Source organism: Suricata suricatta, chromosome 7, assembly GCF_006229205.1.
Source record: "Suricata suricatta isolate VVHF042 chromosome 7, meerkat_22Aug2017_6uvM2_HiC, whole genome shotgun sequence".
Classification (NCBI taxonomy): Eukaryota; Metazoa; Chordata; class Mammalia; order Carnivora; family Herpestidae; genus Suricata; species Suricata suricatta.
The window spans coordinates 40,308,866-40,365,900 of record NC_043706.1 but is presented as its reverse complement, the minus strand read 5'-3'; the positions used below and the strand labels follow the sequence as shown (position 1 = coordinate 40,365,900).

The 57,035-nt window shown below is 49.0% G+C and overlaps 3 protein-coding genes and 2 long non-coding RNA genes across 5 annotated transcripts; 2 read left to right on the top strand and 3 right to left on the bottom strand.

Annotated features, from left to right (window-relative positions):
- The first annotated feature begins 15,982 nt into the window (after positions 1 to 15,982).
- MRPS18A (mitochondrial ribosomal protein S18A) lies at positions 15,983 to 33,233 on the top strand. Its single transcript, XM_029945571.1, has 6 exons — positions 15,983 to 16,108; positions 23,898 to 23,929; positions 26,685 to 26,792; positions 29,485 to 29,608; positions 29,847 to 29,916; positions 32,822 to 33,233. The coding sequence occupies exons 1-6, from the start codon at positions 15,997 to 15,999 to the stop codon at positions 32,964 to 32,966; spliced, it is 591 nt and encodes a 196-aa protein (XP_029801431.1). The 5' UTR covers positions 15,983 to 15,996; the 3' UTR covers positions 32,967 to 33,233.
- On the bottom strand, positions 28,330 to 30,209 carry LOC115297114. Its single transcript, XR_003911283.1, has 2 exons — positions 29,972 to 30,209; positions 28,330 to 28,836 (listed from the first exon to the last, which is right to left on the bottom strand). It is a non-coding gene; the product is annotated as an uncharacterized LOC115297114 (long non-coding RNA).
- Positions 33,234 to 33,640: 407 nt separating the features above from the next.
- RSPH9 (radial spoke head 9 homolog) lies at positions 33,641 to 46,292 on the bottom strand. The gene is made up of 5 exons (XM_029945570.1): positions 46,036 to 46,292; positions 42,619 to 42,784; positions 40,083 to 40,212; positions 39,465 to 39,611; positions 33,641 to 33,870 (listed from the first exon to the last, which is right to left on the bottom strand). Exons 1-5 carry the CDS (start codon positions 46,260 to 46,262, stop codon positions 33,710 to 33,712), a joined length of 831 nt encoding a protein of 276 aa, XP_029801430.1. The 5' UTR covers positions 46,263 to 46,292; the 3' UTR covers positions 33,641 to 33,709.
- Positions 43,014 to 48,322, top strand: LOC115297115. The gene is made up of 3 exons (XR_003911284.1): positions 43,014 to 43,505; positions 45,325 to 46,524; positions 47,942 to 48,322. It is a non-coding gene; the product is annotated as an uncharacterized LOC115297115 (long non-coding RNA).
- Positions 48,323 to 48,982: 660 nt separating this feature from the next.
- Positions 48,983 to 53,195, bottom strand: MAD2L1BP (MAD2L1 binding protein). Its single transcript, XM_029945572.1, has 3 exons — positions 53,023 to 53,195; positions 52,262 to 52,527; positions 48,983 to 49,913 (listed from the first exon to the last, which is right to left on the bottom strand). Exons 1-3 carry the CDS (start codon positions 53,066 to 53,068, stop codon positions 49,401 to 49,403), a joined length of 825 nt encoding a protein of 274 aa, XP_029801432.1. The 5' UTR covers positions 53,069 to 53,195; the 3' UTR covers positions 48,983 to 49,400.
- Positions 53,196 to 57,035: the final 3,840 nt, after the last annotated feature.

Here is a 57,035-nt window from a genome sequence, read left to right as displayed (position 1 = left end):
GACCTGACCGTGGAGTTTTTGCCTCAAGTCTAGCTCAGAGGAAGGAATCCAGGTCTGGCTGACAGACGCCCCCTCACTCCAATGTGCTCTCATTCAAGCAGTCCCGAGGCTGGTTACTTTAGGGCAGAGTCCAGCCTGGAAATTCTCCAAGCCTTACTTTAGGGCAGAGCCCAGCTTGGAAATTCTCCAATCCACCAACCTGGATTTAACGGGCCATCAGGGAGATGGGAAATGGGATGGGGGGTGGGGGGCTGTCGAAACGGGTGGGATTGGGGCAGGGACACCAAGAAGAGATGGGCTGTAGCCACAGGCAAGAGCTGGGGGTGGGAATGGATGATGACTTCACTGACCCCACCCTGTGGGGCCCCACTACTCCCCACTCCCTCCACTCCCCACCCTCCTAATGACTTACTGACCCCTGCTCTCCACCTCACTACACTCACTCCTGATGGGGAGGTGACCGAAATGCTGGCAGCCTGAAGGCTGTCAACAACTGTTTTCATTCCAGGGTCTGGCTAGGTTTGACAGGCCATCCAGGGTCCCACAGGCCCCTGTCTCTGGGCTGCCCTGTCTGCAGGGCACACGCTCACTAAACAGACCTTCTGGAAGCAGAGAAGGAGGCACCCCAGGGGTTCTGAGCCACTGGACTTGGGGCATTCATGACCCTTGGTGGGGGAGAGGGTGGATTTGCAGGGGAAAATAAAGACCTTCTGTCCCCTTCCTCTCCTGTCTTCTGAACCCTGTGATTCTCAACCCTGACAACACAGAGAAGCACCTGGGGAAATTTTTTTAATGCTGATGCCTGGGTTCCAGCCCCATGGGAGTTCATTTTAACTGGTAGACTCAACTCTGGGGAGAAGCTGGGACATCTTCTGCTTTTAAAGCTCTGCATGTGAGGGGCACCTGGGTAGCTCAGTTGGTTAAGCGTCCAACTTCAGCTCAGGTCATGATCTCACGGTTCATGAGTTCGAGCCCCTCTATGGCCTCTGTGCTGACCACTAGCTCAGAGCCTGGATTCTGTGTCTCCCTCTCTCTCTGTCCCTCCCTTACTCATGCTCTGTCTGTCTCTCTCTCTCTCTTAATATACATAAAACATTAAAAATTTTAAAAAAAGAAATCAGTACTCTTTAAAGACCACAGAATTAACTTAAAAAAATTTAAAGCTCTGCAGCTTTAAATTAGGAGGATGAATTCTCTCACTGGGCAGGGGGTCAAGAAAGCAGGCTGCCCTTTCTGGGGCTGTAGGGCAGGTTAATAGGCCCTGAGTCTCCTTCTTCAAGTTGTGCCTAGAGCATGGGTGGGTGCTGGTCCTTGCTCCCCCTTTCCTTGCCTTGGACAAATTGGCTTCTCAGAACCTCAATTTCCTCATCTGTAAAACAGAGAAGAGTTGCCACCTGGCAGGTACTTGTCATAATTGAGTGATTACGCCTCCACACTCCTGAGCATACAGTAAGCAATCAATAAAAGGTATCCTTTTATTATAAACAATAAAAGCCAATGTGTACACCACTGTTCACAGCAGCACTAGTCACATTAGCTAATACGTGGAAGCAATCGAAATGTCCATGACAGATGAACGGATGAGCAAAATGTGGTATAGACACACGCCAGAATATTATTCAGCCCTAAAAAAAGGAAGGAGATCCTAACTTACGCTACACCACAGATGAACACTGAGGACGTTATGCTAAGTGAAATAAGCCAGTCACTCAAAGACAAATGCTACTGTGTGATTCCACTTATATGAGCAACTGGGAGTAGTCAAATCACAGAGACAGAAAGTAGAATGTGGTTACCAGGGGTAGGGATGAGAGTCAAATGGGGAGTTAGTATTTATGGGGACAGAGTTTCAGTTTTACAAGATGAAAAGATTTCTGGAGATGGACAGTGGTGATGTTTGCCCAACATTAGGAATGTATTTAATACAGCGGTGTTAACATTTCTGTTACACATACTTTACCTCAATAAAACAAAACACGGCAAAAAATAAAATAAAAATCGAAGCCAGAATCAGTGATAGAGCTGACGACTGGCCCTACTGTGAGAGAGGCTGTTCCCAGAGAAGAGCAGACACATAGCCCTGCCTTCAGGCTTCCTCTTCTGAGACAAATCGAACAGGACAGATGCACAATGAACAGACCCAGGATTTACACCACTAATAAACAGGAACTAATACATGGGTTTAAATATTTACACGGCATGCACGCTTCTGGGTGAGGACATTACCAGGGAGGGGAGAGAAGAAAAGGGGGAGGAAGGGGCAGGAGACAGAAGAAGAATGGAAGGCTCAGTAAAAAGTGGAGGGGGGAGTTGAAGCCACCCAAATTCATTTCCAGCGCACCCAGGAAAAGAGGGACAGCTACAGGAGGGGGAAACCCCTGTCCAGACCCAGGGGAGTGTGACAGAAGCCTGGGCCATGCTGTTCCTTCCTTCTTTGGAGATCCTTGTTTACCCTGAGAGGCTGGAAGAGAATGTAATCAAATTATGACTCGTTATTCTAAATTAGTGTCTCCAGTGGGAAAGGCAGGCAGGCAGGAAGCCTGGAAAGGGGAAACAACTTGTTTTCTAGGACATTGTTTGTTTGCTCATTCTCTGGCTCCCTCTGTCCCCAAGCCCTTTCCCTCCCTTTCTGCCTTCCCCCATCCTGGCCTCTCCCTCCCTCCTTCCTGAGCTCCGCTCCCTACCCCACCCCACCCCCAGCTCTGGGGGCAGACTCAGAGTGGTGGACCCAGGGGTGATCTCGGCAAATGGCCATGGGTAAGACCACAGGAGTAGTCTACCCTCCAGGACTACAGGACGAGCCAAACAGAATTTTTCCAGCCTTTCCCACCTCCCAACCAGAGAGAACAAATACCAAATCTCCCTCTTCCTAGATGAGCAGGTTACTTGATTAATGAGGACTCTGTCTCTAACTTGCTATGTCACCTTAGGCAAGTCATTTGTCCTCTCTGGAGCTGAGAGGTCACTCCAGAAAGGGGAACACCCTCTGCCTGCAGCTTCCTGCCTTCCAGGTCCCTTGTGAGGCAGGCGGTGATTCCATTATCAGAGACCCTGGGAGCCTGGAAGCCTGAGGCAGATGACACGCACAGACCTTCGGGCACAGGGGCATCTGGGATCATAGAGTGGCTCTGTGCCCTGGCCCCCACAGAGATCCCAGGACCAACCTGGCCTGGATGCCATGAGCTCGATGCCCCTCGTAGGGAGCATCCCATCTACCTCCTTGCCTCCACTCAGGCCTGCAGGCATTTCCTCAGGGAGGAGGGCAGTAGCACAGAGTCCCACGGAAAGGTCAGATGGGCCAGAAAAGGGAAAGGAGAGAAAGCACTCTTCCTCTCCCTCTGCTCACTGCCTTCTCGTCACCCAGAGGAGTAGAGAGGCTAAATCCACTTCCTCCTTCCGGTTCTCACGTTCCAATGCTTCCAGCTTGAGGTGATAAATACGACCAAAATTCTTCTCAGGGGTCAAAAGGAAACTGTGAGCAAAGTGGAAAGGTGCCATTCTCCCAAACATCAGGTTATGACAGATCTCCCTCCTTGATTTTCTCTCTCCATCACACACACGTACACATGAGCTGTGCAGAGAGCACGTACCATGTGGTCATGAGTACCCATATCACAGATAAACTCTACTTTATATTCTTTTGTTACTAATACCCTTAACTTTACTAAATTCACCCTGAAGGGTGCCTGGGTGGCTCAGTCGTTTAAGCTTCTGCTCAGGTCACGATCCCATGGTCTGTGGGTTCCAACCCGCATGGGGCTCTGTGCTGACAGCTCAGAGCCTGGAACCTGTCTGGGATTCTGTGTCTCCCTCTCTCTCTGCCCCTCCGATGCTCATGCTCTGTCTCTCTCTCTCTCAAAAATAAACATTAAAAAATTTTTAAAATAAATTAAAATAAATTCACCCTGAAACAATCAGATCCAAAGATCACCAGAAGGTATCATGAGCTAGGAAGAATGATGCTGAGGGAGGTCCTCACCTCCCCCATCTCCCTCCAACCCCAGCCCCACCCCCACCCCCACCCACCTCCATCCAAAGACAGTCTTTCTGAGGTGCCAAAAAAGGCTTCTGCAGGACCAGCAAGGCCAGCGTGAAGGAAAAGAGAAGGAAGCTTACTCCCCTGTTCCCTCCCTTCAGCCCATCCTAACCCCAGTGACAGAAGAGCAAAGGGAGGATCAAACCACAAAGTTAGAGATGAGCCCAGAGACTTCCTACCCAGCCTCACTCTCCAGAGGAGGTCACGGGAGCCCAGAGCAGTCCAGGGACAGGCCCGGGTCACATGGCCAGTCAGGGGCAGGCCTATCACTGAGACCCAGGTCTGCTGAGTCTACTGGGCACAGTGCCTCCCAGGTCTTCTTCAGCTGCCTCCTTCCTCCCCTCCTGCCACCACTGCCCTCGTCAGCGCGGCCTGCTGCTGGGCAGCTTCACACACATTCATTTCTCACAGTTCTGGAGGCTGGAAAGCCCAACATCAAGTGCCAGCAGATTCGGTGGCTCTTGGTGAGGGTCTGCTTCTTGGCTTGAGGATGGCCCCATTCTCACCAGGTCCCCACAAGGCATAGAGAGGAAGCTCTGGTGCCTCTTCCTCTTATAAGGGCACTAATCTCACCACTGGGGCTCCACCTCCATGACTCACAGAAACCTAATCACCTCCCAAAGGCCTCACCTCCTAAGACCATCACACTGAGGGCGAGTGCTCCAATATATGAATGAGGGAAGGGCACAAATATTCAGTGACTTTTGTCCCCCACCAGTGCTGTCTAGGACCTGAGGAAAACCATTCCAAATAGTAGAGCTCCCAGTGGCCCTTGCCAGCTGGTCCCTCACGCTGCCCCCCCACCTAGAAACCCATCCCTGGCCTGGGACCCTAGTGACCTCTGGGCCCTCTGATAACTCGAACAGTAAACCGATAAAGCTGGAGATTGTGGGCAGGTGTGGGAATTGCCTGCAGACTCAGCAGGTCTTTTAGCAGAGCTCCCACCATAGCTGGATCATGGCCCGCGCTCAGCCATCCCACCTGGTGACTCCCCAGACGTCATTTTTTTTTATGGGAAGAGAAACTGAGGCTCAGCAAGGTGAAAGGACTGGTCAGGGCTCACCCAGCTGGTCAGCAGCAATTCTAGAGCTCCTAAGTGTTCCTCTCTGTGGTAGGTGCCATGATGCGCTGTCACCCCATTTTAGGAAGAAAGGACCTATTTTTCCAGCTGCTTAGAGAGCTATAGGCAGGAATCCCTAAGCTGCCAATGTCTATCTAGCTGAAGAGGGACCCACACTAATGGCTGATCATCATCAGGACAGGAAGACCTGGCCATCTTGTCCCTACTTGAGGTGACCCTGAAGGGCCATCTCAGCTCCAGAGCTCCCTGTGGGAGACTGGGACATTTCACTGAGACCCCACTACAGCCTGAGCCCTCCCTATGTCCAGTCCTTCCTTCCCTCCCTTTAAAGCAAGTATCAGTCCTAAGAGCACTCCCTAAAAAAAAAAAGCCACTGCATGCTAACCTCTGTCTCTGAGTCTGTTTCTAAGGAAAACAAAAAATAAAAATAAACAGCTCCCTGTGGAGCATGGAAGATGGCTCCCGCCCTGGCAGAAATCATAAGGAAAAGCAAATCTCCCAGCTGACAATCAAGGTCTTAAGGGAAGGGTCCACAAGAGCAAGATGGCAACTGGCACGGACACTTGTAAAGACCAGCTGCAGGGTCAGCCTGCCCGAGGAGCAGGGTACAGGGTGTGAGCACTGTGGCACCATGGTGACCACAAGAGGACAGGTGTGAGGACAGCCAGCAACAAGCCTATCAGACACAAAACATCACATTTTCTCTCAATCTTGGGCACATTAATAGATGCAGCATGTTGAGATGGGCCTTTACCAAAAGCCCAATTATGTCCCCTTCAGGTCACACAACATCTGAGACACTGGGCCCAGCTTAAGGATTCACATTTTTAGGAGGATACTGACCACTTAAAAAATAAAAGGGGGGGGGTGCCAGGGGAGACACCTGAGTGGCTTGGTTGGTTGGTTAAGCGTCCAACTTCAGCTCAGGTCATGATCTCCCAATTCGCGAGTTCGAGCCCCGCATCAGGCTCTGCTGTCAGCACAGAGCCTGCTTTGGATCCTCTGTCCCTCTCTCTCTCTCTCTGCTCCTCTTCTGCTTGCTCTCTCTCTCTTTCAAAATAAATAAATAAACTTAAAAAAAAAAAAGGAAAATACTGACCAGCCTCAGCTGCACACCAGGGTTCTGAGATCTGGAACTTATGAGAGAAAAACAGAAGATAACAACGATTGGACCAAAACTGACTTGGATGCCAGTGGTGTCTTCTAAAAATTTAAAAGCCATAGAGTAGAAACGAGTTAGAGGGCAGAGCGAGGACCAGCAGGTAGAAGTCAAGGCGGGCAGCTCTGGGCTACCTAAAAATGGAGCAGGTCACCTGCATAGCAGTGTGTTCCCCGTCAACTGGAAACACACCTCACAGCACATCACGGGTTATGGTCATGGCACAGGCTGCTCATTGTCCAACACGTATCCCATCCTTCTTCCTCAGCACATAATAGCATCTCTGATTTTTAGCCGTGTGTGTGGCTGCCCAGAATTAAGGCATTTCTCAGAAGCCCTTATAGCCAGGTATATGTCTAAGTTCTGGCAGTACAAGGGATAAAAGCTGCAGTGTGTACAAGTTCCAGAAGGACTTGAAGGATGGCAGGTCAGGCCATTTTTCATGTATTCCTCCCTTCCTCTCCCTAGACTATATGGGCAGAGTGGCTGGTACTCAGGCAGTCTTCTAGAACTATGGCTGAGCAACAACCTAGACAGAGTTTCTCTCTCCAGAGAGAGTCTCCTTTGCAACTTATTTAAGTCACTGTTCTTTGGGGTTTTCTATCATGCATAGCTGACCCAACTCCTAACTAGCACGGTTAGTGTGACAAGTAGGTGATCATTGGTTAATTTTTCTGTCCATCATTTTCCCTTTTTTTTCCTTTTTTCTTTTGAAAGAGAGAGAAAGAAAGAACACAAGCAGCGTAGGGACAGAGATAGAGGAGGACAGAGGATCTGAGGTGGGCTTTGTACTGACAGCAGAGAGCCCAATGTGGGGCTTGAACTCATGAACTGAAAGATCATGACCTGAGCCAAAGTCAGATGCTTTAACCAAGTGAACCACCCAGGTGCCCCTTTTGCCCCTTTTTCTTGAAACAGTACTTCTCCTTCTTTGGGGAAATGTCTCCTCTTTTGCCTTCCTGCAGCTTTTCCCTATAGTTCCCCCGAGGGCCTGTTAACATCTTTACCCCTGTCTCAAGGCTAGGAACCGCTGGCAGCCTTAGGAAGAGAGAATGAATGAACAAAGCCACAACGCAGAGAGAAACAGAGACCGGAGAAGGAGAGGATGGGTCTGGTGCTTCTGAGTTTCTGACTCCAGTTGCTCCAAGACCCCACTGAACCAGGCCCATCCTGGGTTGGTTATAAGAGGTAGCAAATATCCTCCTGCAGGTTTGATGACCGTCACTTACAACTCAGAGAGTCCTGGCTCATGTGGAACAGCGTGTGATAAAGTAGCCAGAGGAAGGAGTAGCCAGGCACTGGAGCGGCAGGTAGGCAAGGGAGAAGCACAGAAAGATCAGATGCAGGAAGTGCTGACAAAGGAGGGGAGAGGTGGGCCGGGCCTTGAAAGAAGGGAAGGTGCCCTTGGAGAAGAACGTGGTGGGAGTGGGGGAGGAAAATGGGCACAGGGTGGGCTTGAGAATCCATGCAGGAGAAGAAAGGAGGAAAGTGGGGAAGGTCAAGGGGCCACATCACAGAAGGAAGTCCCCATGTGCCAAGCAGCAGAGTTGGCCCTATAGGTTCCCTTGGTCAGCAGTTCTCAGACTTTAGTATTCCAGGACTTCTTTTCTTTTTTTTTAATTTTTTTTTATGTTTATTTAATTTGGGGAAAGAAAGACAGCACACGAGCCAAGGAGGGGCAGAGAGAGAGGGAGACACAAAATCTGAAGCACGCTCCAGGCTGTGAGCTGTCAGCACAGAGCCAGATGCAGGGCTTGAACCCACAAACTAAGAGATCATGACCTGAGCCAAAGTTGGCCGCTCAACTGACCAAGCCACCCAGGGGCCCCTTCCAGGACTTCTTTAAAAAGGAAGATTCAGGGGTTCAGTCAGTTAAGCCTCCAACTTCAGTTCAGGTCATGATTACGTGGTTTGTGAGTTCGAGCCCAACATTGGGCTCTGTGCTGACAGCTCAGAGCCTGGAGCCTGCTTCCGATTCTGTGTCTCCCTCTCTCTCTACCTCTCCCCCCAAAAAATAAATAAACATTAAACAAATTTTAAAAAATACATACAGATTCAGAGGCCAGCTGTGGGCAACAAGATGCCATCAAGCAGGGAAGTGGCCAAGCGTGTTTGGGAAAATTAGACGGGGACAGCCAAGTGGACTGGAAGGGAGGGAACCGAGGGCAACAAGCAAACGGAGGTTTTGGAAAATGACAGATATGGAGATGGTGAGAGAGAGGGGAAATCAGGAGGTAATTGAGATTTGTGAAATCACATTAATCAGAAGGATGGTGATGGCCCTACTTAGACACAGCACATGCTTAAGCTCCTTCAGAAGAACCAAGTAGAAATTTCTACAGACAGCTGGAGACAGAGGCTGGGGCTCAGAAGAGCCTGCTGTGGATTTGGGACTGACCAGCATGAAGGGGGGGCGCTAAGGGTGAAAGTAAGGGAGGTCTCTGAAGAAGAGCAGGGTGGGGAGGAGGAAGCCAATAGGACTCTTGTGCTCTGTGTCCTTATGGAAACAGAATCCTAGAACCAGGCGGGATTCCTTCCTGAGGGAGAAACTGAGGCCCAAAGGCATAACTGGCTTAAGGTGGCCAATGGGGAGAGCAAAGCTTCATTTTCAGTCTGCAACTCTTCTCCTTTTGTATGTGTCTCCATGTGCGAGCAGAGGACAGCATCTGCCTAGGGTGCCATTTTGTTCCTGGTAGAAAAAAATGTGCCAACAGTTGAAAAGTGCTCTGAAAGATAAAAATCTCCATATGCAAGAATTGAATTCAGGCACCAAGAGAAAGAAACCTGGTGAGTTCCTCAGTCTGACAGGGTCATGAAAACCCTTTCAGAAGGGTCATCCAGCCCTCCGCAGAAATGTACAGTCCACAAGACAGGAGTGCTTATGACCCAGCCTAGAAATGGATTGATTTAGCCTTATGATTAATCTGTTATATGGTACATTTGAATTTTATGTGCTTTTGCTGTTTTTTAAGCTTTTTAAAAAGTGTTTATTTTTGAGAGGATGAGGCAGGGGGGCGGCAAGAGAGGGAGACAGAGGATGGGAAACAGACTCCAAGCCGACAGCAGAGAGCCCAAAGCGGGACTCGAACTCACGAACTGCAAGATCATGATCTGAGTCAAAGTTGGAGGCTTAAGTGACTGAGCCACCCAAGCATCCAAGCTTTTTTTTTTTTAAGTTTATTTACTTATTTAAGTCATCTCTACACCTAACGTGGGACTCGAACTCATGACCCTGAGATCAAGAATCACATACTCTTCCTGAGCCAGCCAGGTGCTTTTTCTGAAAATATATTTTACCAAAAAAAAAAAAAAAAAGTTTTTAAAAAGCAGGAAAGTGGGGGAGGGGAGAGAAGAGAAAGCAAACAGATCCCAGGGCAATCATTCAGAAACAAAATGGTTCTTTGTCAGACAAGACCTTTCACCTCAGGAGAGTATCCCCTGGTGCATGTAATCGTTTGCCTACAAAAGGCACAAAGTAGCTTCTCCACTGATCCTGTTGGCCAAATGAATCAAAGAAATAAATGAAGGGATAAGGTGAAAAACTTGGACAGAGTAAGAGTCCCAGTGAATCAACTCTGAAAAACTGCTGGGAAACACTGAATGACCCAGGAGTCTACACATAGCCTAGTAGTTCCTAGGCCCACTGAGTCAAACGGGGCACACCTGTGGGGAGGCTACCACCAAGCAAGGGGGTTTCTATCCAAGGTCTCCTCACCCACCCCCTTTTCTACTTGTGGAGGCAGCAGCCCAGACAAGCAAGAAACTGCCCCTTTTTTAAAGGTCCTGGGAAACACAAGTGAGCAGCCAGGGGTGCCCAAAGCAAGCAGTCCCTGGCTGTCCCCCAAACCTCTCATGTTCTCCACTGAGGTGCTGTCCCTTCCCCTATCTGCACAAAGCCAGATGGGGAGGAGGGGCAGTGGCTACAAATGAAACCAAACCTTTCTTGGGAGGCTCACGGCCTCAGCCCCTGGCCTTCGCAGGCCAGGCCATGTGTTGTTATGGTTGAGTCAACCAGCTGGGAATCAGCAGGGGGTTGTAAGGAAACCGCATTAATTAAGAGAAAGCAAACAGGACAGTGTCATTCATTCTGTCAGGCCCTTCTTCTGATTTCCTTGCAGCCCCTCCCACCTTGGTCTCTATCAGATCAGCTCTCTCCACCTTCCCATGCCTTTTCATTGCCTCTGTCATTCACAGGGAACATCTGTGTGGCTCTTGGCTCTGACCCACTCTTCCTTGGCGAGGCAGGGGAAAGGCTGGAAGAGCATCTTCATCCACAGCTGGGACCAGAACTTCCTGAGCCCTGAAGCCATAGACAGGCTGATCCACCCGTGGCTTCCGAGCTTTTGCCTTTGCTCTGGCCTGAGCTGGCTGGCCTGGTGCCTAGCAGTAAGTCTTTAAACCAGATCATTTCTGCTGCAAGTTTAAGTTTCTCTTGGCAAAATGAGCATTTCTGGGCTCATCCCCTATGACTGTTTCCCCAAACAGCTTCATTAGGACAGTTTACTTGGGACTTTGAGTTATCTTCAGATTTTAGATATAGGGTCCAGGACAAGTAATGGACAAAAGAAAGAAGATTTCCCTGGCAAACGGGGTAGAATCAAGGGGTCTGGGGCTCCTCAGAAGAGGGGGTTGAGGGGAGCCTGGCTGGCTCAGTCCATTAAGTATCCAACTTCAACTCAGATCATGATCTCATGGTCTTTGCATTGGAGCCTCACATCAGGCTCTGTGCTGACAGCTCAGAGCCTGGAGCCTGCTTCAGATCTGGTGTTTCCTTCTCTCTCTCTGCCCCTTCCCCCCTCTCAAAAGTAAATAAACATAAATAAAGAGGGGGCAGACAGGAAATTTTGTCAGGATAAGGAAAGTTTCATCAATCTTCCTCTCTCATATATGTGCATACAAGGTCAATGCTGCCCTTCAGGTTCCAGGATTGCAACTGCGGCTGGAAACAGTTCCTGTGCATGAGAGTGACTCTGCCATCAGCCCCATGAACTCTGGCTCTTGAACTTGCATAGTAACTACCATTCTACAGCCCCCGGAGAAGGGCTCTCACTCCCTCTTATTCCACAGCACAGTTTAACTTAAAAAAAATCTACAACATTCTGAACTGCGAAAAGCGATATATAAGACTCATTGATGAAATAAAAGATGCTGTTTTTGGAGTGGGGAGATAGGTCTTAGAAAATATATTCAAATCAAAAGCAACTTAAATGCTTAGCAATTGGGCATTGGTTGAGTAAGTTATGACACTGCCAGACAGTGAAATAGTATGCAGCTATTTAAAATAATGCTAAAGAAGGGCACCTGAATCGTTCAGTTGGTGGAGCATGTGACTCTTGATCTCAGGGTTGTGATTTAGAGCCCCACATTGGGTGGAGAGATTACTTAAAAATAAATTCTTTTTTTAAATTTTTATGTTTTTTATTTATTTTCGAGAGACAGAGAGAGACAGCACGAGCAAAGAGAGAGGGAGATACAGAATCCGAAGCAGGCTCTAGGCTCTGAGCTAGCTATCAGCACAGAGCCCGACGCAGGGCTCGAACCCACTAACTGTGAGATCATGACCTGAGCCGAAGTCAGACGCTTAACCACCTGAGCCACCCAGGTGCCCCTAAAAATAAATTCTTAACGGGTGCCTGAGTGGCTCAGTTGGTTAAGTGTCTGACTCTTGATTTCAGCTCAGTCATGATCTCATGGTTCTTGAGATTAAGCCCTCTATCAGGGCTCCCCACTGACAGCCCTGCGTGGGGCTCCATGCTGACAGCACAGAGCCTGCTTAGGATTTTCTCTCTCTCCCTGTCTCTCTGCCCCTCCCCTGCATGTGTGTATGCATGTTCTCCCTCCCTCTCTCAAAATAAATAAATTAAAAACTAAAAAAAATAAAATTTTAATTAATTGATATAATGCTAAAGGATAGGAAAAGAAACCAAAATTCAGAAACAGAAAATTCCAGAAACAGATTAACACTGGATAAAATTCAATGGGGGAATGTATGATGCTTTTAATGAATGGTACCCAGTCAGTTAAATATCGCTATGAGAAAAAAAATAAATCTTAATCCCAATCTCAGATCATATAATAAAACAATTCTAGGTGAGTTTTGATCTAATGTAAAAGGTAAAACAATAAAGTTTTTGGAGAAAAACATAGAAGAACATTGTCACGACTTTGAAGAGGAAAAAATTTTAAATAAGAAGGGGTGGGGAGCCTGGCTGGCTCAGTTGGTAGACTGTACAACTCTTGATCTCAGAGTCATGAATTCAAGCCCCACACTGGGCATGGAGCCTACTTAAAATATGAAAAAATGCCAACAACAAAAGAAAAAACTGATAAATTACACTGTATTTAAAAAATTTTTAAGCTCATCAAAAAACATATATACTATAAAGGCAGCTCAAAGAGGGAGATGACATTTGCAGTACTTCTATTCAACAAAAGACAAGCATCCAGAATATATAAAGAACTTTTACAAACCAATAAGAAAAAGACAGATAACCTAATCTAAAAAGAGCCAAAGACCTGAACAGACATTTTACAAAAGAAAATATCTAAATGGCTTACAAACATATAAAAAGTGACTCATCTTCATTAGGCATAAGAGAAATATAAATTAAATACACAATGAAATCCTATGACATACTCACCAGAGTGGCCAAAATGAAGAGTATAAAAAATATCATTCATTGATAAGGAAGTAGAACAACTAGAACTCTTATACACAAGTAGTACCAGAATAAACTGGCAGTATCTATTTCTATTATATAAGTATATACATACCCTCTGACCCAACTGTTCCACTGCTAGATATATTCCTGAGAGAAGTTTGTTCTTGTGTGCAGAATGTTCATGACAGCACAATTTTTAGTAGTCCCAACTGGAAAGTATCCATATCCTATTAACAAGAGAAAGGATAAATAAAGCATATTGCATCCACAGTAGAACATTATATAGCAATGATAATGAATAGATGACAAGTATATATGGCACTATAGATGAATCTCACAAACAGACTGTTGATAAGTAGATGAAAGCAGCCACAAAAGAGTACATGAAATGTAAGATTCTGTTTACACAAAGTTCAAATGCAAGAAAAAGCAATTTATGATGCCGAAAGCTAGGATAATGATTTCTCTTGAAGAGGGATGGTGTCTGGAAGGGGACACCAGAGGGTCTTCTGAACGACTACTAATGTTCTTTTTTTTTAAGTTTATTTATTTATTTTGAGAGAGAGAGAGCAGGAGTGAAGGATGGGCAGAGAATGAGAAGGAGAGAGAGAATCCCAAGTATGTTCCACACCATCAACACAGAGCCTGATGCCGGGCTCGAACTCATGAAATTGTGAGATCATGACCTGAGCAGAAACCAAGAGTCAGATGCTTACTGGACTGAACCACCCAGGTGTCCCAGGAACTGCTATTAATGTTTTGCTTGTTGGTGTGGGTAGTATATTCCCTTTGTGAAAACTCATCAAGCTGCACACTGATCATTTGTGTCTTTTTTACACAGGTTATTCTTTAAAAAAAAATTTAAGCTAGTCTCCTGAGAAAAATATGGTCTCAAAGAATTTTATTTTTCATGTAGGGACTAATAACAAATGGATTCATAAAAATAATAAGATATTACAAAGTATCATTTATTATTTCATTTTGCTAAATGTATATAATGTTTATCTCTGGATTATGGATGATATTTATTTCCTTTTTACCTTACTGTTTTATTTTTTCTAAAATAACACATTATTTGTCCTTATATAAAATTTAAGTTGTTTTTTAAATATTTATTTTGATACACAGAAAGTGTGAGCGGGGGAGGGGCAGGGAGAGAGAATCCTAAGCAGGCTTTGCACTGTCAGCACAGAGTCCAATACAGGGCTTGAACTCATGAATTGTGAGATCATGTCCCAAGTTGAATTGAGATGCTTAACCGAGCCACCCAGGTGCCCCACAAGTTGTTTTTTAAAATAAAATGTGATTATAATAAGTCAGGATAAGACAACGGAGAAAGGGTTGGCACTCGAATACTTTAGCTCACTGTGTCCAAAATGAGTTCCAGGTGGGGGCTCTCTTACTGCCCTGGTTGTAACTGGATCCCCAGAAACTGGGGACTTGTAAAGAAATGGTAAATGGTGCAAGCATGAAGGGCTCAAGGTCATCATACAGAAGGAAAGTGGAAGCTATAGGGAAAGCCAAGGTTTTCCTGATCCTGGCCAGGACATGACAACATATACCCCACCAAAACCTTCTCCTCCACTCCGAATCCATGGGTCATCTGTCTCACTCACTCATACTGACCTCTCTCCAGGATCTGCCTTTGCTGAACCCAATGTTTTATGGTAATCCAATGCCACATTTCTACTGTTCTCCTTGTCCATGGTGCTATCACTCAACCTCCCCATGGAACAGCTAATCTGCATCTTCTTAGTCCACCAGGGTGACAATCCCAACTGGAAGATGGGCTCCTTCCCTCCTCTTTTTTTTTTCCCTCCTCTTTATCAGGAAACAAGCTCTGTCATTTAATGAGCTTGATTCTCCCATTTATGAGTCAGAGTAGGAAAACTAGAAAATCCCCTTTCAAGTTTATTATGGAGAGTGGGAAAGTAATACTCTATCCACCAAGTGGAAGAATTGAGCTCTGTATGCTTCTTATGTAGCTCTAGAGGAGCATCTTATTTATCCTGCAAATCCAAAAGAGGGGGAAATGGGCAGTTGTGCTTTAAGTACTGCAAGCTTCTTCATTACACAAGCACATCATACTTATGTAAAGTACTGAGCACGGAGGGCCATCTCAGTAACTGCCTTATTAATTAGCTTTTGTTTATTGAGCTCTTAAGTCTCATCTAATCTTCACAACTGTCTAAGATAGATTCTACTCATTCATTCAACAACTATACATTGCATTTATTATGTGTCAGCACTGTGCTAATTGCTGGAGATGGAAGTCACCAACAACAAAAAACAATATCTCTGCCTTCATTGAGCTTATAGTTTGGTGGAGAGACACATATTATACAAATAGATGTGAAACCATGACTATGCCCAGTACTAAAATGGAGTTATCTAGTGCTGAGAGCCAGTAACCCCTGTTAAGTAAGACTCTAATGTGGAAGTGAATTTTAAGCTGAACTCTTGAGAAATAAGCAGTTTTACCCAGGTGGCCAAAGAGTAGGCAAAAGAAATACCTATGCAAAGGCCCTGAGGCCAAAGGAAAGTGTTAGATATAGGAGAATGAAAGACAAGTGTGTACTGGGGTTGGGGGAGAGATTGGTGGAGAAGGTAGGAATTCTATCCCAGGTCTACCTGATACCTGATGTTCCAGAACCAGAGTCCTAACCATTTCAACCTCTTTGTATAGGCCTAGTGCCACCTACAAGAAGCAAAAAATCCACATACCAATTGGAAAACCTCTAAGGAAATACTGGTAATGTATGTGATTTTACAAAAACAAAAACAAAAACAAAAAACCTGTCAGTAAATGAAAGAGACTTTGGGACTTCGAGGCCTAGAAGATGGGAACTAGAATACCTGCCCTAGACCCTCGGAATGATTCACAGACTTGACACAGAGGCCTACAGGTTTAGCCCTAAACCGGAGAGGCGAGGTAAGTGGAAACACAAGAATAACGGAGCGAGACGCCCAGAGCCGCACACTTCCTGGTCACCACTGCGGCTGCGCGCGCGCCGTTCCGGAAGCGGAAGTGCACTAGAGGTCACTGTTAGTTTTCAAGATGGCGGCCCTCAATCTGCTGGTGTATCCCTGTGGACGGCTGCTCCGAGGGTTTCTGCCTGGTCCAGTCGCTACCTGCTGGGCTCGGCCTCCAGCTCGCGGGTTCAGGGAAGGTGAGTCCTGGGTCCCGGCTACCTCCCAACGTTGAGGAAAAGAGCAGTCAAGGTTGCTTCTCTCAGCCCCCGTACACCCCTCCCTCCTTTTCCTTCGCGCGATCCTGAAACGCGGGAGATGCTTGCGCTCGAAGGGTGCTTGAAAGCACTTTCCTGACCCTGAAGCTATTATCTTGACTTCCTACTGCTCGCAGGTGTTCTCACTGGTGAGGGAGGGGGAGGACGGAATGAAAGTTCTGCTTAGTTAGAACTGGAAGAAACCTGCCCCAGGGTTCAGAAAAGTTTTCGGGAAATGCGTGTTAGTTTTGCTTTCCGTATTCTCCCAGCAGCTGCCTCCCCCGTTAAAAAAAAAAAAAAAAATCCCTGAACCAGGATATGCGGCTATCCTCCCGTTTTTCATCTGAAAATGCTGTGTTCTGATGGCCGTTTTTTCTGCTGTGGCCACTTCCCAGAGAAGTGGAAGCTAAGGTGGAAAAGCCATTGAACAGCTGAAGCAGACAAGTGCTAGATGGTGGTTTTCCTTTTCAATAATAAAGTCTGGAAAGGCAGCCTGATTTCCAGCGTTGAACTGAGAGCTCACTGAAGGCCAAGTACTGTACTTCAAACTGCCAAGGGACTCTGGAAAAGAGAAGATACAGCCCCTTTCCTGAGAAGCTAGGTTCTAATGAGGTGATATGTCTATGCTCCAATAAATGGGAAGTTTTTACATGACTAAATACAGGGAGATTTGGCTATCAGAAACCCAATTGGAAGTTTTAATGAGGGAATGTTTCTTGTAAAATTCTTGTAAAATGTTTTGTAACAAAGGATGGACTGGCAGAGAGTGAAAAGATTTTTCAGGACATAGTCTTCCTTTGTGCATTGCTGGAAGCAAGAAAGGATGAGTGATGTCCAAAAGAAGTGATATGGGTTTTTGTTTTTGTTTTTTTAAGTTTCTGGCATAGTTTTGGCCAGCATATCCTTTAAAGCTGAGAGGTATCCAGAGGGAAAGGGGCATCCTTGTTGTCAGAGGGAGCAGAAAAGTCCAAAAAAGAAGAACCTGATGAAGAATCCGTTAGATTTGTCTCAGAAAGGATCTCTTTTTAGGTTTCAAACAGCAGTAGCAGGCAGGGCTCCTGGTAGGCCCAGCCCTAACCAGCTAGCTGGGCTTGGCCTCCAGCTCCTAGATTTGGGGGAGTCGAGGGGGTCTCAGTTTGGGGAAATCAAAGAGAGATTTCATGAAGAAACAGAAATAGGTATGTTAGAAGAATTTAGCTGAGAAGGGGAAATGGAACATTTACTAGAAAGAACAGCATAATTCAGATATTGCCTGGTTTATCCACTAGTAAAGAAAGATACCACAGAGATCATGCTGGTGACAGAAAGGACTTGGTAAGGTGTTTCATTTCTACTCGTGCTGCAAAATAAGCATATGCCCATAATATTTTTGAGGGTGTCTACCAAGTGTCAGGCTAATAGCTGCTGTATATCCATTGTGAAATTGAAAGTTGAAAACAGTTTTTTGCCATGTTCCCAGAGAATGTAAAAGAGGAATTGGGTTTTTTGTTTGTATACAAAAGAGCATCTGAGAATCAAATTTTTTCAGTTGGAGATTTTGTGAAATGATGGATTGTATCATCAGATCGGTCTTTGAACTCCTTCTCTCCATAAATATCTGGGTTGGTAACTCTTCGGTGTTACTCACTGTCAGACATAAAAGCTAAATCATTGAATTGATGTGACCTTACATAAAGGCAATACCATATTCGTTATTCTGCTTGAGAACTACCTGTCTTCAGAGCCTTTAAATGAAAACACTATGTCTTGACATACTACTTAAAGTTGTGGGGAGGAAGCTGGGTGTTTTGCTGAAAATATTCAAGCATCGTACTTTTCCAAGTGACAGATAGTACTCCTTAATTATAGTCAGAGTTCATAAGCATCCAACACTTCCCTGTAGAGACTCTCAGCCTAAAGCAGTGGTTCTCAACTGGGGCAGTTATGTCCCCCCGGGGAACACTTGGCAAGATCTAGAAATATTTTTGGTTGTCACAGCTGGTACTCCTGGCATTTGGTGAGCAGAGGCCAGGGATGCTGCAAAACATCTTAAAGTGCACAGGATGGCACCCCCAGCTAAGGACAGCCTGGCATGAAATGTCAGTTGTGCTGCTGTTGAGAAAGCCTGGTCTAAAGGTTGACAAGAGGGACACCAAAAAGCAAAAAAAGATCATGGAAAAAGCAAAAGTGAAGGAAGATAAAAATGGAAATTGTGGTTTAGTGTGTGCCTGCTGCAAGCACTGTGCTCCACATACATTTATTCAGTTTTCTCAACGATTCTTTTTTTTTTTTAATGTTTGTTTATTTTGGGGAGAGAGAGACAGAGTGTGAGCAGGGGAGAGACAGAGGGAGACACAGAATCCGAAGCAGGCTCCAGGCTCTGCGCTGTCAGAGGTCCCCCCCCCCCCCCCCCGCATCCCCCGATGTGGAGCTCAAACCCACGAACCATGAGATCATGACCTGAGCCGAAGTCAGATACTTAACTGACTGAGCCACCCAGGCAACCCCTTCTCGACAGTTCTTAAAGGTGGATATTACTGACATTTTTACAATGAGAAAATCTGGCCCAGAGGAGTTCAGTAGCTGCCCAGGATCACACAGCTAGTAAGTGATGGCCTTGGAAGCAGAGCCAGCACTTTCCCTGCCCTACCATTGATATCACCATGATACTCTACGGAAGGGCATCCCTGTGGTTTCCCCCCCGCTCCCCAGCCAACTCACATCAGTTAACTCTCTGAGGACCATTAGTGCTTTTTATGAGAAAGATTGCTGCCTTACCCTCTTGGAAAGGAAATGTATTTAAAATTTTTTAATTTTAAGTTGATTTATTTTTGAGAGAAAGAACGAGTTGGGGAGGGGCAGAGAGAGAGGGGGAGAGAGAGAATCCCAAGCAGGCTCCACACTGTCAGCATGGAGCCCAATGTGGGGCTCAAACCCACAAACTGTGAGATCATGACCTAAGGCAAAACCAAGAGTTCGACACTCAACTGACCGAGCCACCTAGGTGCCCTGTGGGAAAGAAATATATTTAAAGGGGTGCCTGGGTGGCTCAGGTCAGTTGGGTGTCCAACTTCAGCTCAGGTCATGATTTCATGGTCATGGGTTTGAGCCCTGCGTCAGGCTCTGTACTGAACGCTTGCTCAAGACCCTGGAACTTGCTTCAGATTCTGTGTTTCCTTCTCTCTGCCCCTCCCCTGCTCACACTGTGTCTCTGTCTCTCAAAAATAAATAAATAAATAATTTTAAAAAAATTTTTTAAGTATTTAAAACAAGAAAAATAAACACGCATGACTATCTGAATGAATGAATAGTAATCATCTATCAGAAACCAGCACAGTGTGTTGAAATGGGTAAAGGCTGAGGGAATTTTCTTCATCCTTTGCTGTTAGCTAAGAGGTTTTCTGGAGGACTTAGCATTTCAGACAGGGATGTGTATGGCAGGATGTACAGCTCTATAGCTAAAAGCTGTAAAAGAGGAGTGTGTGAGTTGGGGGCTTTCCAGACTCCAAGGGACATAGTCCAGAGTAGCCTGCTAGTGGAAGAAGCATCGTGAAGCATAGTACAGAGGGACATTCCCCCCAGAGGTCCAGGGGAACAGAACAGGGTAGGTGATGAGAGAATCAGAAAACTTTGGTAGTAGAATTGAAGATGAAAGAAGGGAGTGGGGAAAGAGTTTGAGAAAAGTAGTCAGTGGCCAGAAGTACTGCCCCACATCCCAAATACCCACTCGACTCCCTGGCCCTCCCCTAAGACTTGTGAGTGCTGCCTGTTAACCGTCAGTGACTCTGTTCTGTCCTATTCTGCTTGGGACTTGGTTTCCATGGATCCTTTCCAAGAAGGACTTGGTCTCTCTGGGCACTTCCTGGGGCAGCACCCTCCACATCCTTCATGTGTCCTCCCTTCCAGCTTTACTAAACAGTTGGGTCTTTATACTGCTGCAGCTCACTGTCTGTGTTTATGTAGCCATCAAGGTCTTTCTACGTTCACTGCAATTTCCCCACAGTGCTGTTTGCTCTAGACTGTTATAATTCAGTTATCTTGGACTCCATCCTAGGCGAGTATTTATTGAAGTACTCAAAGGACCTCTTTACAAGCCATGGACTTTTATTGTAATGAAGTTCCCATACTTGGTTTCTTTCCCTTTTCTCCTCTAGGGCAAAGAGTGTCTTCCTATTCTGTTGTAACTCTCCACAGTAGATAGAGGGGGGCTGTACTCTCCACGGGTGCTCAGTAAATGTGTCTCATGGGACGGATTATTTGATGTGTATGAGAAGTGCCTGTCTTAGAAGATTCGACCCCTAATTCCAGTTCTGAAAACTGCTTCATGTCTTTCCTTAGTTTACTTGATAATAGCCATATCTCCGAACACAAGGGTGATTCTATTTCCAGACAAGTTTTCTGTTAGTGCCTAAACCTCTTAGTCCAGCTTTTCATGGCTGTCCCCATTTTGAATGGAGAGGAGGCCAGGGACAAAATGGATCTCAGGTTCTGTTTGTTTTGACTTGTTTTTGTATGCACACTGAAAAGCAATACTATTTTGATTCCTATCTCCTGTTTTCAGAGGCTTAAAATCTGCTAGGGGCCTCTACAGGCTCCAGCCAGGCCTCCTGACCCTGCACTGAGACACAGCCCTGATCACACTCTATCTTGCACGAGTTCTCAGGTCATTCCTTCTGGTTTGACAAATTGTCTGCATAAGATAAGCATCTGCCTATTGTGAGCTGGGTTATAGTAAGATGATTCACTGGCTCAGAGTTGCTGTGTGGGGAGCTAGTGAACTGTGGAGCTGGCCACAGGCTTTGATCTCTTTTCCAGGGGCCAGTGAGATGACTTCAGGGTTTGGTTCTTTGCCGGGAGTGATGTGTGTTCTGTTAGATTTGTTTACCTCATGGTTAGGACCCAAGTGCCTCCACAGAGAGGGGAACCACATGTTTATCCTCTTTGTGTTTCGAGCCGTCGTTCTGCAGGCTCGAGGGTACCAGAATGTGGCTCTCCCTTTGCTTCCTACCAGGATTCTTAAAAACTTGCCCCTCACCGGTTGCTGCTTAGATCTGGTTGCTCTCTGTCCCTCTCCCACGTTGTTTTTTGCAAAGTTTCTGGGGTGCCTGGAAGCCCTTCTGAGCTGGGGCTGCGTCCTTTCTCTGCTCCCCCTGCACTAGTAGTTTGACACACTACAGTAACCGTCTCGCTGCAGCTGTGCTGGCCTCCTGACTGAGCATCAGGCTGAGGCACACCCACATCCCACCTAGGTTGGTCTCTGTGCCTAGGTTGGTCTCTGTTCTGAACAAGTAGATCTGAGTGTGGTGTGACGCATTTTCCTTGACTGGGAGAAAACTAGTTTGTCTTTGAATCGATTAGTAACTACAATGTTCCGGAGGAAGCCACAGGGCCTTTCTGGCCATCGTTTCTCCTTTGTGTATCTGGAGTTGGAACATTGAGGGGCTCTCAGGTTGGTTGTTTGGAGTAATGAGACTTTTGAATGGCCTTGCCCAGAAAACAAATGGGGGACAATTCCAGGCAGTCTGTGTCCAATTAAGTGTTGGTCACAGAGCTCAGTGATCACAGATGCTGCCTTGGGCCTCTGGTTGAGTTAGAATTTAGAATTGCCTCATTTTTTTTCTCAGACATTCTCTTTCTCTCTTTTTCTTGTTTATTTTTTATTGCAAAAGCAGTACATGTTTATTTTAGAAACTTTAGAAAATATGGGCAGGCATAAAGAGAATAAGCTCATGTACAGCCACCGCTGAATGAAAAAAGCATTACCGTTTTTGTTCACAGCTTCAGGGGTCTGTGAGTCCCCTGAAGTCCCTGATTGTATTTGTGCTTATGAGCGTGTTTCCAGGAAAAGGTCTATAACTTTCACTAGGTTCTTTTTTAATGTTTACTTACTTTATTTTTTTTAATGTTTTATTTATTTTTGATACAGAGAGAGACAGAGCATGAGAGGGGGAGGGGCAGAGAGAGAAGGAGACACAGAACTGGAAGCAGGCTCCAGGCTCTGAGCTAGCTGTCCGCACAGAGCCCGATGCGGGGCTCGAACCCACAAACATTGGATCTGACCTGAGCCGAAGTCGGAGGCTTAAGCGACTGAGCCACCCAGGCGCCCCTAATGTTTACTTACTTTAGAGAGAGAAAGAGAGAATGCATGGGGAAGGGGCACAGAGAGGGAAACACAGAATCTGAAGCAGGCTCCAGACTGAGCTGTCAGCACAGAGCCCGATGCGGGGCTCAAACCTGCTGACCTTAAGATGATGACCTGAGCTGAAGTAGGACGCTTAACCTACAGAGCCACCCAGGTGCCCCTTCACTAGATTCTTAACAGGAAGAACCTTAAATTCTTTCTGATCTGCACTACTCCTTGCCTTGGCTAAAGCTGAGTAAACTCATCATGGTAGTCACGCTGCTGTTAAAATACAGTTTCAGTATTTAGGGAGACAGTTTGCAGTCTAGCTATGTGGACTTAAGTTTTCTGTTATAGTAATAGGTAGTCAGGATAGAACCATGACAAGTACTTGGTGGTCTTGATGCTAGCTAGTTACCATTTATTGAGCATGTGCCGTGTGCCAGCTTATGCAAATGGCAGTGGTTTCTCTTTCTAAAGAAACTGGGAGAACAAGGGAGAATCTCCAAGAACTTTGTTGTTGTTGTTGTTGTTGTTGTTGTTGTTTATTTTTGAGAGAGAGAACAAGAGAGACAGAGCCCAAGCAGGGAAGGGGCAGAGAGAGGGAGACACAGAATCCGTAGCAGGCTCCAGGTTCCGAGCTGTGAGCACAGAGCTTGATGTGGGGTTTCAACTCCTGAATCACAAGATCATGACCTGAGTCGAAGTCATAAGTCAGAGGCTTAACCAACTGAGCCACCCAGGCGCCCCTCCAAGAACTTTGTTTGATTACGTTTGCCGAATGTGAGCCACGGGCTTGGTTCTTCTTTGAATATTGTTGAAGTTGTCATTCTGCATCCTGGTTGAGTACACAAGGAATGACTACGTACAGCCTGATGGATGTGTGTGACTTACTGTCTTGCCCTCGAGTTTTCTTCTGACTGCCTCAGACCTTAATAGGCAGAGAGCTCTATTTGGCACTGCAGCGCTCTCCTGAAAACTCTGCCTGGGCCAGCGTCAGCAGGCCCCTCTCTCCCACCACCCGCTCCAGTGTACACATGGCACAAATGCAAGCCTGCAGGAGAGGAGTTAACTCACACCGCTGCCTCACACGGCTTTAACCCGGCGTCCTAGGTGGAATTCTAGGAGTGCTATTTGCTCATCTGCTGTGGGGCCACTGGTGCAGTGTTAGTTCGGTTCTGTATCTAAGACATTGGAGTCAGAGCCACATTTGTCTGATTCTTGTCATGAAGGGACACACGAAGTGGGTACTTTTGAAGGTCTTTTAAATCCTTCTCCCCCACCCCACCTCTGAGGTCATATTGCTAGGCATTGTAGGGTAGGATTTTGCCAATTCCCATGATTTAGAACCAACACGAATCTTGGCTTAGAATGACAAAAACAATGTGGAGACCCTTAATCCCAGAGAGATGATATTACTTGGGCATCTAGGCTTGCCCCCACCTCTAGCTTTAAGGGCATAGAGCCTTGGCACTTGAAGGTGAACCCTGTACACTGTCTCTTCCAGGTGGGGACCGTGGGAGAGTGCAGACCGAAGGCTCCGTTTTTCTTCATGTGTAGAATTTGAACTGTTATTTGAAACTCCCTGTTCCTTATTAAATGGCTGACCTAATTTTTCCCCTTTATCTCTAGTGGTGGAGATCCAAGAAGGGAAGACAACTATAGTAAGTATCATCAAGTTGGCCACTTACAACTGCTTTAACGCTTGGAGCCACCGGGGAGGGAGGGATGGAGGCCCAAACTGGACTCCTGGCTTCGGGAGCAGCTCCCTCTATCACTACAAATCCCGCAGTCTACTGTTTTTCAAGCTGTACGCTGTAGTGTGGTTGAATCAGAAATAGCCACTGTGCCTGGACTAAAGCATCTGTTACTTGATTAAAGTGGCATCTTATATGACAAGGGCTCACAGGTCCTTGTTGATATGTTCTTTGGTGGGCGATAAATCCGTTTTCCAAAGGGGAAACCAAGGCAGTGGTAAGACTAGAAAGCCCAAGTAAGCTGATCTGTGGCAGGGAGCGTGGATCTCAGTCCCTTTCTCTCCTGCTTAGAATGACCAAGCTACTCCTTAAGTGACACTCTCTGGGCCCTGGGCTCACTAGCGCCTCGGCTTGCCTGTCTGCCAGTTAAGAAGCTAGACTGATTCTTCATCCACCTACTCCCCCCTTTCCCTCACTGGGCCCATCTCACCTCCCTTCCTCAAGGAGTCATGGGGCCTAGATTATCCTATAATCCCTAAAAGACAACGTTGTTTTCACATGGCCTACCATGTTTCCAAGAAAACCTCAACCACTCCACAGAGCTCCCAGAAGCCTCTAACTTCCATGTCAACCAGGGATTTAACCCTTCTGGCAGCCAGCCACACTCGAGCCTCCTCAAGGCAGTCTTATCCCCAGGACAAGCCCTTAGGGTTCCCTCTTTGGGTCTTCCCCAGAGTACTTCCTCCCGCTTTTCACTGGGTAACCTCAAAGGTTTTTAGGGGGCTCCCATCCCCTCTGGGCACCTCTTTTGTTCACTTATTCAAAGTGAAAACAAGTATTCACCCTAGAAACTCCACGCTGGTGGAAAAAAATATATCTGGCTTTTGAATATGGAGTGTTTTCCATATGGGGCGTGAATTTGCTATTTGCAAAATAAACATGGAGACATTGTGGCACCATGAGACCCCTGGCTAACTTTGGGTACTTCTCACGTTCTGGGTCTCACTTCATCTATAAAATAAGATTATGATGCCTCCTTCACTAGGTCATAGGGGTGAAACGAGGTGATACATGTGAACTATTATTAGCACAGAGCCAGGCATACAGTGGGGAGTTAATGTTAGCTCTCTCCTTCACCAGGTCCACCTTAACCTCCTCCCAAGACCTACCACACATCTTCATGTTTTCCCTAATGCACTTCTCCATTTCTGGCGTGGCTGTGGTAGCCTTGGTAGAAAGTTAGGGAGCGGTGCCCGCACAGCCGTGCATTGAATCCTGTTCCCTTTCCCTTTTGCCAGTTCTCTCCCAGGAGACAGTATTGCCTTCGTCCCAGAGTCTCTCAGACCTGTCCAAACCTCGCTCTCATAATCCATGGCCTCAATCAACAAGGCTCTCTAAACTCCCCCTCTTGTAATCAGAGCTGCCTCCCAGATCATTGGCTTATTGCACTTAATAATCCCAAGGCTGTGTCACAGGATACAGCAGCAATGGCGGAGGTCATTGCACACGTGGCCTCAGCAGGATTTGAAAGGTGGCATCCAAAGTGATGAAAGCAAGGAGGAAAGTGGGGGAGTATATCTTCCCACATGTGTTTTAAACAGAGAAAAAGCAGGAGGGGCACACAATACCTGGCTGTACAGGCATTGATCAGGCTTCCTCAGCCTCAGTGCTGTTGGCGCTGGGGCTGGCTAAGTCTGCTGTGGGGACTCTCCTGTGCCTTGTAGCACGGTTAGCAGCTTCCTAGCGAGATGCCAGTAGCACCCCATCCCCCAGCTGTAGCAGTCTAAAATGTCTCAGACATTGTCCTGCGTCCCCTGGGGGGCCAAATCCTGCCTGGTAGAGAACCACTGGCATAGAATTACCTCTGTAAGATGAAGCTGGAAACGGCAGCTTCCTCTGAGAAGGATATGTGGGATGGGGGGGGAGACTTCCTTTTAACTGTGTATCCCTGCAGCATTTGAAACTTCTTAGCATATGCATTTATTACTTTATCCCAAAGCATAAAGCATGATGCTCTGGTATGTTTTGTTTTGTTTTGTTTTGTTTTGTTTTGTTTTAGGAAAGAAAGGTAGCGTTGAGCTGATACAGCAAACCCCTCCCTCTTGCCACAACATTAAGTCTAATTGACACTACTCTTTTTTTTCTTTTTTTGAGAGACAGAGACAGCACAAGCAGGGGAGGGTCAGAGACAGAGGGGGACCCACAAACCGCGAGATCCTGACCTGAGCAGAAGTCGGATGCTTAACCGACTGAGCCTCCCAGGCGCCCCTTAATGTTTTTAATGTTTGTTTATTTTTGAGAGAGAAAGGGGCAGAGCATGAGTGGGAGAAGGGCAGAGAGAGAGGGAGACACAGAATCCAAAGACAGGCTCCAGGCTCTGAGCTAGCTGTCAGTACAGAGCCCAACACGGAGCTTGAACCCACAAATCGAGAGATCAGGACTGGAGCCAAAGTTGGACGCTTAACCAACTGAGCCACCCACACACCCCTAATTGCTACTACTCCTAAATGCCACCAAATCATGTCTCTGTGGCTACTCCTAAGGCCCAGCTTACAAAAGCTGTAGAACCACCAGCATAGTCAGGTAGGGAGACCTATTAGCTACTCCCACAAGATCCCCAAAGATGAACTTTCCCCAGCATCTCACCATTCTGGGGGTTGCTCAAAGATCTGAGGCCCCATGTGGCCCTCTTTCTCACTGGCTGTCTTTCTCTGCCTCCTAGATTGAAGGTCGGATGACAGGGACTCCCAAGGAAAGTCCAAACCCCCCTAACCCCACTGGCCAGTGCCCCATCTGCCGGTGGAACCTGAAACACAAGTATGGCTATGAGGTGAGTCTGCTCAGACACTCAGTTCTGCATGTCGTGGAGGTCATGGTCCCTGCTTCACTTAAGCAGCATCCACACTTCCCAACCCTACCAGCCAGCCACTGCATCTCATGGAGCCACCGAAGACAGGAACATTTTGTCTAATGGCTCTCAACCCTGGCTACGCCAGGGAGCTTTAAAAAAAAAAAAAAAAAAAAAAAAAACCCCAGCCCCCAACCCCACCCTCCCCAATGTTGATTCCATTGGTCTGGGGTGGACCCTGGCCATCATTATTTTTTAAAAGTCCCAAGGTGATTCTAATATGTGGCCAGGGTTGAGAGTCACTAACTTAGATCATGGTCTGGTTGCATGCAGTTCGGACCACCAGGGCCCTGTAACCCAGTCTTGCAAGATGGGTTCCCAAGGGGATGAAATCAGGATCTAGATTTGGCTTTTCTCCTTTTCTTAGGAGGGTATATTTGGAGAGTCCTCACTCTGACCTGGGGACACATTACTGTCTCTTTCCGTATGAAGCTCATAAAGGCTGCTGTTTGCTCCAGCTCTTCTAGAGCTGCTGTCTCCACGGAAAGATGATAATGCTGAATAATAAGGTAACCCGCACTGAGTGCACGCTCCGTGTCGGGCACTGTTATAGCATCTACAGGTCTTAATTTCCTTAGCTTTCACAATATCCCTATGAAATAGGTATTTTTTTGACCCTTGTTTTCTAGATGAGGAAATTCGAGGCAAGGAAAAGTTGAAGAATTTGCCTAAGTTCACCCAGCTCCTATCAGAGGATATAAACTCCGGGGATACAAACCCAGGCAGAGCCTACTGTCCTCTGACTACTGCTCACCATCCTCTCTAGAAACAGGGAAGCCTTGGGGGAAAGGACGCAGCCCTAGAAAAATCCATACTTGTCCTTCAGAGTTCTATTGGTGACATTAAGCACCCTATTTTTAGGTTTCAGGTGATTCAGGCTCTGGGCCAATTTGACCTGCAAGTTGTCCCTGTGCCCCTCTGTGGAATGGGATGACTAAGGGCAGAGATCCCGGTCAGGTGGTAAGAGCAGGAGAGGCCACATGCCCATGGGATCTGAACAGAATGACCCAACTAATCTCTTGGGCCAGGAGCCTTGGCTCTGGGCCACCCAGCAAGGAGCAGGGGCTCCTTTCACTCTCCCCTGGGCCCTTCTGCACATGGCTGCCTGGAGTAATCGGAAGCCTGCAGGTCACAGAGCAGTGTTGACAGCTTCTTGTGACATAGAAGCTAATGGGGTTGTGTCCATACTTAGAATCCCAGCTGAAGATAGGGAGGTGAAGCCCACACCGGCCTAACCAGCATGGGGCACTCTTTCTACCAGCGTTTCCAGGAAATGGATTTGGCTGTGTTTATCCAGCAGAAGAAATCCTATCCCCTCCGAGGTAAAGGCTAAAGTTGTTTTCCTTTTACCTCTTTCCACTCCGAACAATGTTAGCCTGAACTACACAAAGCTGTCCGCTTGCTTGGCAGCCTACAGTGGGGGCTGGGGCTGTGGGCCCAGTTTATTAGGCCTGGATAATCTAATCCAAGTTCTTTTCACCAGATTCTAAAGATTACAGGGGTGGGAATTGGGGGCCGGGGTCCCTCAGGAGCTGTCCAGTGATTAAAACAAATCTGCGGTTATGCAGCGAGGCGCCTGCCAGGGCAGCAAGTCAGTTTGTGGAACACGACTGCCTAGACTGGCATGCCAGCCCCTCGGGTGGGCGGGGCTGCCATCTCCGTCGGGAAATAGTGGCTTTTATTTAACCCCCTCAGCCACCCTGTGGAAGTTGGAAGGGTAAGTGGTGTCTTGTCTTGATTTTGGCTCTGTTTGTCCTTGTTCCCTTGACTCACACAAAGCAGTCTCATGGTCCATAGGCAGCCTGAGAATCCATTCACATCTGTTCACAGGGGTCTTCGACAATGTGGAGTTTAACTTCACAACCTTGGTCCCCTCCTCCTCGGCTCATACGCTGCCTCACACTTTCAAGGGAACACCATAAGTTGGGGGGTGGTCTGTATGTGTTCTGGGCCTGTGGCCTGTAGGCTTTGGGATAGAAATAGTACCGGGAAAAAAAAAAAGAAATAGTACCAATTTTCCTGTTTTTCTTCTTATGTGGAAATCTATGATGTGCCCTCTGTCTCACCCAGGGAGAATAATAGACCTTTCATTTCCAGGAAAGATGCTGCTGGTGCTTGAAAGATTAATGCACTTTTTTCTTTTTTTTTTTTTTTTGAGGGCAAGCTGGGGAGGGCAGAGGGAGGAGGAGAGAGAGAATGTTAAACAGGTTTGATGCTCAGCACAGAGCCCGACGTGGGGCTCAGTCTCACCAACTGTAAGATCATGACGTGAGCCGAAATCCAGAGTCCAGTGCTGAGCCACTCAGGCGCCCCAAGAGTAACCCTTCTTGAGGAGTTTGTTTTCTAATCTATTAAAGATTCTCCTGGAGCTGGGAGCCTTTGGGGTTGGTTACAGCATTGGAAAATCTTTCCACGTTGGGATTTAACTTTTGTTAGGGTAAAGGTGGAACAGTACGCAAAGTTATGTATGCAAGGTATGGTGTCAGGTTGGTTCCTGAGGGAGACATCAACCCCTTGGAGGGCTAAGGTAGGATGTAGGTCACAAGGCCCTGGTTCCCTATATCAAACACCCACCAGCTGACTGTCTGCAGTTACAGTTTTCCCTTTCCACTAGGATGTTCTGCTGCTCAGTCAGTTCATCCGGCCTTGTGGGGGCATGCTGCCTCGAAGGATCACAGGCCTGTGCCAGGAGGAGCACCGCAAGATTGAGGAGTGTGTGAAGATGGCACACCGAGCAGGTAGAAGGCCCTCTTGGGGCTGGGAGGGGCAGAGGGCTATAGGTGCCATCCCCTGATCCCACCCTTTGCTGGCCACCCCATGTTCCAGCTCCTCCTGGAAGAGAAATGGACGTCCAGAGTCCTCATTATACCCACCACCTAGTGCTAGCCTCCCTTCCCGTTGGGCTTTGCCTCTAGCCCCTAAGAGCTGCAGAGGGAGCTACAAGACCATCCTACACGTGCTCTTGCCTCCACTCAGGTCTGCTCCCAAATCACAGGCCTCGGCTTCCTGAAGGATTTGTTCCGAAGAGCAAACCACAGCTCAACCGGTAAGCAAACCCAGGCGTGTGCACCCAGAGCATTCAGCAGGCCCTCGGCTCTTACTGTATTCCACCGGGGAAGCCATTGACGAGCTCATCCCACAGCTCCGGGAAGCTAGAGTGCTCCTTGGTTGTCCGTTCTGTCCCTCCCGGCATGAGCACCCACTGCTGCGGTTGACGCCATGCACCCTTCTGTGAGCCTCCCCTGCCAGCCTCAGCCTCTCTCCCCTTCCCTCCCCAGCTGGGCACTTAGCACAGGGGCAGGGAGGGTAAGAAGGTCTGCTGGTTGGGCATTAGAATGTGCTAATCCCCTGTTTATGACATCATACTGGGTTGCTATGGGAATGTCAGAGCACTTCTACAAACTTTAGTATCCCAGCACTAGGGTTATTAAAGGGCAAAATGAGGCCTTAGAAATGGGAGGGCTCTTTGGGGTAGGGCCACTGTGCACGTCCTACACTACAGAGCTTCAGCGTCCACATAGATGAGGTTGCAAATGGCGCTCCCTAGAGTCCTGCAGTTAACCTGCACAGCTGCACGTGGCCGCTTGGGAGGTCCTGAGCTTTTGTGGAGGAGAGGAACGCCCCCTAGATCCTGAAGTCAGTCAGTCTGCCTTTCAGCCTAAGCAGGGTGGCCCCCTCTGGTGTAGGAGCAGATTCCTGTATCACACTCAAACAGCTCCTTTCCCTCCCCCATCTCTGACATTACCACACTCACGTCTTCCTAGATTTGTAATACCCCCTTGTTGAGAGTAGATCCAGGTTTATAAAGTAATTTTGGTCTTCCTTCTTGTCTCCCCCCCCCCCTCCCGTCAACAGCCCCTGCCCTCTTCAGTCTGTCCAGCTGACTGTCCTCTGTAGGGGACCAAAGATGGTTGAAGCAGAACAGGACACCACACCCACAGCAAATTTCTAAGGCTGATCCCCAACAAAATGCAGGCACGGGGGGTGCGGGGCCAGAGCTGGGTCTTCACTGACACCTCGCCAGCACCCTGGCCCCGTGCCCATCTCCACCTGTACCTCCCACATTGCTAGCTGGGCCATCTGCCAGCAGCCCTGGGGGAGCAGATCATGTTAACCTCTTCCTGTCTTTCCCGCTTGTGCTCTGGACCATTTGGGGGTTGAGCCTACCCTCCAGTCTGACTTGTAAAGAGACAGCAGCAGGCCTGAGGACACAATCCATCCTGCCCTCAGGCCTTTGAAGCAAGGCCAGGCTCCCTCCCATATATCCGGTGTCCTTTAACGTGACACAGGATTGATGATGTGTGGGGGCTCTTGGGTTGCAAAAGGCCACTCTGGGGGGAGGGGAAGTCCTGGCTACAAGGGAGTTTGACTCCCTTGCAAGGGACTTTATGATTCCATCCAGAGGTCCTTGAGCTGCCGTGTACTGGCCCAGGCTCTGCTGGACCCTTGGGAGCCACACTTCCCTCTTCCCTGGCCCCTTTGGGAGAGATAGGAAGGGGCCTCAGTTCTTCCTAGAGATGGAGTGTTCCCCAGATAGCTAACTGGAGGCCACCCAAGCCCCCCTCCCCCCACCAGCTGGCGTTCTGTGTGGCACAGGCATCAGGCCCATGGCTAGTTAAAGCCCGGCTTCCCTCTGGTCTCTCCAGGGCAGGAGGGGAAACAGCTTTAGGGCAGCAGCTCTGGAGAACCTGGTCCACCTCAAGATCTTCTGGGGTCCTTGATCCCAAAAGCATTCCTTTTGGGGAACCTGTTCCCATACCCCCTCTCTATACCCTCTCTGAAAACTGAGAGATGCCAGCTCAGGGACCTGCCAGGTGTTCCCCTCCTTTCACCTTTGCTGTCCTGCTGTCCCAGTATCCCCAGCCATAGACAAGCCATCCCTGGGCCCCACCTACTACACAAAAGTCTCCCTGTTGGGGGCGTTGACATGGACAGTACACTGGAGAGCTCTCCCCTCCCTGCCCACCTCACGCTCAGAGTGTAGGCCAGCACTTCCCACAGCTTTTGACTTTCTCTCAGAGCTGCTCCCTTTGCACAGGGCTGAGAGCAGGGAAACCAAGGTCCAGGGGAACTCAGCTGAAATGTATAAATCAGCTATTTTTTTTTTCAGTTTTATCCAAAAATTCTCAACCAAGGTGATTTTTTTTTAATGAAAAAGTTTCTCATATGAGGGTCTCTAGAGGTGACTGGGTTGAGCCCCAGCCTAGAGTGGAAGCAGGGGAGGAGCCTGGCTTTGCCATGGCTGAGCTTTCAGGACGAAGGGTGGGCCTCTCTGGACAGGATCCAAGTTTCATTCTGGACGGAGTAAACCCCAGTCCCAGCCTGCATGAGCCACTTTTCTGGGAACTGTCAGGGCCCTGGCCATCCCCAAAGGAGGTCAAAGGACTGTGGGAGGCAGCCATCTTTCCCCACCCCCCTCCCACTTACAGGAACCTTCCTGGGCTAGGTCTGTGCCACGGGCCCTCACCCTTGGCTCCTATCATGGGTTGGGTGAGGGGCAGGGGTCCTGCACCAGTTATGGCTGCCCAGTGGGAGCTCCCGGAAGGCTGGGGTGGCAGAGTGAGCCAAGTGGGGAAGAGGGAAGGATTCCTCCAGGCCTTACATCAGCCTCTCCTCTCCCCATGACTGAGGCCAGAGAGGAATGATCTGCTCTCTGGGCAGCCTCTTCCCCCGCCTCCTCCCCCAGCAAGTATACACACAAACATTGACAACTCATAAAGATCAAGGGAGCGCGTGGCCCTGGGCTGCCTGACCCTGGCCACACACGCTTGCGGCAGCAAGAGCCCAGCCCATCTGTTTATGGCACGCTCGGTCGTTGCTCCCAGGAAAAGCCCCTGCTCCTCAAGAAGGGAAACTGGTGAAAGGCTTTGGCCTGAGGAGACAGTGCCCACTCTCCCAGCCCTAGCATGGGCCTCTGCCCTCACGACCACCTCCCTACCCTCCCTCCACAGGTACCTGACCCGCTGGTCTCCCCGCTCTGTCAAGCCCATCTATAATAAAGGCCACCGCTGGAACAAAGTATGCATGGCTGTGGGGTCACCCCTCCTGAAAGACAACATCTCTTATTCAAGAAAGCCTTTGGTGCTGTATCACTGACTAGGGACAGAGCTGCCTGAGAACGTGACCAGAGCTCCTGCACTCCAGCCTCATCCCACCAGGGCAGCCCAGCTCCTCCAGCAGGCTCAGCAGGCACCGGGACCAGCTTCAGTGCCCTCACCCTGCCCGGTGACCACACTGGGAGGGTGGCTGGGTCCCTGAGCAGCAGCTATGGTCTTGTAACTGACTTGGGCCATGCTCAGTGCTGGGGGCCAGGTGTTCTCCCCAAAGGAATATCATAAACCAGGCTCATGGACTCCACCACTGCATGTGTGCTCACTGCCTATTTAATGCAGGGGCCTTGAGCCCATTTCTAGCCAGTTACTGAGCGACAAGTCACTAATCTCTTGTGACAGGCTGCATGAGTGCCACCAGAGGAAGTTCATGGGCCTGTTTCTGGGCAGTTTATGGGCAGGTTCCTAGCCCTGTGTTGACAGCTTTTAGCTCTTCAGCTTGCAGGACTGCGAGGAAGTAAGTTGGGTGCCTTCCTCAGAGGGCTTCTGGCTGTCCCCTTCTCCCCCAGCAATTTCCACCCCATCATCTCATGATGGCACATTCCAGTCCTCTGCCACTTGCTCCAGAGTGGGGTCTCCCAGCACAGTGGCCTCTCCTCAGAGCCTGGACACCAGATGGAGGTAGAGGTGTGGAAAAGCAGAAGGACAGAACAAACACACTAAATTCACTGCAGTTTATGAAAATAATGTTTAGACTCTGTATAAAACTCCCCAGGCTGACCCCCTCTCCTAGAGCATGAAGGGGAGGTCTATGTTCTTCTCGCCGGTTCCCACGTAGATATAGCCACAGTTCTTGGTGCGGGGAGCATGGAAGAAGGTGAGGCCTGGCCAGAGCAGGCTGCGCAGCACCACCAGAGCGTTGCCTCTCTCCATCTGCATGCTCCAGGACCCTGGGAAGAGGCAGGCAGGAGGGGACGCCCTAGATGCCATGGAGTGGAGCCCTGCCCTGTGTGCAGGGGCCCCCAGCTCCTTGGGCAGCCTGGCCCGGGTGCTAAGGTTTCACTGGGAAAAGGGAAGACAATTTAATTATCTGGCACTTTACTCCTCCTGATTGCCTTTTAGCCATTTCACTGCTCATTAAAACCACTTCCAGAGGGAGGGCAAAGGAAATGAAAAGAGATGAAGCACACCCCAGTCCGTTTTGTTCCTGTCAGCAAGTCTAGTTAAAGGTTGAGTGGGGGAGGAAGTGGAGTCTGCAGGCAGGGGAGATGGGGCCCAGCTCCGGGAGGCTTTCACCAGGCTTCCTCACCCTATTTGAGGAATAGTCACCAGTGTCCTGCAGTCCTGGTGCAGTTTGCCCTCTTTGCCACTTTGCTTTCTCTTCCACAGCCCCAGAAGCCTCTGCTTGGAGATGGATTAGACCTGACCAGGGGTGTGCAGAAGTTGGGCTGTTTCAGGCCTCCCAGCTCAATAGCCCTTCTTGGCAGCTGGTAGACTGGGAGCCATGCTTGGCGGGAGGGGACTTGGGCTGCAGCTAATGAGCCTTTGTGTGTGCTGGGTTCTGCCCTGGATTTTTGCTCCCCAGACAGGAGCAGCCCAGCCTGGGGCTGAGTTGTGCAGCCATGAGGACTTGGCGGGAAGGGCCTGATCCAGCTCCAGAACCAAGGGAGGGAGCCCCTGTGTGGGAGGAAGGAGCCTGGGAAAATCGCCTCTGGATGCAGATCTGGAGCTTCTATTCCCCTGCGCACTGAGGCCTCTCCCCGGCCCAGCCGCAGCTCTGCTCCAGGCCCTGCCAGAAAGGCAAATGCTTTGAAGGTTTTGGTGTTGGACCAGCCAGTGATGCACTGAGAGCTGCACTGAAGCCTTCATCGGCTGCCAGCTCAGCCCGGCTGCTTGGCTCCCACCACCCCAGCTTCCCACAGGCCTCCTCCAGCCATGGCCCACCCTGGTCACTCCACACCCAACAGCCTCACAGCTCAGTCCGCACCCACCAGGGGCCACCCTGCATCTGAGAGACATGGGCCTGACGGCAGCTCGACCCCGCTCAGGGTGCCATCACCTTCCCCGGGTCAAAGCCAGAGCTTTCCAGTACGTGTAGGTGAGCTGGCACAGGCCTGCTCAGGAGAGGCCACCAATGCAGAGCCCAGCTCAGCAGCAGCGTGCACGGGGTGCCACCATCCCTTCAGAAGGTGAAGTAGAAGCCACAGCGTGGGCTTCACTCCTCTCCCCCAGTGCCGGCCAGTGGCGTCAAGAAAGAAGAAGGTGCCTGGGTTACCAGCCCCCAACTGGGGCTCTGCCTGGCCAGAAAAGGGGGTACTATTTCCCCTAGCCTCTACAACTTTTACTCTCGGGGCACCTGAGGTCGTCTGCCTCCCAGACCTACCCTCAGAGTTCTAGAGGCCCTAGCCTGCTGCTTTCCCAGTCACTCAGCACAGAAAACAGATTGCCTGAATGTAATAAGAGCGAGGGTGTGACAGAACAAAGTGTCCCCAGTGCACTGTATTCAGCTTTTGGCCAGAAGCACAGACCCTGGGAAGGTACATTCTCTAACCCCCCACCCAGTCTCACACACACAGCCAGCACCCAGATCATCATCTGGGGACAGTCCCCGCCCTTGGAGCCCACAGACCCACAGCTCTCAAACTGAAGAGAGTCAGGCTCTGCCCACCTGGGAAGGCAGCTCACAGTCTGCCTGAGCCAGATGCCCTGCAGAAATGAAATACTGGAGTCCCCCAGCCTAGACTGCTTTCAGTTCACAGTTGCCAGCACCTTGGCACTGCTTGGCAGGGGCTGGCTCCTGACCTTCCCTTGTACAAGGCTGCCCACCTAGGGTTTGGCCACCTACCTCTTGCTCCCCAGTAGATGAAGGGGCCCAGACTCATCAGCAGGGTCCACCCCCACCAAGAGCAAGGGGAAACTGGCAGGGAGGTTAGAGAAATGCAGTGCCCCCCCCCCATGGGGTAAGGGGCAGTGACAAGCAGGCTGAAGGGTGCTGATGGAGATGGAAATGGCATGTGAGGGCCCAGCCAGCCAACAGCACTGCCTCCCTCCCTCCCTTGCATTCCTGTCACACTCCTGTCCTCTCCTTGTCCCTGGCTCAGCTGGTTGCCCAGGAAACACAGACACTCAATGTGCCAGGAGTCACGTAGCGTCTACCTGGAGAGCCAGGCACTTGCTGTCACCTTCACCCACTTCTATTGCAAATGTTGGAAAGCTAGGCCCAGCCACTGCCACCATGTCCGCAGACACCAGAGATGTAGCCTCCTATGGTCCTGGTCTCTCACAAGTCTCCCCAAAATGCCCATCCTCCTCCCTGGCAGCCAGCCACCTCTCTACAAGCTGTTTTTGGAGGATGTGGTGGTGGTGGGCAAGTTGGTAAGTCAGGAGTAGAGCCTCTTGGCAGGAAGTCCTTGTGGGCTGCCCCAGGGCCCGGGGTCTCAATTTGCTAGTGGCAGCCTCAGGCTAAGGTATGTACTTTCTCCTGCCTTCCTGGTAGAAAGGTAGCAAAGCGCTGAGATTTAAGTTTGAGAGAGAGGTGGGCGCCAGACTCGGGAACAGGGCTCTCCAGCCATAGCAGATGGTTTTAAACTTTCTCCTCAAACCAGTGCCACACAACTTGTCACACATGCAGAAATAGCCTTGGGCCACTTCTCTCAGAGCAGCCGCTCCCCCCACACCAGGGCCACAAGTTATGGTCAAGCCCCCCAGTCCAGAAGACGAAGCACCTGTCAGCCAGGCTTCTAAGGGACTGGAGCGGGGGTGGCACCTGCACACACTCTCCCAAGAAAAAGCTGATCCGGGCACCGTGTTCCTCACCTGTCTGCAGTGTTCTGTCCCCTGCCTCCTCCCCAACCAAGGCCACATTTTAAAGGGAGTGCTCCTGGCAGGCAGGCAGGCAGGCATCTTGCTGCCCTCTGCTGCCTGAACTGGACATTGCTGCCTAGCCCACAAGTGCTGGAGCCCCAGCCGTCCCGCACCTGGCAGTTCCTGAGCTCTGTGGGCTCCAGCCCCCAAGTGGGGCAAGGCGAGGCGCTCCCCCAGGCGCCAGTGACCTTTCTTCAGAGGCACCTTCTATCTTACATTTCCAGTACGCAGCCAGTTTCGTTTGGTCTTTCCAACCCTCTGTGAGGCAAAGACAGTGTCCGTCATGTTCACAACAGCATCTTGCCGCCTGGCACATGGCACCTGTCAGTAGCTATCTGCTGATGGAGTGAAAGGTTAAGGAGCACCGCCCAGCGGAGTGCTGCCTAGAAATCTGGCCTGACCTGGTGCTCCATCTGTCTCACCTGACAGCAGCCCAAGTTCCAAGAACTCAGCTGTTGCCCTTCGTCCACAAGGAGGATGGTTCTGCCCCCAGAGCTACCCACTCCCATGAACTCTGCAGACCCCAGGGCACAGCAGGACAGCTCAGGAGGGCAGTGGTGGCCCCAGGCAGCACCCCTCCCCAGCCTCTCTGGCCATGACTGGCCCGGAACGAGCTGCTGAGCTGCCCCCCACCCCCACCCCACCGCACCGGAGATAAGGCTGCAAGGTGGTGGAGGCACTCTGGTGGCAGGCCCCTAGGCCGCCAGCCCTGGAGGGAGTGCTGCAACCTCGGGCAAGGCGCATCCGGCTGCAGGTGAGGAGTCAGCGGGGAGCGGGGCTTTCCAGCCACTCCCAGAATCAGTGAGGCAGGGCTGCTGCGCCCACACCAGGGGGATTAAGAAGACTCTTCTCAGACCTCGGTGCCGAGTCCCACCACCACAATGTTCCTGGCTTCCTCTGTTAACCGAGGATGTGTGGTCTCCTCTGGCTCCCAGGTCCCGCTGGGAGCACAGAGTTGGAGATAACAGGAGTCTGGAAAGCATGTCTCATGGGGCGTTAGTGCCCTATCAACCTTCATCGCCCCTGCGGATCCAGGAGCCCCTTTCTACGCTCCGTGAGGTTTGACTCAGGTACCCCCATGTGGCCAGAGTGGCCATTCCTTGCTGGCAGCCCTTACCCACTTGGGACCATCGCTGGCCCTTGGGGGGCTGCAGTAGCCATGAAATGGCCTCCAGATCCCTGCTTGGCCCTATTTCATCCCTCTGTGCACCAGTGCCTTATTGTCACAGACCTGCTCACAAGCCACCGGCAGCTCCTGCTGCCTTGCCCTAGGCCTCCTACCCCTTGGCCCTCTCGATCCTCCTGGGCCTGCCCCAACTCACCTCTAAAGCCTTTTTGCTGCTCAAAATAGCACTATTATAATTATTGATTTCCATTTGAGCCCTTACTATGTGTGAGGCACTGCTGTAAGCATTTTGTGTATGCACTAACTCAACTCTCACGACAACCCAATGAGGTAGATGTCAGTATTCCCTTGTAGGAATGAGGAAATGGAGGCATGAGGAAATTGAGGAGCTTGCCTGAAGGCGAGGAAGCAGCAGATTCGGGATCCCAGCCCAGGCCCTCCGACCCCAGAGCCCTTGCCTCTGCCCCCCAACTCTCACCCTTACTGGAAGTGGCCATGGCCCCTAGAAATGTTTCCCCTGCGTGGTGGGCGTGGGTATTGTCCTGCTGCTCCCACTACCCACTTAAAAGGAAACACTAATCTACTTGACCCCACAGTTCATGCCAGATCCCTGGAGTCTAAGGCCCAGCATTTGCCGTGTGGTTGAGTTTAGCCCTCCAAGCCTGTTTCTTCACCTGTAAAATGGGGCTAACAACAGTATGCACCTCCCAGGTTGGCTGTGACAACGCGGGATGGAGAGGGCTGAGTGTGATGCCTGGCACACAAGTAGTGCCATTGCTTTTATGCATCGTTATTACTGTCCTTATCGCTGCCACTATCATTGCCATCAACAGCAGGTCCCTCCACCTGGCCAAACACCAAACACAGGGAGGAAAAGAGGCAAGGGTGCTGGGTCAGCACCTTAAGTCTGGCCCCTAGTTGCCCAGAGCCTGGCAACTCTCTTGGGCTAAGGCATCCAAGCAAGAGCGTTTTCCCAAGACTGGTGAGGTTCAGGAAAAGGAAATGGGGTCTCTGTGACCCCATCCCCCAAACTCTGGGTGTGTGCCTGGGCTAGATGGGCCCTGAAGAACGGGAAGACCTCTGAGGCTGTACATCTTAAGATTAAAAAGTACCTCACACATGGCAGGAAGCAAATGTACGAACTCATTTCCTTAGCAGCTGGTTTGCCCTTCAGTCGGTCAGCACCCACTCACCCAGCACCAGCTATGTGCCACGCACTGGATCTAACCACAGAACTGACAGCTGACATGGATGTGTGGCTGGTATTTTCAGGGATCTTTTCAGAAATGTTTGGGGAAGGATTCCCAACCTGCCTCCTTCAAGACCAATATGGAAATCAAAAGAGGCACTGAGGGACTTCCTTTCTGTTGGGAGCACATGGAAGACAGTACTTCCTTTTGTCTGCAGACATGTACCACTGTTAATATTATGAGCTGAGCCTGTACTGGGCCCCGGGGAGGCCCCCACCCTCAAGGACCTCCAGTGAGCCACCAGTTCCCACTCATGTCAGAGGAGAATGGCAGATCCGATGTCCTCAAAGTCTTGGGCTATTACCTTTGGGAATGTCATGCTCTAAGGAGTCCAAGAAGTCCAGGGAGGGGTCCAGGTCAGCCTTCTCAAGCAAGGTCTTGTTCTTCAGCTGAACAGGCTCCCTGAAGTGGAAGTAGGAGCTGAGCTTCTTGGCTTCAGACAAGGACAGTCCTAAAAAGACGTGGTATGGTCAGCCCCAAACCCCACAGCACCCCCTTTCTCCATGCAGGGGGCCATATGGAGGGGCCTGCAAAGGACTCAATCAGAGACTGACAGAGAACTAACGGGAGATAAAGGAGTAATGTTCTGTCAGCCACCTGCAGGCCCAGGCCCTGCAATGAGGAGAGATCAAGGAAGAAGGTGGAGAAAGGCAGGGAGCCCAGCCCCACACAAAGCCTGAGGCCCAGATGGCCAAATGCTGAAGCAGGAAAACCCTCAGGCAAAAAAGAGTGGGGTCCAATGACTGGGCAGCCCATGCCAACCACCGATGCCAGGCTGTTGGGCACATCTTTCCAAGTGATATGGCCACAGCCGTTCTTGCTCTGAGAAAGTGGACAGTTTCCCCAGGATTCCCAGAATGTACCTGACTATGGTTGGGAAGAGACGCCCTCCTGCCCTTGAGAGGGGCCCTGGAGAACTCACCTTCAAAAGTTCGATTGACATGGACAGGCCCAAAAGGGGTCTTAAAAAGGGCTCCTCGGGGGATGACAGCCACAGCCTTGTCAATCTGGTCGATGACAGACACCAAGCGGGTCTCTTCCTTGATCTGGACCTAAGGAGACGGGATGAGCCACCCTGCCAGAGTACTGTGTCCACTCACCCTGGTGCAAAGGCTCTCCTCTGTGTGCTCATCTGACCTGGGTAATGCCCAGTGTAATGCCAATTCCATGGAAAATCATCCTCTCCCCTTCCCTCCACTCAAGATTTTCTTCACTCCTTCCTTCCTTCCTTCCTCCCTCTTTTTTAAATTAGTAATAAAGACTGATGGGTGATATTTAAGACTACTTTAAAAAAGCAGTCTCTCTTACCCCGTCCCTGGCCCCCCAACTGCCTTCACTGACAACTACCACCATTAACAGTTTCTTATGTACTTTTTTGTAAATTTTTTTTAACATTTATTATTGATTCAGAGAGAGAGTGCTAACAAGGGAGGAGCAGGGAGAGAGGGAGACACAGAATCTGAAACAGGCTCCAGGCTCTGAGCTGTCAGCACAGAACCCAATGTGGGGCTTGAGCCCACAAACTGTGAGATCATGACCTGAGCTGAAGTTGGACACTTAACCAACTGAGCCACCCAGGCGCCCCTCTTAATGTACTCTTCTAGAAACATACCATCCTGTCATCATATTTAAATGTTCTTATTTTGCATTGCAGTATAAAGCAGTCATGCTCACTGTAGAATATTAGGTAATATAGAAATAGTTTATTAAATACTTAAAGGAGGGGTGCCTGGCTGGCTCAGTCATGAACCAGCCGACTCTTGGTTTCTTTTGGCTCAGGTAATGATCTCAGCAGTTCATGAGTTCGAGCCCCACATCGGGCTCTAGCCTGATGGTGCAGAGCCTGCTTGGGATTCTCTCTCTACCTCTCTCTCTGTCCCTCCCAACTGACTGACTGACTCTTTCAAAATAATAAATAAATAAACTTTAAAAAATAAATAAAATACTTAAAGGAATTAAAACCACACGAAATCCTACCTCCTAAAGAGAATCATTAATAACATATTGATATACTTCCTTCTAGTCTTTTTTCTATGTATATATTTAAAACAAAATTATAGTCACAGTTCATATTGTTTCAGATCCTGCTCTTTAACATTTCTCAAGCATCACCTCACATTATAACATTTTTATGCAGATGAAATTTGGTTACAGTCAATATCAAGGGGAACCCTGAATAAAAGGACTTCAGAGAGGTGTCTATGGGAAAAGCTCCACTTGATAGGGAAAATGTGTCACCAGAGACCCTGAGAGTCACTCAGCCACCTAGTTCCCGTGAACTGCCAACTAGAATTTTCACAAATTAGATAGAAACTAATACTCATCATGTGCCTAGGCCAGGGGCTTCAAATATGTCACCTCATGAAATACAAGCCTATGAGGCAGTTATAATTATCCCAGTTTTACAGGAATAAGACTCAGGGGTTACGTTTGTCAGAGGGAATGGGGAGAGGAGTGGTGATGCCAGGTGAGGCATCACAGGCCCAGACCTAGACTTTTGGTATCATCCACATTCAAGGGCAAAAGCTGCGTTTTGAATTCCAGGTTTGTCTAGTTTGAGAAGTTGGGCTCCTTACTTTTTGACCTAGCATTTCCATTTGTAGGAATTGAACCTTCAGACAGTGTGCAGGTAAAATGGAAACGGCATTACGTACAAGGTCATCCGTTGTGCCGTAGCTTGTCAGAGCTAACCAAAACCTGGAGATAAGCATTTCCATGACTAAGATCCGTGATATCTGGTATATTCGCACAATGGTAAGAAGAATGGGGAGGCTCTTTAGAGTACTGACATAGAAAAATCTCCAAAATGTATCAGGTGAAAAAAACAAGGTGCAGAACTGCTGCCATTTGTTTTGTCTTAAGAAAGAATATGTAGAGGTAAGGTGTTTGCTGAGGCTTGGATTTACATAAAATCTCTCTGGAAGTAGAGCTTCTGAAACTTTAATGTGTATTCAAATCCCCCTTGGAATGTGTTAAAATTCAGATCCTGATGCCAGCCCAAGATTGTGCATTTCTAACTCAGAGCATGGTGATGCTTCTGATCCAGACTGCAATTTGCATAGCAAGATTTGGACACGCACACACACGTAAAATGGTTATATTAATGCCCCCCCCCCGAAAATGGACCTATGTGACTGACAGACAGGATGAGATGGACACTTTTGCTAAATTACTTTTTGTACCTTTGAATTTCAAACTATGTGGATATATCATCTAGTAAAATAAAAACATATAAAAGGATACAAGAGCCTATGCACATCCCAATGCCCCAGAGCACAACACAGACCCCCTCTCCCAGCCCCTGCCCAGAGCCAGGCTACTGACAGAGTGGCTCATCCACCGTCCCCCCTGTCGCTCAGGAACTGAGTGGGGTTATGCTGTTGCCTCCCCAATTTTTATTGGCCTGGGATTTGGATGGCTCAGGCTTGCTTTGTCCTCCTCCTCGTGTCTTCACTCACCACCACGTCTTCTTCAAAGACCTTTTCGCCCTCATTTGTCTTCTGCACCTCAGTGTGTTCATACTCATGCGAGGGGTCCCCCATGAAGCGGCCCTTCACCACAGACGTCTGTGCCACCATCTCCTCCGTAGCAGGGGGCAAGAGGCTCCACTCCATGCAGTTCAGGCTGCCAACAACATCCCCATGGTCCTGGTTCCCAACTCCCCCTCACTCAGGCTTCCTGCCACTGCCCCTTCTCTTGAGGGATGAAGCCCAAGAAAAGAGTCACAGCTCTCCCCTTGGAGCCCGTAAGTGCCAATGGTGCACCCCATCCCCACATGTGATGCAAATTCCATTTTCTTTTGTAAAAGGTCACAAAAGCTTCATGTATGGCAAAAAAAAAAACCCCACAAAAAACAAAAAAATTCTTCCTAGATATCTACACTGTGAGATTCCTGATGAGTTTCTAGAACCTCAATTACAGGCACCTCTGCTTCGCTGAGCCCCAAATTCATGTTCAGCCTGCCCACTGAACCAATAGCATGGCCATCTCCCCTCATTTCTCAGGAAAGCCCATTCAGACTGCAGGGCCCTTCCTCGGGTCTCCAGCGCTGACCAGCCCGATGCTTCTTTCCCCTCCCACCAGCAGAGGGCGTCCTCCCCTCCATTCTAACTCGCTTGGCCCGTGTCGCAGCCTGCTCATTTTTCTGCCCTTCACTCTCCGCTGGCTCCTTTCTCAACATCAAAACTTCTCATCTTTCCAAATCAACAGCCCTCAAATCCATGCCCCGCTAGAAAGTATCCTCTTCCTGTCCCCCTCTTCTCTCTCTCCAGCGCTGAAGAAGAATCTCAGAACAGGGACATGGCTGGCTCAGTCTGTAGAGCATACAACACTTGATGTCAAAGTTGTAAGTTCAAACCCCACATTGGGCGTGAAGCCTACTTAATTAAAAAAATCATAAATTTCAGGGACGCCTTGGTGGCTTAGCTGGGTTAAGCACCCAACTCCTGTTTTCGGCTCAGGTCATGACCCCAGGGTCATGGGATTGAGCCTACTTGGGATTCTTTCTCTCCCCCTCTCTCCTCTCCGCCATGCTCTCTCTCTAAATAAATATCTCAAAACAACTTGCTCTGTGGAGGCCTTTCTTCCCCTCACCTTCACTCTGCCCACTACATGGTCATTTCTGCCCCCTCCCGCCCCCCCACCCAAATCTGTTTAGGAGGCCATCCAAGTGACCTAAAAACCAACAAATGCATTCCATTTATTTCCTTTGACATCTCCCTTCTCCCTCCTTCACAGCCCTAAATAGTCCCAGGGATCTATTCTCACTCCTCTGTTTGTCTCTGCAGGCTGGTCCACCTGACACTACTGCCTAGTTGGTATCCAGAATCCAACCACCTCTCACCACCTCCACTGCTCCCCACTGGTCCAAGCCCCTATCTACTCTTACCTGGATACTACAGTAGCCTCCTAACTGGTCTCCCCAATTCCATACCTGCTCCCCTTTCAGTCTTGTTGCCACCCAACTGCCAGATCATGTCTCTGCAGAAGCTTCCACACACTTCCCATGAAGCCCTCTCCTTGCAATGCCCACAAAGCCTTGCAAGATTGTCCCTTACTGCTCTGACCTCATGTCCTACCATGCTCCTGCTCACTTACTCCTCTCCAGCCACACTACTTTCTATGGGGTTCCACCAACACTAAGCACACAGCTGCCTTGAGCCCTTTGCGCTTGCCTGGAATTTTCTTCCTTCAGATAAACACATAGCTCATTTTCTCAGTTGCTTCAGGCCTCTTCACAAAAGTTACCTTATCAGAGAGGCTATCTCTGATCCTATTTAAGATAGTACCCCATCCTGTATTTTCTATCCCTCTCAGCACTGCTCACCAGTGGACATGCAATGTATGTGTGGTTATTTATTGTTTCTTCCCCCCTCCCCCCCCACACTCGCTATAACGTAAACTCCATAAAGGCAAGAACTTTGTCTCATTTACTACTGAATTTCTACGCCTAGATCAATGCCTGGCACATAGTCGGTGCAGAAGAAATAAAATCTTATGGAACAAAATAAATCCCAAATCTCCATCTTCAGTCTGGATTTTCTGTCTGGACTTCAGCTTTTACTTAAATATGCCTCCTTACAACCCTGCTCCCCAGTCACCTCATACCAAGTTCAATGGAGCTTCCCCAGCCCTGCTTCCCCATTCAGGCCCAAGTCCTGCCAGTGCTACCGCTTACATCTTCCCACTATTCCCTCCCCTACATTCCCTCAGCTAGCTACCTCTCCCTTCCAGTCTCCTTCATCTGGACACTGTAACACATTCCTGAATGCTCACCCACTTCCAGGCTGGCCTGCCCACTCATATCTAAAGAGGCTCTGCTTGCTTAGGGCCCCTCAATGGCTCCCCATAGCTTATGAACAAAGTTCAACCCCCACAAGCCTCTCCATTCAATCTGCTTAACACCCTTGCCTGCCGCTACCAGATTTACCTACCTGCTGGTCTCCCAAACCCTCCAAGTGCACTCCAGCCAAGTTTGCAGAACCATTCCTTCTCACTGGCATGCAGGGAACTCCTGATCAGCTTTCAGATCTCAACAGATATCTTACTTTCTTAGCAATCTTATTTAATTGCTCTCTAGGAGGCCTTGGTCACCCTTTGTATACACTTCTGTTCTGGTGTTAACACACTTTGCTGTAATTGTTGGTTTATGTCTTCCTTCCTAGGACGTGACTAACTTGGAGACCAGTGAGTCTTGGCCATCTCTGTAACCCTGTCTACAGAGAATGCATCCAATCAATGTTGCATTGATGCATGGCAGATACACGAAGTCTCCAACTCCCTCTGGCCTGAATGAGTTGTTTTGTAAGGTGGTAAGCTTCCCAATATCGCTGGGGGTAGTCAAGACTGGCAGGATAGCCCTGAATGGTAGCACCCAGGGATTTCCCCCAGTTTGATATCCCTCCTCTACTATTCTGCATTCGTTCTCTACTTCCTAGACCGCCTCTTTAGTGAGCCAACTCCTACTCCACCGAAGATGCTCCTAGACCCCCTGCCAAATAGCACCTCATTATCCTCCAGGGCTTCTATAACCCTTTGCAAACCACGTTCTTCTCAGTGCCAGGACTGTACCTAGAGTCCACGCCAGGTCTCCATTCTCTGGGAACTTCCACCTTGCTCTGCCTACGTTCTTAGCCTGGCCTCTATTATAAACCCACCAGCCTCCAAATTGCTCTGCTCCCCCGCCCCCGCTCCTGCCTCTACTCCGCTGTATTCCTGTCCCCGCCCCCTTAATCCTCACCAGCAGGTTTCCTCCCCGGGCCCCGCCTCCCAAGACTTTGCTCGGTAGGCCCCGCCCCTCTCGTTTCCTACCACACCCACCCCGTCCCAGCCTCCCAGTGGCGCCCCCTTCAGTAGGCCGGGGCCTCCGCCTCCACCTGTAGAGGGTCTTGCGTGGTGCGAGCTGGTCCTCACTCAGGCCCTGCGCGATGTAATAATCGCCGACGAGGCCGAGGATGCGGCCCCAGAAGAGGACCCGATCGAAGCGGTAGTCACGTTTCACCAGCATAAGGGAGGTAAGCAGCGAGGCCCGACGGTCGGGGCTGAGGCCCTGCCCACTGCCGGACGCCAGCTCCAGCGACAGCAGGAGGCTCTCTGCGTCCATTGCGCCCAAGACTCTGCTCAACGCCGGCCAGGTTGCTAGGAGAAGCTGTCTCCATGGAGACCAAAGCTCTGCCCTCTCGCGCTGGAAGGACTCCGCCGACCGCCTGCGGACCCTGCCGTGTCAGAGCCTCAAGCCAGCCCTGCTCCGCACCCAGCCCTTCAGAAAAACTGGGGCACACACTAGCTCCAGTACTCTTTCCTTCTCGCATTAGGACCTCATGTGTTCAGCTGTGACAGTAATGGAGTAGTTTCCCCTAACATAGGTAGGCTACAGTGTGGGATTCAAAGTCCTCAGGTCCATAGATATTTTTGCCTTTTCCTGAACCCTTCCAACAGTTGACATTTACTGAGTCCTCTATATGGACTGGGGCCTTGGTTTCGAAAACACAACTGTGACATTAGCTGTACAACTTCACTCTAGTTTTGTCCTTAGCCTCAGAATTGTGTAAAGAAAAGAATCTGTGATCCTCCTGGCTCTAAAAGTCTAGGCACCTGGGTGACTCAGTGGGAGCAGCCAACTCTTGATTTAGGCTCCGATCATGATAGCAGTTTGTGAGTTCAACCCCCACATTCCCCTCTGTGTTCACAGCTTAGAACCTGCTTGGGATCCTCTGCCCCCCTCTTTCTGCCCCTCCCCTGTACAAGCTTTCTCCTTCAAAAATAAATTTTTATTTTTTGTAAATTTTTAAAAATGTTTATTTGTTTTTGAGAGACAGAGTGCAAGCAGGGAAGGGGCCAAGAGAGAGGGAGACACAGAATTCAAAGCAAGCTCCAGACTCTGAGCTGTCAGCACAGAGCCCAACATGGTGCTCAAACTCACAAAAGGTAAGATCATGACCTGAGCCGAAGTTGGAAGCTTAACCGACTGAGCCACCCAGGCGCCCCAAAAACAAATTAACTTTTAAAAAAGCCTAGGAATCTAAGACAATTAACCCCCAAAGCCAAGTCCTACAGAATGGGGTCCATCATTCCATTCTCTTCAGTCTTAGTGAAGTACAAAAAGGATGACATTTATAAAAAGGATGACATCACCTGACACCTACATTTAGCTCGCAGGCCCCACAACTGTTGCCTTTCAGCCCAGATGGAGGCAACACATAAAAGGCCAGTACCCCTCTGCAGCTGGGGCTCCCCACTCCCTGGGCTACAGCCTACTCCACATCCACCTCTGGAGTCCCCAGCCAAGGCCAGACAGATGAACAGATGCCTCGGCAAGCTTGTCGTCAGGGAAAGAGATTGGCCTTGTTAATATTAACTGATCTCATTTCTGGATTCCTTTGATGAGGACTCATGAAATCAGAATGACCTGAGCCCCAGTGCCAAGCCAAGAGAGAAATAAGTGTCTAAATTACCCAGATAATTACTTTGTTTTGATGATCTGGGCAATGTTTATGAAAGCTTTTAAACTCTGAGGGAGCAGACAGTCTCATGTGTCTTCCATCTCAAAACAATTTCTAACTCCCTTGGTGAAAACTCTCCCTCCCCTTGGTCAGACCCCTCAGCCTGTCCATTCCCAAGTGGGAGGTATAGCCCTGTTCCCCTTTTATAAGGCAACATCCCCGGATAGAAAACCAGCAAAAATTCTAACTGGTGGAATATGCTTCCATCGGGCATGGCACTGAAGATCACCCAAACCTTTTGTTCTCACTGAATCCAGACTTACTTACCACTTGTTAACAGCAGGTTCCCTGTCAGGGCCCAGTGTGAAGCCGGAGAAGGGAGTCCTGAGGCTCTCCAGCTCTACCACTTTGGGCAGACTGGATGAGGTTAACTATTTCAGAGTAAGACCCCAGAGGACGTCCAGCACAGTGTGCAGCACTAAGCCTCTGAGCCAAGTGGACGGGGTTGGAGGCCAGGATTCACCATGCAGGCAAGCCGTTCCGTTTCCCAAGCCTCATCTATAAACTGGGAACAATACGTACTATGGGACGTTGTTACATGAGATAATGTATGTAAAGTGCTTCAAACGTAATATAAAATATCAACTATTTTTTGTTTCCTTAAAAGACAAAAACATTCTTCTTAAAAATAAAAAAATTGTATATATTTATACTGTTCCCATTCACTCTCACACACACACACCTACCTACCTACCTATCTCCAACACCAGCAGGGTTAAGGATTCTGTCTTCAATTCGCTTCTAAGAAATAAGCAGGTGTTCTCAGGGACTAAGCACATCAATGCTTAGCAGTCAGGACACCATCAAGCCGGGGAGAACAGCAAGGATGAGGCTGGCCAGTTCAGAGGCGCAGCTGAGGAGGAACTGCCCCAGGCAGGAGAGCAGGGTTTGCCTAAGGACAGACAATACTGCCAGGGGCAACTGCCCACAGCCACCAGAGAGCTGCAATGGAGACAGGCTAGGCAGAATCCCCAAAGGGCCATGTGGCCTCAGGAGCAGATCCCACAAGCTTTACAAAGACCCTCTCTTAGCCCAGTCTCTCAGCCCTCTTTCTCTGTGTGACGTTTGGCACACATACTTTAATGATCATAAATACCAGTATGTGGCAAGGAAAGGATGTCAGGCTAGGAGTTAGCTGATGAGGACTCTAGTCCCAGCTCTGACATCAGAGTGTTCTAGAACTTTGGCCAAGTCACGTAACTTCCCAGATCTGCCTGGGGCTGGTAAAGAGAAAGAACTATTAGTCAAAAAAATTCCTAGAAGCCTTGGAGCATAAGAGGCCAAGGAGAAAGAGAAAATATTCTTGTCTTAACCCTGGAAATCTTTAAAACAAGAGTTTCAGGATAATTTAATATAGATCCATTCATTTTTACATGTAAGTTCATTATGTCCCTGGTAAAAATTCTGAAAGGCCACAGCAAAAAGTATAAAAGGGCCACTTCCATAAAAGTGTCTATGGACTCATATTTGTTTTCCATCCCTGAACAGAAATGCCCACCCAGCACCTTCTGGGAAAATCAATCTTTGATTCAGAGATGTTGCTCAGTGATAATCATGACAGCCACAGCCATACAATCAGCCCACCAGGAAGTCTGAGGAGAGGAGGCAGGGCAGTCGAAGAACAGAACATTCCTCTCACCAGGAAGCCACTCCAGCTCTAAGCAAGACATGGGTGACCTGGTGCCACAGGGGGAAAGATCATCGAAGCCATTGTGTTCACGATTAAGAAGCATCCCCATTCACTCATGGAAGCCTTTAAGTGTCACTGGTGCCTGGAACCAAACGTAATCCTCCCAGGCTGTGCTTGGGACAGAGGGTCTGCCACAGGACAGGGTCACAGTCAGTTTGTGGCCCCGGGTAGGCACTCGGTAGTTGAGCTTGGGTCGAAACCAATCTTCTCCACAGTCACGGTGCCCCTGTGCCATGACAATGGTGCCCATGAGCGGAGGAGCCTGTAGCTCACTGAAGGCATCAGCCATGAAAATGGCTCGGAAGAGACGGCGCAAACAGGCTGCTGTGCTCAGGCTCTGGTCCATGCTGTTGGGGGCCAAGCGGGACAAGTCAAGCTCGTAGAATTCCTTGGGACTTAGGGCACTGCCACCAAGGAGGATCAGCACTCGGGGTACTAGCGTCCGGGCAAAGAGACCCTCTAGGTGGCTGAGGACACTCTCCAGTTCTGCCAGGGCTTGTTGACATTTCCTGCTGCTCACCTCAACGGTGGCCCGAGGTTTCTTCTTCATCACCTCCTCTGCCTGTGAGGACAAAGAATGGTGGAAGGGAAGGATAAGATGGGGGAAGCTAATGCCCTCTGAAGACCCCTGTTGGGATGCAGTAGACTTCTGGGACTGGGCTTCCATGGCCAAGACACTGGGCTTTATCAGAGGGCAATATATTAAAAAGGAAAATATATTCTTTGTAGAAAACCATACTTTCTCCCATGCTTAGAACAGAAAGACAGTACTCTGAAGCAGGAGGGCATCCAGAAATAAGCAACGAAAATAGTCAAGAAGATTTGGTGGCATGACAGGTAGTAAATTTTGCCGTGCCATGAGTGGTAACAGGAAATGAGGATAATTTGGCTTAAAAAAGGCAATTCTGCGTTGGGGCTTCCAGTTAATGTGAAAAATTGAACACATGCTTATTTATGATCCCATCTGAAATACTACTAAATGAGGAGGAAAGGAAGGGAAAAAGGAAGGGATGGAGGGGAGAAAGAAAGAGAATTCCCAGAGCAAAGAAAACTGGGAAGCAAACAAAGGTGGCAACAAATTTTTGGAAAATAGAAGACAGATGGAAGAATTTAAGGGAGCTTATTACCAAGGGCGAACAGAGGGAATCCCCATGAAAGCCAACTGATTGACACTGCAGAACCCCAGAAAGGGTTAGGAACTGGCAATTCAGGCATCACAGAGCAGTGAAAAGAGGGGGACTCAGTGAAAACTGTGTGAGAACTCTTAGATAACTTGCCAATTTCCTCCACCCAGTCTTCTCCAGAGAGAAAACTTTCCAATACTGATGTTTTGGAGTCCTCCAAAGAGACCACTAGATTCCTATCCAATATCCTTAAAGTGAAGCTCACTATCAGCTCACAAGGCCCAGCTATGCATACAGAACATTCATTGATTTATGTGTTTTATTTAATGTTTATTTATTTTTGAGAGAGAGAGAGAGGAAGACAGAGAGCAAGCAGGGGAGCGACAGAGAGGGAGACCCAGAATCTGAAGCAGGCTCCAGTCTCTGAGCTGTCAGCACAGAACCCAACATAAGGCTGGAAGCCATGAATGCAAGATCATGACTTGAGCCAAAGTCAGACGCTCAACCGACTGAGCCACCCAGATGCCCCTCACCAGAGACAGAATAAAAGCCTCTAACATGACAGAGACTAAAACAAATAGGAAAACGAATCTGGAAAAAACTGAAAGGAACAGAGGAAATTTTCAAAAATAGAATAATTAATATTCTCAAGTAAAAGAAAATCATACAGACAGGAAAAGAAACATGAGAGGCAACTTGGTGGCTCAGTTGGTTAGGCATCCAACTCTTGATTCCTGCTCAGGTCATGTTCGCAACAGTTCGTAGGTTTGAGCCCCGTTGTCAGGGTCTAAGCTGGCAGCATGGAGCCTGCTTGGGATTTTCTCTCTCTCTCTCTCTGCCCCTACCCTGCTTGCACTTTCTCTCTCTCAAAATAAATAAGCTTAGAAAAAAAAAACATGAAAAAATTAGAAAGAACTCTTAAGACTATGATTGCAAAAAGAAAAAAATTATAGAAGTGTCAGAATGTAAAGCCAAGGAAGTTCCCCATAAAGTAAAACATAAAAGCAAAGAGATGAAAATCTGGGGAGATGGGGCACCTGGGTGGCTCAGTTGGTTAAGTGTCTGACTCTTGATTTTGGCTCATGATCTCACAGTTTGTGAGTCTGAGCCCCAAGTTGGGCTCTGTGCTGACCCTGCCAAGCCTGCTTTGGATTCTCTCTCTTCCTCTCTCTCCTTTCCTCTCATTCTCCCCTTCCCTGCTCACGCTGTCTCTCAAAATAAATAAACTTTTAAAACTTACTTTAAAAAAAAAACTGGGGGAGAAAAGAACTCAAATTACTGGGTCATGGGGCGTCTGGGTGGCTCAGCCAGTTGGGCATCTGACTTCAGCTCAGGTCACCATATCACGGTTTGTGAGTTTGGGCCCCGAGTAGAGCTCTGTGCCTACAGCTCAGAGCCTGGAGCCTGCTTTGGGTTCTGTGTCTCTCCCTCTCTCTGCCCCTCCCCCAATGATGCGCCCTCACGCACTCTCTTTCTCTCAAAAATAAACATTTAAAAATAAAATAAAATAAAATAAAATATTAAATTAAATTACTGGGTCAGTTCATGAAGCCAAAATACAACACAATGGCAGTTTCAGAAAAAGAAAATGAGAAAATGCAAGAAGGGTTAGGCTATCGAAGTGTAGGGTGAGGAGAAACTGACAGAAGTCATTGGGCTGAAATACATTTCTTAGAGCTGCTTAGGCTGACAGGCCCTGAAGACTCCTCAGAATCCCTTTTCAACTGCCCATCGTCTCTAATAGTCACTGTCTCCCCAACAGCTTTCTCCCAAAGCCTGTGCCTACCTGGGGAGAAGGTTTTCGGTAGAAGTGTTTAAGCTGTTCATAGGGCAGAGGCAGTTGTTGGCGTTGGTACATGATATGCTTTAGAAGTTCACAAGTAAACTGACAGCAGCCTTCCTGGCTCACAGGCCCGGGAAACACCACTGGCACCATGCAGTCTCTGGGGCGAAAGGGCTCCGAAGGCTTGGAAGGTTCTTGAGCGGAGGCAGTCTCAAGTAGTTCTATCTGGGGGGCGTGGGTTTCCTCTGACTTCTCATACCATTCCAACTCTAGTAGGTGTGCAGAGGGACAAAACAGACACTTGAAAACCTTAAAAGCCAAAGTCAGTCTTCTGATTCCCTTGCACTGCGGCGAGGACAGCCCGACACATTCCCTCCGCAAACTTTTGTGTGGGTGGCGGTGAGGAGATTCCCGACCCCAGACGCCTAAGGGGATTTTAAGGGATGCCGGACGGGAGTTGGAGGAAGGGAGAGTTGCAGACACCAGGACCAGGCCTCCAGAAAGTGGAATCCCCGATCTGGGGAAATTAATTTACACTAAGTATAATCAAGCAGGGTGCAGAACACCGCCCAGAGGAAGACAGAGTCGGGGAGAACCAATGGGATCCAGGACCGAGGAGTGGATGGAGTCTGTGGGGCCGGGCGGGAGCCAGGAAGTGGGGACAAGACGGGACAGAGAGAGGGCCCTGGGATAAGAGATTGGGGAGCGGTGTAGAGAAGAAACAGGTCCCCAAGGCTCCCCGAGCTCCAGACCCCAGTCCTTACCAGGTACTGTGCCCGCGCACAGCACCTCCGGCTCCGGAGCCGCCATCACGACCTCCTCCCTCTCCTCCGTGAGGTTTGAATAGGCGCCCCGCGGGGCATCATGGGAAGCCCACGACTCTACTTCCGGCTCGGCGGGGACGGGCGGGGGCACGGCGCCGCCGCAGTAGTGGAGGCTGGGCCGAGCTGGGATTTGATCCCTATGCTCGCTAGTAACACTCCCGCACGGGTACGCCACCGAGCCATTCCTGCACAGAGAACCCACGGTCTCTCAGACGCTAAGCTCTGCCGCCTTCCTGAGGACCCTCGCCCTCACGCAGCCATTCTCTCTCCTGCGTTCACTATTCGCTGTGCACCTACTTCGTGTCAGGACCTGTCCTAGGTGCTGGAGACTCCGGCAAACAAACGGAAGGCAGTCTCTGTCCTCAAGGGGTTTGCTGCCTGTAAATACGATCCCACGATGAGTGTGCACGGGGTGGGAATGCGAAGGACCTGGCGCCTCACCCAGATGATGTGGGAGAAAAGGGTGGTCCCAGAGGAAATGTGCCCAAGAAACTGACCTATAGGATGAGTAAAGGTAAAGAGGAGGGCCTAGGTATCCTGGAGACCTTGAAAGACATAAGCATCCTTCCTTCAAGGAATGAAGAGTTTACATTATAAAAAGAGTTAATGCTGTGGTAGACAAACAGGATCCAGATTATGACAAAGCTTTATAAGCCATGTTAAAAAGTTTGAACTTGATCCTGTAGGGGGATGAGGAAGCTTTAAAAGCTTTAAGTAGAGGAGTAACATGATTACATTTATAAATTTAATCTCTACACTGGCTGCAGTGGATAGAATATATTACAGGGAGCATGAGAGAAGAAGTGGAGATGTGAATTAAAGCTAGTGACTGCAGTTACCCAAGTGCATTGGTGAAACAGGCCTGAACTATGGTAGTCACAGTGGGGTGGAGAAAATTGGGTGAACCTTAGATCTATTTAGGAGGTCCAGTGAACATGACTTGGTGGTTGTTCCCGGGAAGAGGAGAAGAGATAAAGACCACCAAGAAGACAAGCAGTTTTTATAAGATGAGCAACTACAAGGCTAGTTGTGTCATTCAATGAAGAGAGAAAACTAAAGGAAGACCAGGTTTACTGGTGTATAGATATGGAGAAAAGATGAGTTCTGTTTTTGATAGATTGAGTATGCTCTTCCATTGGACAGTGAAGAGATATTTAGGAACACCATTGAGAATAGAGATGTACTTGAGAGTCATCAGTGTAGGAATGTATAAGATCACCCAGGGAAGGCAAGTAGAATAAGGATGAGCTAGGATCCTGACGACACTAATATTTAGGGGATGAGCAGAGAGAGAAGAGACCATTGAGGAAACTAAGGAGTAGCCAGAGAAGTATAATGAAGAATAAACAAGTGTGAGGTCATGGAGGCCAAAGAGGGATGTGGCAAAACATACCATAAAAGCACATGATGGAAATACTGTGGGTTTTGGATCAGGGAAAAACAAACAAATAATAAAACAGGAGAGAGTCCAGAATCAGATCCATGTATGTGTAGATTTTAGTATACGATGAGGGTGACTTTTCAAAGCAAGTAACTTGAGACAGCTTCTTCTCCATTTAAAAGGAAAAAAAAATCAAATTAGTTCCTACATCAGGATAAATTCCAAATGGGTTAAAGATCTAAACTTAAAAATAAACCTCAGGGCTCCTGGGTGGCTCAGTCAGTTAAACATCTGACTCTTGATTTAGGCTCAGGTCATGATCTCACAGTTTCTGAGTTTGAGCCTTGCATCAGGCTCTGTGCTGGTGGTGCAGAGCCTGCTTGAGATTCTTTCTCTCTCTCTGCCCCTCTCCTGTTCATGCGCTCTCTCTCAAAGTAAATAATTAACTTAATTTTAAAAGGACTTAAATAATAAACCTCAAAACTCCTCAAAGAAAATACTGAGGAATAATTCATAATCTAGGAGTGAGGTTACCCTATGCATGACACAAAATACAGAAAGTACAAATGGAAAGATTGCTAAATCAGAATTAAAAAACTTATGTAAGTTACTATTCACAAAGAATAAATGACTAATTATATACCAGGAAAAATTGCGTGTGTGTGTGTGTGTGTGTGTGTGTGTGTAATTTCATAGCCAACCACCTCATAAGCACTTCATAAGCAACCCCTCCAGGAAACCAAACATATATACCATCTTCCACCTCCCAGGACCAACCCTGTTTAGTTTACTCTTCTGCCAGCCTTCACTCCCGTCTGCGGTAAGTTATATTGTTCAAGAATGGGGTATCAGAATGGGTTATCCCCTCCCGTCTCTAAAAAAGAAGTTCTCTACTTAGGAGACAAGGAGGTTGGGATGGAGGCAATGAAATTGTGTGTTGGGTGGTTGAAAGACTCAAGGAGACGAGAGGATGAGTGTTATCAGGTAAGTGTAGCAGGCCCTGGTTATCAAGAGAGCCCAGAGCTGCTGGTGGTGAGAATGTTGGGGGAAGGGACTTGGCTCTCTCTTCCAACCCCTATCCTTCTTGAGATCTCTGAGTTCCTCAGTCTCAGCCTCTAGTAGTTTTCCTGGAGGGGTTGTGCCACAGGCTGGAGTTGACCTCTGCAGTATAACCTTTCTTCAGAGGAACAGGGTCGAGAAGAGAGAAGACATGTGTGCTTTCAACCACTGAAAACCAAAATTGAATGGATGTGCTAGGCCCTTTTGCAGATTTTGGTCCTTCTACTCCCATTGCTTTCAAGAATTATGCCATGTGGACAGCAACCAAATAATCAGTAACCTGCCTCCCTCCTTGTGGTTGAGGGGAAGCCATGGACTCCACCAGGTCTAAACTCCTGAAAGGATCGCCAGAGGTGAGCCACTACTGCTGCTTCTCGTGTTCCAAGGAAAACTGAGATCTGGAGGGAAGGGCCTTTTTTATTTCTTGGCTGTGTGAGAGCATCTCGATGTTTGTGAAAGAGGGGAAGTGGACATAGGGTGTATGGTGAATCACGAGACATCCATGGGGCTAGGAATTGACCCTTGGCGTCCTGACTCCCAGCCCAGCTACACTAACTGCTTCTCTACTCTGCCTTTCTAGTGTCTTGTACATGGTTTCTGTCGCTGTGTGTTTACTCTTTGCCGACTGCAAGAGCCCTAAAAAGCAAGCGAGAGGCTTGGCAAGAAAGTCAAAAGTCAGTAATCCCCTGGGCCCTTAGCCAAGTTTCTATTACTTGCCACTTCCCCCAGCCACAGCCTTAGCAGGGGCTGATGTAACCGGAGCCCCAGCCCCGCCCCAAGTGGGGGGCAAGCCCAACCCACAGCCCTGGTTATTTTAAAACTAAACTCGCTGTGCCGCGATTGGTTCTACTTCAAAACAAAGGGGAGGGGTAATCCTAGGCTTCGGACATCCTTGCAGCCCTCAGGCTGCAAGGCTGGTTTACGGGTTCGGGCCTTGTGTCCGTGGCACCTTAGTGTCTCGGGTTGCTAAAACCAGCCCCCGGAGGGTGCCAGCCTGGTAATAAAACAGTGACTACTGTGTAAAGGTGGCATAATCATCGCAACAATAACAGCCGTAATTAGGCTAACCACCATCTGCCTCCGCCCTGGCATTTGCCCTGACTCACCCCGACTGCACGCCAGTGGTCGGGGAAGAAATTGAGGCAGGGGCGGAGCCAGCCGGCTGGAGGGATCAGTCACCCTGAATTTTGCAGCTCTTCAGGTCCAAAACCTGTTGTCTGGGATCTCGCTAAGGACCCAAATTCTGGAGTGCCCAAAAGCTTGATTCCAATGTAAGCTTTCCGCTTTGGGTGACTGTCCCACCCCCAGGCCGTGGGGCTCTAAACTTCCCCTTAAGAAGGCCCTAGGAAAAGACCCACTCGCAGCACGGAGATTGAGAAGCTGACTACAGCTCCCCTAGGCCTTTGAGCGCAAAGCCTCGCTCCTTGCCTACGCCCCGAAGCCGCCCCGCGGCCCCTGGAGCCGCAATGCCTCCCGGGAGTTGTAGAGCAGCAGGCAGCTCATTTAAGAGAGA

What these genes read in the sequence shown, in the direction of transcription:
- MRPS18A (XM_029945571.1), top strand. Translation starts at nt 15,997, where the DNA reads ATGGCGGCCCTCAATCTGCTGGTGTATCCCTGTGGACGGCTGCTCCGA. An exon ending in AAGAAGGGAAGACAACTATA is followed by an intron (nt 23,930 to 26,684) that starts GTAAGTATCATC and finishes TCTGCCTCCTAG; the next exon opens with ATTGAAGGTCGGATGACAGG. An exon ending in AGCAAACCACAGCTCAACCG is followed by an intron (nt 29,917 to 32,821) that starts GTAAGCAAACCC and finishes CTCCCTCCACAG; the next exon opens with GTACCTGACCCGCTGGTCTC.
- RSPH9 (XM_029945570.1), bottom strand. Translation starts at nt 46,262, where the DNA reads ATGGACGCAGAGAGCCTCCTGCTGTCGCTGGAGCTGGCGTCCGGCAGT. An exon ending in CCACGCAAGACCCTCTACAG is followed by an intron (nt 42,785 to 46,035) that starts GTGGAGGCGGAG and finishes TGTTGTTGGCAG; the next exon opens with CCTGAACTGCATGGAGTGGA. An exon ending in TGTCAATCGAACTTTTGAAG is followed by an intron (nt 39,612 to 40,082) that starts GTGAGTTCTCCA and finishes ACGTCTTTTTAG; the next exon opens with GACTGTCCTTGTCTGAAGCC.
- MAD2L1BP (XM_029945572.1), bottom strand. Translation starts at nt 53,068, where the DNA reads ATGGCGGCTCCGGAGCCGGAGGTGCTGTGCGCGGGCACAGTACCTG. An exon ending in GTGCGCGGGCACAGTACCTG is followed by an intron (nt 52,528 to 53,022) that starts GTAAGGACTGGG and finishes CACACCTACTAG; the next exon opens with AGTTGGAATGGTATGAGAAG. An exon ending in ACCGAAAACCTTCTCCCCAG is followed by an intron (nt 49,914 to 52,261) that starts GTAGGCACAGGC and finishes TTGTCCTCACAG; the next exon opens with GCAGAGGAGGTGATGAAGAA.